The 72,089-nt window shown below is 38.6% G+C and overlaps 2 protein-coding genes across 3 annotated transcripts; one reads left to right on the forward strand and one right to left on the reverse strand.

Moving 5' to 3' along the window:
• The first annotated feature begins 771 nt into the window (after positions 1 to 771).
• Positions 772 to 29,083, forward strand: BTLA (B and T lymphocyte associated). 2 transcript variants are annotated; one of them, XM_072811660.1, is made up of 6 exons: positions 772 to 1,078; positions 15,557 to 15,871; positions 21,752 to 21,787; positions 22,954 to 23,094; positions 23,771 to 23,817; positions 26,751 to 29,083. In XM_072811660.1, exons 1-6 carry the CDS (start codon positions 991 to 993, stop codon positions 27,024 to 27,026), a joined length of 903 nt encoding a protein of 300 aa, XP_072667761.1. In that variant the 5' UTR covers positions 772 to 990; the 3' UTR covers positions 27,027 to 29,083. The 2 variants fall into 2 exon arrangements, with proteins under 2 accessions (XP_072667761.1, XP_072667762.1); XM_072811661.1 differs by having other exon boundaries at positions 23,774 to 23,817.
• A 17,052-nt stretch (positions 29,084 to 46,135) lies between these two features.
• LOC140625223 (myotubularin-related protein 12-like) lies at positions 46,136 to 49,767 on the reverse strand. Its single transcript, XM_072812537.1, has 2 exons — positions 48,752 to 49,767; positions 46,136 to 48,461 (listed from the first exon to the last, which is right to left on the reverse strand). Exons 1-2 carry the CDS (start codon positions 49,725 to 49,727, stop codon positions 47,209 to 47,211), a joined length of 2,229 nt encoding a protein of 742 aa, XP_072668638.1. The 5' UTR covers positions 49,728 to 49,767; the 3' UTR covers positions 46,136 to 47,208.
• Positions 49,768 to 72,089: the final 22,322 nt, after the last annotated feature.

Consider the following 72,089-nt stretch of genomic DNA (forward strand, 5'->3'; position numbering starts at 1 on the left):
TCTGTCAATGACCACAGATGTCACAAATCTAGATTTTTCATTTGTGGAATCTCATATGGGTGAATTTAATTAGCTCCTATAATTAGAAGCACAACTAATTATTATAAGTGGCCTTGGAGAAAACAGTCTCATCTTGACCCTGAGGTAGCTGATCTTGAACTTTTCCATTTCTTCCTTTTATTGTTTCTCTTCTCTTCCTCCAGACAATAACCACATGAAGAATGTTGAAAATGAAAGTTTCCTTTAATTGATATTCAAGATGTCATTTAGCTCGGAACTTTATTATTTAGAGAGAACATGTAGCTAATATTACCTATGATCTTGTTCCATTGATATCTATCTACAGATTAAAGACACTTGTCCTTCCCTCATCTGTTGAGGAAGTGCTTCCTGTCACTCATATTCTCCATAACCTCAGATAAATCACTGGTATAATGACAATAAGCATTCTCATCTTGCCATGACACGATGTTTAGGAAGAAAAATCTAAAAGCTTTCACATAAAAGAAGTTTCATAATCTCAAGCTATGAAAAGGGGGAAAAAGGCATACTTACCATAGGTACTTTTGGCCATGAGTTCCCAGCCCTTAATTTGACTAAAATCTCAACCTAAAGATTGCAGCAATATAGATTGCTTTAGAGTGTGATTTTTCATGTCACTGAACTTTGACTAAGAAAAACCTCAATGTGGGGCAAAAAAAAATGTGGTAAAGCGGAAGGAGAAGTTAAGGACCGAGCCGCTTTGCACATTACAGTGCTTGAAAGTGAACAGCCGATTTGACAAGAAGCAAAACCACAGAATAGAGTACACGTCTTTCTGTTCACTTTGTTTCATAAGCCATTCAGGCGCTTCCTACCTCCTCCGTGCTCTTCTCTATTTATTTCACAGATGTCACTGAGGTAGGTAACGTGGTTCAATCCTGAAGAATTTAAAGGAGGAAGGGAAGTCTTCTACATGTGAAGATATTCCATCCCTGATATGCACAAGAAATGAAGACGTCACCTGGCATGCTTGGAATTGGGAAACTCTTTTGGGTGTTTGTCCTAATCCCACATCTGGCCATCTGGAGTATCAACGGTAAGGCCCTTACGTGGATAGTCTCTTGTTTTATTTCCCAGGGGGTTTTGGAGGACATGTTTTTGCTTGCAATGTTAGTAGGATGTGTTCTTTTATGTCAAGTGGATAGTGGTAGATAAAACCATATGGTAAGATTCTCTCACTGAGCACATTCTAGAACATCAACCAGATAAGAACATGATTTTCAAGTCATGGCTTGGCTGATCTTCTTAATAACATATTCTGACAGTAAGGAAAGAGAATTGGGCGGACATTATACATAAGGAACCAATGTATCACTACCTGAAACAAAAATGCTCTGAATGCCATCCTGATGATGACTGATTAGCTTGTCTTTTTGAGATGGAAGCAAGGAGAGTGCTGTAGTGTTCAACAGGGTGGGTGTTAGACACCTGGGATTACACCGGACTCTGTGGTTACTCTTGAATAATGTCACTAAATAGAATTGTGCTATTCCTTAGTGGGGTGTGTGCCTGGAGAATACTGAATGAGAAAAAAAGCTTAGAGATCTAGGATCCGAGCATTCCGTCATTGTTTCTATTAGACTGAAAGGAAATGGTTCCTACTTAGGTGTCATGTGGCACAGAAAACAGCTTGAGGTCTTGAGGTCATAGATTATGCGTGGCCACCTCTGCAAAGATTTTATGTAGGCAAAAAAGCAATCTCTTTCTTCTGGTGAGTCCATTTACTCCCTTACATCGACACAGGGGCCCATCTATTGGAAAGACTAAATAGCTAGCAGAAATTTCTGATTTTCTCAGGTCTGAATTCTAACATTCAGCCTTGTTGTCCCCACAAACACACATTCTCTAATCAGTGTGTATGTGCTGTGGTTTTTAAATCGGAAAATGTGGTGACCAAAATCCTCTAGAATGTCATTCTAAGTTCTGGAACTGTGTGATTTGGAATGTGTCTTCATGATGCTAGGATGGCACACAACCAGGTTCAGAATAAAAATCCCCAGTCACCTAAGCATTTCTGTGTGTGCAAGTAATTTGGTACTACATTGATGAGGTGCTTAGATGACTGGTGGGGTTTTTCATTTTCCATCAGACACCCAAAATCACACAGCTTATAACTGGAGTCAAATATTAAATAGAATTCATACCAATTTGAAGAGCACATAAACTATCCTCTGTGAAGTGGAGGAAAAGAATTTTCAGAGCTATAGCACACTGGGAGCAACTTCTATTGCCTCTCAGTGTGTTTCTAAAACCAGACTGGAGGGTTAGGGCTGGGTTCATTTACTGACTCTGTCACTTACTGTGTGACCTCGGTCAAGTTTCTTACTCTCTCTCATCCTTGGTTTCCTCATTTGTAAGATAGAGATAATAGTTGTACCTAAAATATGGGCCTATTGTGAAGACTCTAAGTGTAATAATATGGGTGAAGTGCCTGTTATAACAAGTGCATGTAATAAAAACTAATAAATGTCAGTAGTGTTTTTGCTAATTATTATTTCCACCAACAGCCCCCACAAAATTCAGTTAAATGGGAAATAGTGTTAATACTATCATTTAAAATAGTTGAGTTAAAAAAATAAAATAAAATAATTGAGTTTTTAAAACTAAAATATGAATAAATAAAATACACAATACAGTTGACCCCAACAATAGAGAATAGAATTATTTGGGAAATGAAATGGAAAGCCTCAGACAAAGTGCCAACCAGGCATATTATAAAGCAGATTGAAGCATTACTTAAATTAAATTTAAGATTTGGGTTGAGATAAATGTTTGGTGAGATTTGTTCTTACAGATAGCTGATGGCTCCATTCCTTAAAATCACATTAATTTTAACCTATTTATCTTGGGGATTTCCTGTGATTTGCTTAATTACTGAATTCATTACATTGGCACAGTTCAAAATGCTTGAATTTTTCATTTTTTTAATTTATAATTTAGTTTTTCTTTAATCCTTGTAGATTTTTTTCCGCTTTACTTAAAAGCAATATGAGATCTGTGTGCCTCTTCCCAGGAATGAGGCAACATCTATCGTGAAGTTGGAAAATATGTTATGTTCTCTACAAATTTCTTGCTTAAGGTCCTCCTTTATAATAAAATTATACTTGCTTGCTTTTTGTGTTTCTTGAAACAACCTGAAGGAGCTCTGCCCCTTGGTATCTGGCTATAATTTTGATTCCTGCCCTGATGAAAGTAATAAAGGTGTCAGTACCTTCCCTTCATGGGCAGATGGGCAGACTATACTGGGAAGACCTAAGCTGCAAGTGGAAATGCATCACCAGGAGCAGCTCCAGCTGCAAGGCTTTGGACCACTTGTTCAGTTGAGGATCAACCAAGGATTCCATCTTCAAGCCGGCAGGAGTATTGCAATTAATGTCTGCATACTACTTGGCATTAATATGATCTGAAATGAAGGCGGTAGGAAATCTTTGACCACTGCTTATTGTTACAAAAAAAAATCCTAATCTGGTCTAGTACCAGTAGACACTTAGAGTTTGGCTCCATCAAGAACGTGATAGTTAGATCTGAGTCTCCCCTCGGCTCTTGTCTGTGTCCTTTCTCCTTCATTGTGATAAGTCCATTTGGTCCATGGTCCCATACCCCACATCCCATTCAGATTGTCACTTCACCAAGAACTGGCCATATCCTTGGATCAGAGCAAAAACAGGGCAGAAAATGCTCTGCACCTACCTACCATTTTTTGAGGTTCCTCTTTTGTAACACAGCGTCTTTATCAGGCTTATTTCTATGGCTCTCTTTGTTCCTACTGAAATGTGTACCTGGTATGCTAGAGGTAGAGTTCCATCTTCTGCTAAATGCCTGTATTGTTATTACAAAAACGCCTTCCACAAAATATGAGTACCTTTTATATAAATTCTAGGAAAACATTCTGCAGCTAAAGGACTTCCTGGATTAAAGCATAAAAAGTTTACCCGCTGTGCTGAGAAGAGCCTTGAATAGACTTTTCTAACTCCAAGGAGCTCTTTAATTAATTGTTGCTTCCTTTCTCATGCTATCAAAATTTCCTCTATTGCAATCTTGAAGTCAGATACCATTTATCTTGCTTCACTGGGGCTTTCCTACCTAATTTTTAGTATTTGTGAATTTCGTCTTTACTTAAGAGTTCTGAATTGTTGAAGGAAAAATGTTTACAGGCATTCATAATCAAATTAAATCATTTTTTTGCTGTGTTTCTTGGAAAGGTAGTGGCAGAGTGGTTAGGACTAGGGACTCTAGAGCCAGACCACCTGGATTAGTGTCTCATCTCTGCCATTTACTGTGACTGTAATCTCTCTGGTTCTGTTTCCCCATCTAACCAACGAGGGCAATATTGACGCTGATCTTATAGGGCTGTTATATTAAGTGAACTAACTCTATAAGACATTTAGAATACATTAATTCTAACCTTTATATCTTGAGGATTTCCTGTGATTTACTTGATGCATCATTAAGTGCTGTGTTACTTCAGCTAATAATTTTTTTTTCTTTTAGTCCAAAATTTAATTAGCTTGATAGTTCCCTTCAAGTAGGATTGGGAGACCATCTCTCATTTGGGGTTGAGAAAAGTTGTCTATAAATAACTCTTGATATTATTGGCTACAATCATTGGCAACTACCAAGAAATAATAGCAAGGCTTTGGCCCTCATATGACTTCAGTTACATTGCCTCTGCAACCCATTCTATCATATGCACCTTGCTTCACTTTTCTAATAGTCTCCATTCCCTTACCTCAAAATAAACTCAATATTACCCACCTACCCTTTCATGGTCATGGCCTCTGATTTACATGCTCATCTCTACAGAAGAAATTATTGTGTGCAGGTGTCTGCTTGTGGCACATTCAAGACAATCGTTCTTGAATGCTCAGAATCTGAGTTTGTCTAATTTGGGGTTCACTTTGAACAGAGTTTGAGAGAGTGTCAGAGGGCCCATCTAGGCTAGTCATAGGGAAACCTCAGGTTTAGCTGGTGGAGCTAACTTCTCCTTTTCTCCTTCCTGTTAGCCATATTTATCTTGTGAACACAACCTGGAACTCACATATGTCAGTGGCAGCTCATTGTCCAAAAGTGGCTATAAGGCAGGCTGGGGCACTTGGGTTCTAGCTGGGAGGCTGTGGCCCTATTTTAATTTCCTTCTACCATATTAAAAGAGGAGAATTAATTATTGGGGGACAATTGACAGTTTCTGCTTACATGGATATTGTTAAGTACCTTCTAAGGCTCTGAAAAAACCAGTGGATCTCACTGGGATCTCTGTGGTAGAGTGTAGTAGGAAGGAGAGGAAGTACCTGGGAAAGAAGTAGAAGTGGACTTTCCCTGTGTCTTTGAGGTAACACATAACCCATGCTTACCCTGAGCATCACAGGTAACCACATTATCACTAAAGGTAATATTAAAAATACTTATACTGATTTCTGATACAGTGACAATGGCTCTCTTTGATGCTACTGGCCACGGCTCCTAAGGTATGCTGTACTTTTTCTTTTTCTGCACTACTTTTCTTCCAGAACACAATGTGATCAAGGTGGGGGGCCTAGCATTTCTGAAGAACAGCCCCTCCCCCCCCAGTAGCAGGCACTCAAAGTCCTCTGGAAATATAGTCTACATTGTCAAAATGAGTCATTGTACCTTAGAGCTAATTAAACTGGCTAAAAACGTTTACTACGCCACAGAGAGAATTGCAGAATTGGCCAACAAATACTCTACTAGATACTCATTCTTATTGATAGGGTGGGCAGGACTCTGCCCAGAAATGGAACATATGTGAATTCTTTGGCTGGAGAGACAAAGTCAATGACCAATAGGGTAGAACCACAAACAGACATCTTTCACTTGATAGCAAGAAGTGAGAAGTACTGAGGGAAAGCTTGAAAAAGTATCCAAACACAAAGGACTTTTACTTCCCACCTTTGACCAAGGCCGGCCTTGATGATTAGTATAATACTTTTATTTTTATTTATTTTTTTAGAGGGGTGAAGGGGCAGAGAGAGAAAGAGAATCTTAAGCAGACTCCATACTTAAGACATGGGACTTAATCTCATGAGATCTTGAGATCATGACCTGAGCCAAAATCGAGAGTCAGATGCTTAACTGACTGAACCATCCAGGCGCCCCCAGTTAGTATAATTCTGTAGGATTTCATCTCTCATACAGACGGACATTTCTCTATGGGATATACTGCCTTTTTGAAGTCTATTATATTTGTTGGCCAATGTATATACCAGTCATCATGCATCACTGCTGATTCTTGACCCACTTGGGAATAACTACTCAGAGCAGAAGCACTTGAGGTGGACCTCCTAGTTTCTCTTCTGTTTCTACCACCTGCAGGCTTTTCTCAACTGCTGTGTCACTTCCCTAAATTCATCTTAATAAATAATAATAATACCTGTATCTTTTGTTGTTTATTCCAAACCAAACGTAGAGCTAAGAACTCTTTCTATGTGTTCTCATTTACTTCCACAACTGCTCTGACAGATAAGAGCTATTGCTTTGGAGTTAGCCAGGCCTAAGCTCAAGTCTCGGTACTGACTTTGAAGTCCTATTGGCTGGTTGTCTTTGGCAAGTGGCTTAGCTTCTCTAATACTTGGTTTCTCCAACTTAAAAATTAAGATAATAATTGTAAGTACCAAATAAGATTTTAAGGGTCAAATGAAACAATATATGTATGGTACCTAAAAGTGAAAAGCACATAATAAGAACTCAAAAATACTAGTTATGTCCCTATCTTCCTCCCATCAGGAGGATCTGGGATGGGTAGGTTCTGCAGCACTTTGATAATGTGAGGTGCTGTGTGCTTGTGAGCAAGTGACAATGAATGTGAAGCGGTGATTCTGGAGGTGATTTCCTGAATGTGACTTATGCTATCCCTGTGCTGCCTGCCTGACCTGATAACCACTAATGCTCTCTGTGGGTCTTGTCTTCTAATATCTCAAGGAGAGCAAGTGGCACAGGTACTGTGTAAGCTTTGCTGACTGTTAGACAAAGCTATGGCAAATACTAAAATGACTATTTCAAGACAAAACAATTTTAGACTTATCCCAAACTTGTGTAAAACCAAGAGATACATGGCTTAAAGTCTTACATTGCTCAATTAAACTAGATTGAAAAGATAGTCTAGAAATTTTCCCCCAGATAGTTATATCACAGAATGAGAAATTCTAGCCCTAGAAGAAATTGCCTCAAAGTGTGCTAAATAAATACCACATGAAAGCAAACTTAAAGAAAGTTTTCAAATACAAGCATAATGAGATTTTTAAGGAGGAAATGGTAGTAGAGATGATTGTGAAAATCCTCTCAAATTTCTCATTTCTTGTCCTTTGTATTTTAAGCAAATGGAATGAATTCAGATTTATAGTACGCTCATTCTTGTTGTGAAGTTAATTCTTTAATCTTTTCCAGTTCCATTTCTGCTAAAGGAACTGTATGTGCATGAGAATCTTTCTCTTTCTCTCTGTATGTGTGCAGGCTTGCACATGTGTGTTTAGATAAGGAAGAGATGCCTAACCCTGTCTAAAGACCAATTATCAGACAATAACCACAGAGAAGATGAAAAACCTGAACTATTATTTCATATTAATTCTATGTCTTTGATCTATATTACACGGCATGTTGTTTGTCAGGTAGACATACGTATCTTTCATCTCATGGTAGGGACTGAGACTCGGTCAGTTTTCATTGAACCCCTGAGACTGTGACACAGGATTTGGCTTAGATTACCAACCGTCAGTCTTTACAATAGAAGCTCTGTTGTAACATTGCATACATATATCAAGTTTCCCAGGTATTCCTAGCACTTCTGGGGATATCCAACTTACGTAGTAGGTTTGTTTACCACAGAGTAAAAGTAGTAAGTTTAATCCACATTACATCATACATTAGATTGGCGGTGTCTGTATGTCCACCACCTTCATCTCATGTCACAACATTTCTGATTTTCTGAGTCTATGCCAGCTAGCTTATGATGAGCAGTGTGCCACACGGGCTTCCTGATGCTGTGCATGTGATTCCTAATGTGTCCAGGTAGATGTCCTTCCAGAATCTTTGATGTGTGATTACATGGCTGCTATTGCTGTGTGTGAAACGGCTTTGACTTTGGTCAATCCATTGCATCAGGGGGGCCCTGAACCAAAACCAATTTGCAAGGCAATAGATATTTGCTTTCCTTCCCTCGTGGTCATCAGATCTCCCCTGCTGTCCACCATCCTGGCCCTCCACAGTAAGACAGATTGTACCACTGGCATCCTCTGAAGGCTTGTTTTCCTTCTTAGTCTGAAGACTCCTCTCCTTCTGTAGCCTCCTCACCATGTATCTGAAGTTTTTGGGTTCTTTGCGTATTGGTCTCTCACATTCTCCTCTGACAGAATCTAAAAAATCCTACTTCACGCCACAGAAAATTATTGATGTATTAATATCTTTCATGATCACTGTAGTTTTCAAAAATCATTTATTGACACTTTTATGTTTAACCCTATCTTAGTTCAAATTAAGGCAATCTGCCTTCATTACAGTCATTCATTTCTTTCAGTAAATGTAACTATTGTGAACTTTCCATTCACGTGTAAGAATTTTTCAATGGAGCAAGAGTGAATCTCAGTTGAGATTTTCCTCATGGTGCCTGGTCTTTAAAAATAAGAAATAATTGTACTTCACATATGATTCATATTCATGAAGCTTTTTTTTTAAGAGCTAATAGGTTTTAAAATTTTTCTACCCTCCCTGACTCCTGATGGTATTTACACCTGCAGGTACACTTGCTCAACTGGAAGATATGGGCCATTGGAGTTGTTTGTGGCTGGCATACCTTTCTGATTGGCTGATCCAGGCATCTGGATGATCACAGAGTAGCATTTGTTAAATATTTTGAATATCACACCTGAGTGGACATAAATCAGGCCTTCCCACACTATATACTTATAAGGTCTGGTTTTTCTTTAGTGGTTATAACTTAACCACTCTGGGGTATGTTGAGATGCGTACATTCTTCACTTCAGTGCCCTGTAGACCACCTTGGTGAGAGCTCAGAGGTGTCTACTCTGCTCCCTTAGTGCATAGAGAGCATTATTAGTCAGAGTTGTGAACAGGAAATTATTTTCGTCCTGAGCTCTCTTTGAAGTCTCAGGCTACATCAGGCCTTCTTCTTTCATACTAAGTTCCTGCAGAGACAAGTACTATCCTATTCCATCAAGAAAGTTGTGAACATGATAGGAAGACAGATGCATAAGCACATATTTAATTATAAAAGAATGCCACACGTCATGCAGAACAGCGTGGGACATTCATGGAGTGGGGGAGGGAGGGGATGTCCAGCAGACTTGGGTTACTGGAGGGTGGGGGAGGGGTGGGTTTGCCAAAGGAAGCAGGGGCTAAATTTCATTTGATGAATTCTGGACATTTCCCGCAGGCTTTGAAGAATCTCTGAAGGGTTTTAGGCACAAAATCCTGAGACTGGATTTCCATTTTGAGAATGCAAACTGTGACAGTGATGTGGCAAATAACTGGGGTTGCGGGAGGGGGGCGGGACAAGGCCAAGCTTGGAATGTAGGAGACTAGTTGGTGGACTGTGACAATAATCCACATGAATCAAAATAAGACCCAAATTAAGCCAGTGTCATGGAAATAAATTTGAAAGATATTTTGGATGCTGAATCAGTTCAACTTGATGACTGATGGAAAGGGGAAGGAAAGAAGGGAGAAACCAAGAGGGCTCCTGTGTTCTGGCCCTGTCAAAGGTAGGTGATGGTATTGTGATAATAGAAGGTGGAGCAGATTTGCCCTAGGGTGGATTTGGGACTGGAGGGGATTCACCCTCTTTCTTGAAGCCTTTCCAGATTGACCTAGCCAGAGGGCTCTTTCCCTCTAAGAAATTGGAAAGCTCTGAGGGATTGTACCTTGTTTAAAAAAAAAAAAAAAAAAAGAAAGAAAGAAAAAAGTCTGAAGGGAAAATTAAAGAGCAATAGAGGTCTCTTTTTGCATTCCCTTTGCATTAGAAACTGTCACCTTACTAAGTAGACATAGAGTGAAGGCCCCATCCCTGGGACATTATATGTACAGAATTTAAAAACAAATAAAGCTACTTTTAATTATCACCTCGTGCCAGCAATTCTGAACAATAGCAGCAATAAAATACTCCTCCTCCTAAAAATATCTTTGGTCTAAATTCTAAATAATTGCTATAGTTACTGCTAGATTTTAATGATACGTATGTTAAGTTCCAAATTAACACATTTTAGTACTTCCCTTTTGATAAACATTGCATTCTACACGAAAGCTAACTCAGAGAACTTCCCAGTTACAGAGTTGGCTCTGGACACACAGATTCTTGTATTTGTTTCATGGGTAAATTTATAATGTTCAGAATCACCTGAGCTTGCTCCAAGCAGTTTGGGTCTCTGATACCTGTGCCTCTACATATTCCTTCATTTCAACATAGATTTTAAATAAATAACACCGCAGTGACCATGCAGCCAAAGAAACAGAATGGGAGCTGTTTCATCGCTTTCATTCTATGCAACCACTTTGAATATTTATTTGTTTAAAATCTAAAAGTGAAGCAGTACAAACTGTGCGGTGTAATTTGTTTTCAGGTATGAACTTCAGCTTTGAAGTTTTAAAACTTCACGTTTTATTGAATAATTTCCATATGACTGAAATGTTTTCTACTATTTAAAGTGTTATTTTAAAATTAAATGAATCAAAATAAAACTTCACATTCATGGTACAATTCAGTAATTGCCTACATTGTATCTTTTGTAGAATTTCGGTTTTCATAAAATTCATTTACTAGTTACTGGAAAATTATTTATATAGACTACGATATATGACTAACTAAAGGATCAAAGTTCACACTGTTTAAGTAGTTACCAAACTATCAATTAAATAATTGTGTGCCTTTTCCCTTTTTTGATTCTAAAGTTTTAAAAATATTTTTAACATGCATGGTTTTATATATGAAGTTCCATGAAAGGAAATATTCACTGTCTATGTTTCTTTTCTGGCCATTTTATTGTTTCAACTAATAATCTCTGAAAACATTTTTCCATAGAGAGGAGGTGATTGTTAGAAATGGTGCACTCTGAGCCTCAAATATGCTAGACAGGCCCTCGTCATGGAATATGTGTGCTGTAATAAACAGTCATGATTTTCATAAGGAACTTTAAAATGTGAGTCTTCCAAAACTTCGAGTGACTTAAAAAGGGATAGGGTACTTCATCAGAGGAAAGCCTGAGGATAGTAGAGGTTTCATCCTTCTTCTGTGTATGTTTATTTGAATTACTTTTAATATTGAAAATTCCCCACCATAAGCCAGGAATGTTTGAAAACAACAGCATGAACAACTAATGTTGGCTGATACATCCATCCAAAAGCAACTGTGATCCTCACCTCTCTTTAGAACATGTTCCTTTAACCCCTCAGGGCAGCTTTTGATTTCTTGAATGCCATGAAATAGCCATACATAATTCAGGACAAGCAGCCAAGTGTCAACATTCCTGTCCCACGAGGAATTAGAACTGTGCCATTTAGCTCTGTGTAGCATTCCTGCACTACAAATATCCGTTCGAGTCTCAGGGGGATGCGAAATGTTAATACCCTCTTTGTACAAAGAGCGAGTACTCTTGATGACTTTTAATGCCTGTTGGCAAGCCTTCATTCATCTAGTCATTCCTCCATTCAAGAAAAATCTCTGTGCCAGACAATGAGACAGCCAGTGATCCTCACCCTGCTGATAAGAATATGCAGGAACCACAGCGATGTTTCCATAATGCCATTGGGAGTTGGTGATATGGTTAGGACCATCAGCTGACTCTCCTCCTCTCCACCCCTGCTCTGTGTGCTCCCCCATGCACATAGCCACATGGGCTGGGACTAGAAGGAATGTTCACTCGTGCTACTAGCACTGGGTGACAGACTGATGGCTAAATGGAAAGGCGACACAGACTTAGAGCTGGTTTTATCATGTCAGTCACACACTGCTAGAGGTGAAGTTGTGGATGTGTTTGTATGGGGGGGAAGGTGGGTAAGAATTTTTCTATTTTCATCCTGTTTTACAGAGATTGAAGACCAGTGAGACTAGGTGGCTATCTCAACATTACATGACGTGTTAGTATTTGAGCAACCATGTTCGAATGAATATTCTAGTTTTTAGCTATTTATGGACTTTTACAAATTTCCCAAAAGAATCAGGCTCTGTATTTTCTCATGGTGAATAAGTGAAATTTAAACATGGCCCACCTAATGCTTACTGCATTTATTCTGAAACAATCTCTGGTCTCCATGCCACTACATGAGCAACCCATGATCCAAGTGTGTGTCAATTCCCTGAATCTGCCATGAGATTCCTGGCCTCTCTGCCTTTGCCCTTCCATGTCCTGAGTCTGAAAATACGTCCCCTGTCCCATTCACTACTCTATCAACGGGTTATGCATTCACTTAGGTTCAGCTCAAGTAGAGCTTTTCCATTAAGCCTTGTCCCAATAGTCCCAGCTGAGGTTAGCCCTCTACCCACCCAAGCAGTTTGCACCACGTTATAGTGTCATTTCATTCTCCCATCTGTCAAGCGTCTTTATCTCCCATTAGAAGGCAAGCCCTTTGAAGGAAGACATCATGTCTTACTTATTTCTATACCCCCTAACAACTGTTCAGGGTCCCTCTGAACCCTGCTTTCAGCTCAGATAAATTTGAAGAGAAAAAGAGTGGTAAATAGTAAGTTTGTTCTGGGAAAGTGACTATGTTAGTTAATTCTTGTCTCATCCATTAAATGCTGAGCTCCTTGAGGGAAGGAAGGTCTTTGCTTATAACTATCTCATTGTTTTCCACGATGTTGGCACCAATTTCTAGGCCCCATAAACTCTGACTGACTTATACAAGTACATGAAAAGGGAAGTTAGGAGGCTGAGGTAGTCTATTAACTTTAGGCGGAAGAATGGAGTTCTGGAAATTCGAATTTCACTTGGCTTTTCTGTTTCTGGTCTCTTCACTTTCTTGTTGTAAGTCTAACCACATCCAGGTGTTATATTGTTAGGCACTTCCTTTTGGTAAATCACCCTTTCTCTTCAAGTTTTTGAAAACTTCATCCTTATAACTTGGCTTTTAGCTTGCTTTCATTTTTATTTTGAATTTTTGGAAGTGACAGAAACATAAGTCTTAAAGTAAACTTGTTTGAAGTTTCAATGCATTTATAAATATAGAAATACTCAAAAGTTTCTGAAAATTCTTTGCAGTTCTCTATCTGGTTCCTGGAAACTCAGTCAAGTTTCTGAACAGAAGTTGATGAGATGTGAGCAGAAATCATATAGTGAGAGGCTTTTTTGGAGGTTAGGAAATAGCTAAAAATGAGACTATTTATGAGGGTAAGGGTGTAGAAATAAAGTGGAACATTAAGCTAAGTAAAGCAGCATGTGCAAGGCAGGGCCAAAAGCTGCCCTCCACCTAATTCATCCTTAGCCTGCTTTGTCCTTAAAAGAGAATTATGCTATTATCTCAATTATACTTACATGAGATGGTACATTTGTTTAGAGGAACCACTGAAGGTGAGAGTAAGAAATTTATGAAGGGGATGTATTGGATATATTGCTGAGAAAGTAGTTCAGAACAGGGAAAGACAGAGCCAAGAAAAAAAACATGAGGCTGTAGGAAAAGGAACTTAAAGAGAAGACACTCTAAGACCTTAACTCTAATGGAAAAATAAAAAAGTATGAGCCACTATAACATTCATAAAGGAATCTGGCTGATTGTAGTTATTTTGTTTTACTAGCACTGGGAGTCCGTTCGGTAGTAGAATATTCTATGATTTATATACACTCATGCAACTGATGCAAAAAGAAATTAAACAGTTGTCATAAATTGGTGCCATTTCTCTTGCTCACGTGCATGTGTCTCCAAAGGGACAATATAATCCAACAATTAACAGAGAATGGATACTTCCACATACATTTACATTTAAAGTAATTGAGGTTTGACCCTTTGGAGGCCAAAATGTTTTTTGAAGTGACCATTTCTGATTAAATTCTTTGTATAGATTGAACTCTTCTTGGTTTCAAAAAAAGGGATATATTAAGCCTAATTCAAAGTTTGTTGTTGATTCAGTCTTCTCAGTATAATTGTGACTCTGTATCATATAACACAATTATGCTCTTAAGCTAATTAGGCAATGATAATGGAATTGTAAGGATTATGTATAGAGGGAGATGAGTTTGGATTCCTGCAGTATCTATTTTGCTGTTTAGTGAACACTTCTTCATGTATCTTGGTTCCCAGTTACATCCTAAATATTGAGGTTCCGGGTAAATACTTTCATGGTAAGTTAAAAGAAACAGAACTTATTCAAAAATATAGTTTTAAAAATTCTTTTTTCTTGGCTGCAGATTTTTTATGCAATTGACAATTGCTAACAGAAGGTTCATAGAAGATAACAGAAAATTCATTTCCAGGAAAAAGCTCTCTCCACCAAAACAGAGGGAGACAACTTCCATTAGGTTAGGCCAATAGGCAGAACTTCCAAAAGAGGTGCATCACTGTTCCTCCTGCCCTTTCAGAAGACAAAACATTCAGGTTATGTCAGAACGTCCTATCATCCAACAATTATCTTGAGTTGCATGTGTTCTACATAGAAAAAGTCATGGAAAAAATTGCAAGACAGCGCTAAGGCCTTTGAGAAACAAGTAAAGAAAATTTCTAATTTCAAGTATAATAAGGAAATAATTGTCTACAAAAGTTCCTCTCTCCCACTTTTTGGAATATATCAGAACTAGTAATAGAAAATGTGATTACTACTCAAGAAACAGTAACAGAGTAATGGTTAGTGAGTTACAGAGTAATGGATTCTAGTATTTGTTTGAATGCTATTAAGCTATTAGCATATAACTTTAGGCAAATGCTTTCCTACATCTGTAATATAGGTTTCATAATAATAATAACATATATATTTTGTTGTGCAGATTAGAGTTCAAATACTTAGTATGGTTTAACAGCCCCTGGAATATAATAAATTATTATCATTATTTTTTAAAGATTTTATTTATTTATTCATTCATGAGAGACACACACACACACAGAGGGAGAGGCAGAGACATAGGCAGAGGGAGAAGCAGTCTCCATGCAGGGAGCCTGACATGGAACTCGATCCCAGGTCTCCAGGATCACGCCCTGGGCTGAAGGTGGCGCTAAACTGCTGAGCCACCCGGGGTTCCCTAATGTTGGAATATAATAAATTATTGACTGAAAATTGCTTTTATTTTTTGCTACTATTGGAATAGCCACAAAATAATAAAACATTTCATAGCAACAAAAACGATCAGTAATATTTTGGAAATTGACGAATTTTTTTTTTCAACAAATACTCATTGTGTGCCTACTATGTACCAGACACTCTGCTAGTAAGGGTTAATATACTGAAAAATGTTATCCAGGAAAATTATAAAATCGTATTTGAGAAGTCTTTGGCAGAAACTGTTGGGTGGCAAATATCTGGTCTTTCTAGAGCCTATTTGATTTTAATTTTGTTTTTATCTTTCAGGGGAAAAAGCATGTAATGAACAACTGTATGTAAAGAGATATTCCGTACACACTGTCTCAGCAGGGAATTCATTTGCTCTGAATTGCCCTGTGAAATACTGTACTAACAGACCTAACGTGAGCTGGTGCAAGCTTGAAGAAAAAACCTGTCAACCTCTTGACTATAAACGTCAGAATTGGAATGAAAAGGGGAATATTTCAGTGTTTATTCTGCATTTTAATCCCCTGCTGCCTAGCGACACCGGGTCATACCGCTGTTCTGCAGATTTTCCATCTGGACATGTGGAAAGCCATTCAGTAACCATTAATGTGACAGGTGAGTTCTACAAGACTATCTCATTTTTTTTTTTTGTCTGTTTTAAGAAAAAGGAGCACCCAGGTTCTCAAACAACTATGTTAGATACTGAAGTCATGTAAATCAGGGGGCTGCCACACTCCTCAGATTGTGATCTTTGTGAGCAAGTGTGTGTGCAATTTTGGGGTAGGTGAGGTAGAAGAAAATAGAGAAAAAATATAATAAAAGCTATTATGCCTCTAGGGAGTATAGCATTTATTCTATAAATCCAAAAGTAGATCACCGAAAAATAGAAAAAATTACCAAGTAAATACCAATAGTAGTAGACAGTTCTCTATTCTTTGTCCTCTTTTCTTTTTTCTTCCACTTACCAGTCCTTCACTTTTATTGATAATAAATCCTTGAAGTCATATCTGTGGTGTTCAATTATAATTTGTTAGTGATTTGTAGATTGCACAGAGAACAAACTGTGCACAAATAAGCCTGTCTCCCTGATGAGTTTTGAGGATGTTTATAGTTTTAGCTGCCTCCCCAGTGCCTCCCAGAGGCCTTCAATAGGCTCAAACATCAGGTTGAGGTTAAGTTGAGCAAAACCAAACTGAATAAAACATGGACAGCAAACAGAGTAGAGGAAAATAAATAAACACATTTGATTTATGAAAATCCCACATCATATCAATGAAGATGTCTGCTTTTGCCACTTCTATTCAACATTGAATTAGAAATTCTAGCCAGAAGACTTAGGCAAGAAAAAAAGAAATACAAGGCATCCAAAATTGGAAAGGAAGGAGTGAAACTATCTCTATTCACAAATGACCTGATTTTATATATAGAAAATCCTTTAAAATCCACATAGCTACTAGAGTTAATAGATTAATTCATCAAGGTTGTATGATCAGCTAAAAAATCAATGGTATTTCTAAACACTAGCAATGAACAATCTGAAAAGAAAATAAAAAAAAAAACAATTCTGTTTATAGTAGCATCCAAAAGAATAAAATACTTACAAATAAATTTACCTGGGAGGCTCAAGATTTGTATACTGAACAAAACATGCCTGAAAGAAATTAAAGATGTAAATAAATGGAAAAACATGCCATGTTCACTTTGAAAGACTTAAAATTGTTAAGATGGCAATATCTTCCAAAGTGATCTACAGGTTCAATACAATTCCCATCAAAATCCCAACAACCCTTTTTTTTAAATTTTGCATAGATGAAAAAGATGATCCTAAACTTTACATACAGTTGCAATGATCTAAATAGCAAAAAAAAAAAAAAAAAAAAAAAAAAAAAAAAAAAAAAAAAAAATCTTGGAAAAGAAGAGCAAATTTGGAGGACTTGCGCTTGTTTGTTTAAAAATTTACTACTCAATTACAATAATCAAAAGAGCGTGGTACTGCCATAAGGATAGGTATACAGATCAATAGAATAGAATTAAGAGTCCAGAATAAATCCATACATCTTTAGATAATTTACATTTTTTTCTTCCAAGATTTTATTTAAATTCAATTTAGTTACCATACAGTATAGTATTAGTTTCAGGAGTAGAATTTAGTGATTTATCACTTACATGTAATACCTAGTTCTCATCATAATAAGTGCCTTCCTTAATGCCCATCACCCGTTTAACCTATCCCCCCACCTATCTCCCCTCAATCTCTACAGTTAAGAGTCTCTAATGGTTTGCCTCCTTCTCTATTTTTATCTATTTTTCCTCCTTTCCCCTATGTTCATCTGTTTTGTTTCTTAAATCCCACATATGAGTGAAATAATATGGTATTTGTCTTTCTCTGGTTGACTTATTTCACTTAGCATAATATCCTCTAGTTCTATCCATGTTTGTTGCAAATGCCAAGGTTTCATTCTTTTTGATGGCTGAGTAATATTCCATTATATATACTAGAATATTATATATATGAATGGAATATTCTATATACACACCCCATCTTCTTTATCCATTCATCAGTTGGTGGACATTTGGGCTCTTTCCATAATTTGGCTATTGTTGATAGCTGTGTTATAAACATTGGGGTGCATGAAACACTTTGAATCAGTATTTTTGTATCTTTTGGATAAATACCTAGTAGTGCCATTGCTGGGATGTAGAGTAGTTCTGTTTTTTTATTTTTTGAGGAACCTCCATACTGTCTTTCAGAGTGGCTGCACCAGTTTGCATTCCCACCAACAGAGCAAGAAAACGTCCCCTTTCTCGGCATCCTTGCCAATATCTGTTGTTTCCTGAGTTTTTAATTTTAGCCATTCTGACAGGTGTGAGGTGATTCATCAAGATAAAAATCTTCTGCACAGCAAAGGAAACAACCAACGACACTAAAAGGCAATCTATGGAATAGGAGAAGATATTTGCAAATGACATATCCAATGAAGGGCTAATATCCAAAATCTATAAAGAACTTATCAAACTCAACACCTACAAAATAAATAATCCAGTTAAGAAATGGGCAGAAGACATGAATAGACATTCTACAAAAAAGTCATGCAAATGGCTAACAGTCACATGAAAAAATGCTCAATATTACTCATCATCAGGGAAATACAAATTAAAACCACAATGAAATGGCCAATTGACTTTTAACAAGGCTACTGGACCCATTCAATGGGAAAAGGATAGTTTCTTCCATAAATGGTGCTGAGACAATTGGATACCCATATACAAAAGAATGAATTTGGAACTCTATTTCATATAATATACAAAAATAAGTAAAAATGGATCAGATATTTAATAAGAACTAAAACAATAAAAGCCATATAAAATTTTAATACTATGTTTCCTTAAGGAAAATGTGGAAGTAGATCTTCATGATCTTGGAATTGTCATTTTTTTCATACAACATCAAAAGCATAGATACATAAAGAAGTAAATTGTACTTCATAAAAACTTAAAACCTTTAGGTTGCCTGGGTGGCTCATTGGTTGAGCCTTCGGCTCAGGGCATGCTCCCAGGATCCTGGGATCATGTCTCACATTGGGCGCCCTGCAGAGAGCCTGCTTCTCCCTCCAGAATGCTTTCTGGAGAAAATTGCTCTTGATAGAGCAATTCACATACTAAGGTATTGAATTTTTAAAGAAATATTACTTTTTTAACTGGCAAAATAAATGATAAAAAAAGCAAAACTTGCAAAACATTACTCCTAAGATATTAATTATACTATGAAAATACAGCAATTGAACACTATTAGATTATTTATATAATGTATAATAAAATTAAATGGAGGTTCCTTGGGTGGCTAAGCTGGTTGAGCGTCTGCCTTTGGCCCAGGTCATGATATCAGAGTTCTGGGATCAAGTCCCACATCAAGCTTCCTGCTCAGCAGGGAGCCTGCTTCTCCCATTCTCTCTGGTGCTCCCCGTGCTTATGGTATCTCGTAGCTATCTCTGTCTCTTTCTCTCAAATAAATAGATAAAATCCTTAATTTTAAAAAAATAATTAATTAATTAAATTAAATGCAGTGGCATTGAGTTCACATTCCTTGGTAAAACAGCCTTCTTGTGTAATTCTGTTTTCCTTCATGGGAACCAATCCCCTTCTGTACAAGAGGGAGGAATTTAGCCAGTGTCAGGGGCAAGCCAATAATGGCTTCTGACATGGAACTGTCTCAGGGGTATTACTTGTCTCCTCTGTCCCATAGTGGGGTCATTCCAGTCACTACAGATGGTGGCACAGTTTGTAAAATACATGAAGGTGCCTGTTCTAGGAATCAAGTTGGGGCTGAAATTAGGATCAACAATCTGTCCCTCTTGGGGAGTTGGGGGCCAAAGGGAAGAGAGGCAGCTTCTCCCTGGAACTCGGTTCCTTGGCGGGGATACGCTTGTTAGGATCACGCTGGAGATGAGAGAGAAAGAGGGAACGGTGAGACATGAAGGGCCTTTGAAGTTTCCCTTTGGAGATTTCTATTCTCCTGACTTTGTACTCTCCTAAATTTCCTATCACTTTGTGAATGAATGCTCCCGACCTGAGGGGATTCCCAAAGACTTCGCTTTGGCCTTCGAATCTTATCTGTCAGCAACCTGCAGTCTGGGATTGCCTCCCTCCTACAGCTTCATGAGTGTCTCAACCCTTCATTATCTTCCTTCCAAATATTCCAATCAGCCATATGGACTCTGTGTCTTTAGTGTTTTCTCTTTTGGTTCAGCTCAGCCAAATATCTTCCTAATATACTTAATTTGCCTAATAAATGGCTTCCATGATGCCACTCCTCTATTGAGTCTTTGGCAGAGCATCCTCAGGGCTTCTAATGTTGGGCTCACACTTAATGAGCATTCAAGGCCTTCCACAGTCCATTGCCACCTGCCTTTCTGGAGTGTTTCTGGACTCCACTTCGAGCCTTTGCTCCAGCCCAATAGCTCTCCCTGCCATCACATGTCTTCGCCATGTTCCTTCCTATGCTGCTATCACCACTCATCTGCCTCCACCTCCTGCAATTCTACTTTTCTGTCGAGCCCAGCTCATTTCCCAAGTTCTTAATGAAGCCTTCCAGAGTTCATCTTAGGAGAAGTGATCTTTCTTTTCTGGCAAATTTCATGTCATTTAAGGTCTGTGCCTTTCATTTATCAGACATTTTCTTGTACTACAGTAATGTATGTAAATTTTTTTTTTTTTTTTTTTGGAAATGTTCTTTATACCATGAAGAATTATAGTGTCCTGGGAGGCAGAAACTGTGGTGTTTTTTTTTTTTTTTATTTAAATTCAATTACTTGGGGCACCTGGGTGGCTCAGTAAGTTAAATGTCTGCCTTCAGCTCAGGTCATGATCTCAGAGTCCTGGGATTGAGCCCCATGTTGTGTCCCTGCTCAGTGGAGAGCCTGCTTCTTCCTCCACTGCTCCCCTTGCTTGTGCTCCCTCTCTTTTTCTCTCTGTGAAATAAATAAATAAAATCTTTAAAAAAATAAGTAAAAAATATATTCAATTACTTAACATATAATGTATCATTAGCTTCAGAGGGAGAGGTCAGTGATTCGTCAGTCTTATATAACACACAGTGCTCATCCCACCGCGTGCCTTCCTTTATGTCCACCACCCAATTACCCCATCCCCCCAACCTGCTCCCCTCCAGCAACCTTCAGTTTGTGCCCTATGATTAAGAGGTTGTCAAGGACGATGCTTTTCATAAAAATAATGTGGAGGTATGATTTAAAAAATTTTTAATTTTCTCCTCTTGAAATATCTTTCTCAGGGGCTATTGGAAATTTTCCTGCTTTTGTATCTGACTCTCCTTTTCTTTTTATATTCAAGTTAAGAACTGGTCCATGTTTAAAAAAAGAAAAGAAGAGAATAAGTTAAGAACAGGGCTTTGGCAGAGTCAGGACTTGATGCTACTGGGAAAGCAATATTCTCCCAGAATATTCTCCCAGAATGAAGAAAAATGCTTTGCAAAGCAAAGCTCCAGGAAAAAAGTTGACGGAGCTGGGAAGCAGTCCTGGGAATGCACATTGGCCTGCAACTCCATCCTCTCCAATATGCCCTTGGTCAGTCCCTGATTAGGAACTTCACAAGGGCAGATGGTCATCCTCCCAGCAGAAAAGTGGGGATGGTCTGAGTGGGCAGGAAGTGGGAGGCACAATCTGTTTCAGAATGATACTCAGCATGTCATCAGACACATCCTTTCCTTGTGGCCTTCTATGCCCCATTAAGCACTTGTTGAATGAACATCTTGTTTTTTTTTCAAGTGTCAGAATGTGTCATAGAGGCTGTATCCTATCCTTATACTTAAATAATTGGGAAGCAGGAATCAAAGCAGACAAAGACTGTGTTGTATTTAGTCTTTCATCAGGCTTCAAAATAAACCCAGAGATTTACTTTGTGTCCATAAAGTGCCGCCCAGGGATCCCAAGTATTATTTTCATAACGATTTCAATTCTTTATCTGGATTTTCTATTTCAGAATGGACTCGAAATAATTCAGAACACCCTGTACTAAGTAAGTAGCAAACTAGTCCAACAAAATTAAGAACAGTAGATTATTTGGTGGTCAGAGAAATAATAGAAGTTGCGTTTTCCCAATTGAGTGTATTTGTTTGCATTAAGTTATCTATGTGGGAACCTTCCTCCTTATTTCTATCTATACCCGTCCCCCAGACAGCTGTGTTGGTCATCTTGGTAATGACTTGGCTGCTGTCCAAATCCAAGCAGCAGCTGCAGCATGAACAATACAGCATTTGTTACCACTCTGAATTATCTAACCACTGTTTTCCTACCCTCAGTAGCTCCTGACCACCTTTACCTCAAACCAAACACATGCGGAAGAAAATAGAAAATGATGTTAATATAACTATAAATAAAAATTTCCTGTGTAAAAAGTCAACATATATACAGAATTAATGATGTGTAATGTATTATATTTTTCTATTCTGCTGTGATTCATGTTTCTAATTTTTTTTTGTGATCTATTACGCTGTTTCATGACTCATCAATGAATTGCAACCTACCACGGACAAACAGAACCTTAATAGAGGTTAACATTGATCATAGTAATGAGCACCAGCTGTATGTCCAGCAAGGCACATTTGGCAATAACAAAGATATCTTGGGATAAGAAAAGTACTTAGTATTTGGAGATCCCAAAGAGTTATGAGACCACAAAAAGCCATTGTGTGAAGGCAACTAGATTTTAGTATCAGAAACATGTTGGCTTGAGTCCCAACTGCAACTCACTAGCTCTCTGGCCTTGGGCGATCTGAACAATAATACTTTTATCAAGGCATGAAACTGGATAAAAATAAAGTCTTCCTTACTTTCCTTTAGTGGTGAATATGACAGTTAAATAAGACAATGTCAATGAAAGAGCTTGTGAAGTGCTTTCTGAGAGCAGTTTATGGGTATTTTTAGAGGGGATTAATCCTTGTAGAATAAAAAATTCTTACAAAAGATGAATTATAACCCAGAGCCACCCACATATATATGCCCATCAATAAGGCAAGATGTGAGTGATGACAGTGAGGCCCAGGGTTCTTGCAGAAAGCTTCCAGAAGAGAAAGAGAAGCTGGAAATATCTCCTTCATTTAAGTTGTGATGATGCAGAAGGGATTACTGATCCTATTATATCTCCAATTTCTTAACTGTCTTTAGCATTGACTCACATTTCAGATACAACCAGTGCCTCAGGACCACCTTCCACAGAAGTGATGGAGAACAAACATTGGATGCTTTATAGTTTGCTTCCTTTGGGGGCATTGCCTCTTCTCATTACCTGTTTCTACCTATTCTGCTGTCTTAGAAGGCACCAAGGTGGGTTTTATTTTCTACCTTCTGCTATGTGCCACACCTTTGGGGTTCACTTATTAGGGTTGATTAATTTTTAGTTGGCTCCTGTTGTTTTCTTTCCTGATATCCTGTGAGGAACCATGGATAATATCCTCGGGGACAACTCATCGTTCTACCAAAAAGACAGATGGGTTAATTCAGGTCCCTCCCAGTCACGGTGAAGCATCATCATCACAGCACAGTGCTCCAGGCAGGGGTTGTGATTAGGAGGGCAGATGGCTAGGACTTACCCATTCTACTTAGGTGAATCTTTTTTTTTTTTTTTTTTTTTACTTAGATGAATCTTAAATTTATTAAACAAGAAACTATTCTAAACTTTAAGGGTATTGAAAGAGAACTAATCTCTCAAGTCCATTTGTCTGATTTGAGTTAGTCTCATCCCCTTTTTCATAGCCACATGCCATCATGCCTTGTCTCAATGAAGACCAAATATCCCCAAAGGACACCGCCACTGGCATGCAAATGGGTGGACATGGGTGGGGGAGCATCCCACCTATGCTCTAGACACTGAACTCCAACCTAGCAGTCTGATTCTAGAAACTATATTCTTACCACAACCTTAACTTACAGGCAATTGGGGAAGAATTTTGCGTTGTTCTTTACTCTTCTTGGTTTCTTATTTTTTGTTTTTGAATTCCAGCAGAACAAAAGAAGCCTTCTGATACAGCAGGAAGGGAAATTAACGTGGTATGTTCTATATGTCTACTAAAACAAATGCAATCTAGGTTATACCATGTTAACCTTAATATATTATTTCAAATTTAATAAGGCTATGGAACACTTTACCCTGTGCCAGGAGCTGTCCAAATGCTCTCTATATATTGACTTAACTTTATAAAATGTGTTTATTTTACATTTACCTCCATCATGGCCACCTTTAAACAGTTCATGTTTAAAATGTTTCAACATCTTAGCTGGTGTAATCAGAGGAAGGCTGAACAGGGCCCTGTTGAATTTTCTTTTTAGTGGAGCTTGGATTGTTAAAATTCTTTGGATTGTAAAGATTCTTCAGGATTAACAAATCTCATAATAAGAGGTCTTTTGGAAGAACATGAGTGGCAGTGTAGAACTGAAGGAGAAAAGTCAGAGACTGGATATACAACTTTGCCTCTCTTCTTGAGCTGTTACGTAATTTCAGACTGCTCGTATATTCTTGAAAAAATACCTTAAAGTCTTTCTGGGAAAGAGTTGAGAGTTAATGAAAGAATGAACTGTATATTATCTCATAAAGTGATGTGTGATTTCTTCATAGATCACAAGCAGATAAAGAAGCATGACCATATGTATAATTATTATGCAAAACTCTCTTGTAATGAATGTGGGCTCATCAAGGAGGAGACTTCCCAGACAAAGCAAAGGGCATTTTGGAGGCAGGATCAAGTTTTCCCACAAGTTCTTGGAATATAAACTTAGGCTTTTTCTTTTGGGTTCAATGTTGTGTGAGTATTGGAACTCAAAACAAACAAAATGAGGCAATATATTTCTGAAAACATTTTATGGAAGGTCTTCAGTTGAAAACAAATAATCATATGTTAGGCACTGCAAAGGAACGTGTGTGTGTGTGTGTGTGTGTGTGTGTGTGTGCATGTTTCAGAGTGTAAGGGTAGAGATGAAGAAGTAGTAAATTTCTCAAAAGTTCCAGAAATGTCAAAGGCAGATATAGCCAATAATTTTACATACTATATTAAATGACAGACTTCCCCATCAGGTTGCCCACTTTTAAATCAAACCAAATACATTCAACTTTGTAAACTCCTATTAAGTTTTTAGTAAGCAGCAGTAGGCAACATTTTGTTGGGGGCTACAGTTCTGTTTCTTCAAGTAAGAAAATTTTCTTTAAAAAATTTGTTTATTCATGAGAGACACAGAGAGAGGCAGAGACACGGGCAGAGGGAGAAGCAGGCTCCCTGCGGGGAGCCCGATGCAGGACTCGATCCCAGGACCCCAGAATCATGAACTGAGCCAAAAGCAAATGCTCAGCCACTGAGCCACCCAGGTACCCCAAGCAGGAAAATTTTCTTAAATGTTGTTTTCTTTCTTCCTGTAGTGAGAAACAATGAATTACATTCTGTTGCGATCAGAACTGAGATCCATGAAACCATTTAAAATGATAATCTAAATAGTTTCTTGTTGAAGTTAAGCCCAGGTTGATTAAAATGTAGTCATATTTCTTCCTGTGTAGGCTGGATAAATTATTTATGATCTGAAGTTGAATTCAAGAGGTATTCTCTGTGTGTGTAATTATTCGGGAATCTTATTTTAAGAAGTCTGTGTCTTTCACAGGAATTCAGAGCTCTGGTCCCATTTGAGTTGATCAGCATTTCAGAAAATAAGGTGATGTCATGTAGGTCTCTGAGACTAAAGGTTTCCTAGGAAGGGACTTGCATTGGAATCAGTGGGATTGAAATCCAAAGAAGAGAAAGGAACTGGTAAAAACAGGGCAGGTATATATAAAAGCCAAAGTTCTCGTCTTATTCCACAGTAGTCCCTGGAGGGTATAAATGTATTTGAATACTAAAAAACACTCAGCTGTCTATTTTTTAAGTGCTTTGTAAATGGTAAAATGCCATACAAATATACAGTAGGATAGCTGCTTTGGTGTTTGTCCTCTCTATTGACTACAGTATGGTGCACCAGCCTCTGTGGCTTCCACCCACATTGCTGAGGTGCCACAGGATAGGGTCAGCCACAGTGCACCATGTTTTCTTCTACCTCATTCATTCTAATTAAGTTTTTCATGGAAACCAGCCATCTTTTGGAAGGGAGCCTAGTAACTGAGTTGACAGACATAGACACATTGTAAAAGTATGACAGTAATCCTGTTGATATGTTGAGGATTTTTGGCTATTTATTAGGTCACATGACAGTTTTCTTCCTCAGTGCTTCTCTAGAGATTTTAATGAATAGAGGTTAGGGCATTTTTCAGCTGAGCCAAGAGACTGGATACGGTAAAACCTTGTTCAATCATTCAGCCTTAGTGTTATTTTCTGGGCAGCCACCTCACTGGAAGGAAGCAGGATACTCAGCAGCTAATGCTCAGCTTCTCAGGATAGGACCATACATGCATATATGGAGGAATTTGGCCAAGGAGCAGCAGGAGATGTACTACTTCACATATAAAAGAAGGACAACAAAGTTGCCTGACAAGGCATGTAGACTGTCAAAGACTGTGAACTCGATGCCTTCAAGGAGTTAGGCCAAACTTCAAGAACATAAATTGACTGACAGAACTGGGATTTAAAAATTGAAGTAACAACTTTTAGCATTAAAATGGGTCTCTTCAATAAATAAATAAATAAATAAATAAATAAATAAATAAATAAAATAGGTTTCTTCATTTTTATCAGGCAGCGTTCTTGAATAGCTGGAACTGTTCTGTGACTTCAACAGTGACTAATAATAAAGCATAAAATAACTACTCTGGAGGAACATAGTGGCCTTAAACCTTCCATCTTTTAGCAAGCAAGAATCTGCTAGTAGGTGTCAACAGTGAATACGAGGAAGAGTAAATTATTTCTGCTGATGCATTGGTTCAATGTAGCATGTACTCATAGTTTGCTGATTGTATGCACTATTGCATCCTTAGGTGGTATTTAAAGCAATCTTTTTTTCTCTTATAGGTTGATGTTCCCCAGCTCTTTAGGAATGAGCAATCTGAAGTGGGAACCAGGCAAAATCCCCAAACACTGCCGTCAGGGACTAGTACTTATGATAATGACCCTTGGCTTAGGGTCCAGGAAGAGACTGAAGTTTATTCTAACCCATGTCTGGAGGAAAACAAACAGAGCGTTGTTTATGCCTCTCTGAACCATTCTGTCATTGGAATAAATGCAAGAGAAGCAAGGAATGTGAAAGAAGCACCTACAGAATATGCAGCCATATGTGTGAGGAGTTAAACTCAACCCTGATCTCCAACCAGTGATCACTGAATGATCAGCATGTCGACACCATTATCTGAGCCCAACAGAATGTCAAATAATATTCTTCGACCTGAGAAGTTTCACTTTAAGGAGGCTCATGTTGGTGCTTAGGTCTTAAGGGTCCATAGGACAAATGACCAAAGTTCTCTCAGAAGTTCTGAGGGAACTTTTTTATATTATAGCCTTGAACAACAACACAAAAACCCTTCCCTCCAAAACTGAGTGATATTGTGAGTAGCAGGGTAGTAGAACATTTAAACTTAGCTACATCTTACCCAATGTACAAAGTTAATATATTTTTTGAGGATAAGAGACACATGTAGGCAAGAGAGATTTGTGTCATCTGGATCAGCTCACTACACTCTCTTGACAAAGAATGTCCCAATTTGACTAACACAACCATCAACAAAGTAATGATAGTATGTTTCTGGTTGTTCTTCCATCAGGAGAAAATTTCCTCTGTCCATCTCATACTAGGGTTTCTTAAATGTAAAGAAGAAATCATTTCAGACTTGATATAAGAAAAGAATGGAAAGAACAGATTGTGCAATAAAGATGTGGAATACACCAACTAATGTAGAGTAGATGTTCCCCTTCCCTGACGGACAAATGGTTTTATCTACCCTGTTACACTGCTAAGCAAACATAGGTATTAATGGAGTAATTAATGTGTGGTGCATTTATAAACAAGGTTGTGACTCAGTGTTTGGGTCACTTGGACTAATGTATATAAATGTGATGTAATGCTGCTGAATTAATATCCTTGTGGGTGTCTAAATAAACATAAAAATCAGTTAAAGTAAGTATTGTCAGGCAAGTGGAGATAGATAGCTTAAACTGCTTCATGGTTGACCTGATAGCACAATTAATGGAATAGAGAAAAGTCTGGAATATTTAGTTGGCCAGTACAGGTCACCAAACTTTCATTAAGCACATCTGTATCTTGCTGCTCTTCTTACTAAAGAGTCAGGGAACATCATACATAACGAAGTGGTATAGCTTCATAACAATTCATTTTAAAATATTGTAGTTGCAGCCACTTGAGTACAGCAAGAAGAGGTGGTTTTAAATTTTCTGAATTTCCAGAGTACTTGAGTCTGATTATTTCATAAATAGCCTACAAATTTATTCGACAACTTGAGGCTATTAGGATTCTCAGGTGCTGCTACTACATAAGGCAGTAGACCTCGTACAAAGTGGGCAGCAAAGGTTGGGATCCATTGGAACAAATATGTGAACTTCTGCACAAATGAATGTGGTGTGTGTGTGTGTGTGTGTGTGTGTGTGCATGTGTGCGTGTATTAGAAAGAAGACTAGGTGACTTACAGAAATGGTAAGAAGAGAAACTGACAAAATGGACATTCCATATTGGTTTCCTAAAAAGTTCAAGATACTAGAGCAAATGGGTCATTAAAGAAAATATATGAAAATAATGTTTGAAATGATGGGGATAAGAGTATGATATCTCATAGAATTTCTCATGCCGTAAAGATAAAACTGAGATTTTTGTGGTGGGGCTTCTCTTCCGTAACAATAGTGGCATTAAGATTTTGCCCCTTAGATTGGGATTATGAGCATTGGTTTAGAGTCAGTGTTATCTCTCCAGTATGATAGTGCTGTCCCTGGAATTTTGAGCAACTTGCTCTAGGTGGGCTCTTTCAGCCAAGCTGCATTTTATAGGCAACTACTTAAAAAGATATATTAGAATAACTGTTTGCGGTATTCTTAAATATAGAAACAGGAAGTATGGGAGGATACGTTTAGCTGCCCTTATCAGATAAACACACAGCTAAAGAGTTCTTTCATAATTTTCTTGAATTTAAGCAACAACATATTTCTGTCTATTTTTTAGGATATTCTTAGCATGTCTTATAGTAAAGATAATGTTGGTAACGATTTCATCTCTACAAATGATTTATTCTTACATTTGTACCATGCTGCCACAATTCCAAATCTTTTATGTTTCTATTGCTTATTAATAAAAGGTGTCAGAATTATATCTGTACTTCTCAAATAAATATATTTCAGTATTATTCACATGGCTTATTTCATTAACAATAGTTATTAAAACTTATTTGGAATCAATTTAGTATTAGTTTTTGTACTAAAAAAATGCATGTGGAAAAGTGATTGTCAAGCCTTATGGTGCTTAAAAACAGCCTCAAGAACTTGATAAACTTGATGACCAACTCCCGAGCGCTAAGAAATTCTGATTCAGAAGATCCAGAATATGGCTCTACAATCTTCAGAAGACACCCTAGATAATTTAATGCAGGTTTCCCCGTATAGAGGCTAGTTTGGCATATGTGGTTGATTTGATTACTTTTGCCTACCAATCAAGACTTTCTAGGCTCCAGAATTAATTCTCTGGCTGGATCCTGTCTATCTCTCTATGTGTGTGTGTATTTTAAGAGCAGTTTTAGGCTCAGTAAAGGTGAGTGGAAAGTACAAAGAATCCCCATGCGTTCCCGCGTTCCCTGCCCCTGTGCATGCACAGCCTCCTCCACCACCAACATCCTATACCAGAGTGGGACATGGTATATCTGTTACAATCAAGGAATCAACGTTGACACATCATTATCAACTGAAGCCCATAGTTTACATTAGGGCTTACTCTTGCTATTTTAATTCTATGGGTTTTGACAAATGTATGGTGACACGTGTCCCTTATTATAGTAATGTACAGAATAGTTTCACCTCCCTAAAACTCTACTGTGCTCTATCCATCCATCCTTCCCTCCCCCCAAACTCCTGGAATCCCCTCACCTTTTCACTGTGTCCAATGTTTTGCCTTTTCCAGAATGTCATATAGTTGGAATCCTATGTAGCCTTTGACTTCTCTCACTTAATAGTATGCATTTAAGGTTAGTCCATGTCTATTTATGTCTTGCTAGCTCATTTCTTTTTAGCACTGAATAACATCTCATTGTCTGGATGTAACAAAGTTTATTTGCCCAATCATCTACTGAAGGACATCTTGGTTGTTTCCAAAAGTTGGCGATTATGAATAAAGCTGCTCTAGTCGTCCCTCTGCAGGTTTTGGCATAAACATCAGTTTTCGACTTATTTGAGCAAATACTAAGGAACGTGATTGCTGGATCATATGGTAAGAGCATGTTTCCTTTAGTGAGAGACTGTCAAAATGCTTTCTAAAGTGGCTGCACCATTCTGCAGTCCCATTAGCAAAGAGTGAGAGTTCCTGTTGCTCTGCATCCTCGTCAGCATTTGTTATTGTCAGTGTACCAGATTTTGTTCATTTAAATAGGTGTGGAGAAATATCTCTTTGTCTTAGTTTGTAATTTCCTATTAACATATGAAGTTGATCATGTTTTTATATTCTTACTTGCCATCCATATATCTTCTTGGTGAGGTATCTATTCAGATCTTTCACCCATTTTTAAAATTGAGTTGCTTGTCTGCTTACTGTTGAGTTTTAAGAGTTGTCTAATTTGGATAGCAATCTTTTATCAAATACGGTTTTTGCAACTATTTTGTCCCACGTTTGTGGCTTGTCTTTACATTCTCCTAACAAACATATCATGTTAGCAGTTATTTGTTATGTTTGCTGCCATATTAGACTCTGGGCTTCTCACAAGTCAAGATTAGGTTATATTTCTTTTTAGTGTCTCATCCCAGTCCTTGGCACAAAGTAGAATTAAATAATGTTTAAAGGGTAGATGATATATTTGTGAAGTGGGTCATCTAATCCCTTGCTACTCAAAGGATGGCCTTCAAATTGGTAGCACGGGAACCCCCTGGGAGCTGTCAGAAATGCAGAATTTCAGGGATGCCTGGGTGGCTCAGCGGTTGAGCATCTGCCTTCAGCTCAGGGTGTGATCCCCCATCTGGGGATGAGTCCCACATCAGGCTCCCTGCAGGGAGCTTCCTTCTCCCTCTGCCTGTGTCTCTGGGTCTCTCATGAATAAAATAAATAAATAAATAAATAAATAAATAAATAAATAAATAAATATTTTTTTTTAAAAAAGAAAGAAATGCAGAATTTCAGTTTTTATCTACTAAATAAGAAATTGTATTTTTTTCACAAGAATGCTCAGATGATTTGTGTTATGATTGGTGTTATTTCCCCACCAGGAGTCAGGTGTGGCAGGAAGCCAACTTATATTCATGACAGACTCATTTGGAAAGTTCTATTTTAGGCAGGAACAGGAAGAGCCTCACCACCCAGCCCAGAAAGTAAAAATGGCAGGTGAGAAAGAAAACATTACTACTTTATAGAATATTTGCCCTGAATTTGAGAACACAGGAACTGAAAATCCTGTGTTAGAAATCAAGTGACAGGTTCAAAAGCAAGTTCTGGGGATTAATCTTTAAAAATCAGGCCCCATTCTGAAGTCAGTCGGGGTAAACGTTCCATGGGAATCGCTTTATCTGCAAACAATCTATGACCACATACTAAGCGCCTACTAGTTTGTTAGGTTCTGAAGTGACATGGTTGAGAAAGATTCCATTACTGCTCATCACTGCTTATAGCACGCTTCTATAGACGAAGAAGTAGAAACTGAACAAAAACAACAAAAAGTAATCTGATAGTTGAGGTGTTCTCAGTCCCCTGTCACTACCGGTCTTTGATCAATTGAAACATACGGAAGTCAGATTGAGAGAAAGGTTAGTATTAATGGTAATGGTACATTAGTGAGCATGGCTTGGGTCCAATGACAGCATAAGTTTCATACCAGTTCTTCCACTCAAATCTTGCTTGGCTTTGGACTTATATATACATAGGAAGAGTTAGATTTAAAAAGAAACACCCAACCAGCCATGTGGGAGATGTGTCTGTCTCAAGCCTTCCGAGTTGTAAATGAATGAGAGCCAGGGTTGTGATGACAGCCTCCTTAGCCTTTAATGCAAGGGTTCCATCCCAAAGTTAACTTGGTAAAAAGAGTGAGAGGTTCCGTTCATCTCTCCTCTTTCCATAAGAAGAAGTCTGCAAGGGAGTAGATCAGTGGAAGACCCTATTTCACAAGTTAAAGTAAAATATGAGGCAAGCAAAAGAATGATTCTTTTTTCCCTAATTTTGATAAGTGCCTGCTGGGTATTAAGTTACTAGAGGAAGTGACAGGATATGAGCCAAATTTTAGCTGTAATTGTCATCTAAATAATATATATGTAGTTACAAAGTGCTTTCCTCTATATTATACAAAACATTTTATGTACTGTGAGAGCTCAATTGCAACTATTTTCTCTATACTTCTTGGTTGTCCAAAATGTATGTAACTAACATGCTGATATGGTCATACACTTCACTTTTATTTTATTTTATTTTATTTTATTTTTTTTTAAGATTTTATTTATTTATTCATGATAGTCACAGAGAGAGAGAGAGAGAGAGGCAGAGACACAGGCAGAGGGAGAAGCAGGCTCCATGCACCGGGAGCCCGACGTGGGATTCGATCCCGGGTCTCCAGGATCGCGCCCTGGGCCAAAGGCAGGCGCCAAACCGCTGCGCCACCCAGGGATCCCTTCACTTTTATTTTAGACAATATTATAAACTTACTCAAGTCTTAATCAAAGTTTGACAATTGAGAAATAATTTTATTTGAGGTTAAAAAAAGGAGGGTTGGGATGGGCCAGAATTTTATCAGGTTAGAAACCTCCAACCTTCTCAAGCTACCCTTAAAATGTCTAAAAGTGATAATATCTCCAAACTGGACAACCACAGGTTGAATTGTTTTTCAAACTGCTGGGAATTTGTGTTTTCTTTGAGTGATACTCTATGTAGAGATTGGATCTCAAGTTTTATTTGAGTGATATTAATATGTAGTGTGTATCTCAAGGTAATAAGTGCAAATTAAATAATATTACCATGAATCTCTTCCAAGGAAGTAATCCTAGGAGAGTTGGATCCATAGTGGAGCTAGAGCCTATAGGTCGACTGCTATATTAAATTGAGTCTTGTGCTCCAGGGCTTTCTATGGTTCATAACCAAGCATTAATAATCGCTAGACAATATTTCACCTCTTGTGATTCTTGATGATCTTTTGACAATAATACTATTTATCCTAACAGATATCTGTTTACTATTTATTGAGTGCTTGTCTATGTGTTAAGCAATGTTCTAAGCCTTTTAAATGTATGACTTGCTCAACTCACATGATCACCTTATGGAGTAGGTAGTTGTCATACTCATTCCTCTGATCAGGAAACAGGCACCTAGTGGTCAAGTAACTTGTCCACGTTTATAGGGCCAATAAGTGGTACAATCTGGATCGCAACCTAGCAATCTGATTCCAGAACCTATGTTTTCTTACTGCAGCATCAACTTGAGCTTAAAGAAGGATTTGCGCTGTTCTAGACTCATTCTATTATGCCTTAGATCTATCTGCTGAAGCTGATCCAGAACTGTTGGATTAAACCCTGTAATCACTGCATAACATTGTGTAAGCTGGTGATGCCAGTTAGTAGTTCTGGGCTATTGAGAGAAGAAAGGAATTGTATCAGGCAAGGATTTCAAACTACATTGGAGAGTATTGCACTGATGCTGATGTCAAGGACAGATCATAAAATGGTCACCAGAGTAAGAATGTAAAGGATGATACAAAAACGGACAGGCCATAATGAGGATGTCAGTAATCCAAATAACAGTGACCAGAGATCAGGCCTGGGGTAGAAGACCAGCACAGGGCCCAGCAGCCAGAATGGAGTTGGATCTGTGCCAATTGCATTTGAATGTAGGAGTCTCTAACTTTGGTCTTACTCAGGCCTGGTCCCTGGGGTGGGCTCAAAACTGAAGATAAAAAAACAAGTGCACAGATTTGTGTGAAACTGAGGAATTAGAGAATCTGGAGGTTGCCGGCAACAGTGATGGGGACAGATATGGGGCTTGGGCAGACCTGACATTTCTCATCACGGCTCCATCTCCCCTCCCCTTGAGAAGCATCAATGTGTTGAAAAAACCAAGTAGACAACAGTGATGAAACCAAGAAAAAAAGGGCCCAGATGCTCAGGAGAAAATCACTGGACCAAAATTTCGGTTAAGGTAAGTCTCATTACTCCTGAGTTATAAAAGCACCTTGGTGGCCTTGGGAAAATCAGAAGGTGTCCCATTTGCTAAAACCCACATATCACAAAATATCTTAGTTTTCATCACTTTTAGCTGGCAACTCTTTTAAAAATATGCTAACCGTGTGGTTTATGATTCTCCAGGAGGCTAGAACAACCTCTGAATTCAAACTGTTAGGTTTTGTCGTAAAAAAGGTACTGCCCTATTCTGCATTGCAAGTATCTCCAGGGTCTTACATCACTTCAGAAACCTCAAAAATGCTATTAGCAGAAGATGTAACATATCTACACACATACACATGCATATATATATACACAGACATATACATATAAATATATACATGTTTGAAAATGAAAACAAAAATTAATTAATTTTATCATTTGTTAATTTAATTTTTATGGGTACTGCTTGGAGGGGGGAAAAGAATAGTGTGGAATAGTCAAGAATAGAAATGAGACTTTCAGTGAATGTAGGTTGATACAGGGTTTTAATTTTAAATCTGGATCATGAAAATTAGTTACATAGTTAATAACAATACATAAAGAAAAAAAATGCCCCCAAATTGAAAACAGACTGAATCAAGCTTATGCATCAGATTGATAACCATGCATATAAAATAATTATGATACGTGACTTGATCAGTATTTCAACTATACATCCCTGCAGATTATAAGAACAAAAAGAACCATATAGATACTTTAATCTGCATTTGGTATTATTCATAGCTACACTGATATTCTTGTTTTAAAAATAAATATGTGGGGGCACCTTGATGGCTCAGTTGGTTAGGCATCTGACACTTGATCTCAGCTCAGATCCTAATCTCAAGATTGTGAGTTCAAGTCCTGTGTTGGGCTCCACATTGGGCAGGGAGCCTACTTCAAATACACACACACACACACACACACATACATACATAAATGTTAAAAAATTAAATATGTGGAAAACACAGGATAAAGCAAATATATAATTATGTTAGTATATTTAGAAGAAAAAGTTTTCCTGTACAACAAAATTTAAATTAAAGATGTTCAGAATCCTGAAATCTAAGTTTTGAGTTAGAAATCTAAGCATAAAATCATGATTTTTTTCTATTAAAAACTATTTCAAATCTGACTACTGAAACAAAGCAACATGAGAAACATGTAAAGAAACATAGGACACATTTGAAATCCTATTTCTAATTTCTTTAAAAGATAGTTGACTGTTTAAAGAAAAATAATAACGTAATGTGAATTTTATAGAACATGTAGAAGTAAAATATAGGCCAGTAACAGTCCAAAGAATGGGTAAGTGGTAAATGGAAGTATTAAAATACAGGGTGATAAGTTAGTGATGCAAATTAAAATCCCTAGAGCAATCACTACATTTATTTTTTATTTTTTTCTAAAGATTTTATTTGTTTATTCATAAGAGAGACAGAGAGAGAGAGAGAGAGAGAGAGAGGCAGAGACACAGGCAGAGAGAAGCTCCATGCAGGGAGCCTGACATGGGACTCAATTCCAGGACTCCGGGCTCACACCCTGAGCCACCCAGGCGTCCCAATCACTAAATTTTCAATAAATAACTCAAGCTAAGGAGCCAACAAAGGAGATAAAAATAGAATATTAAATACTCAATAGAAGTCAAGAAAGAAGGAAAAATGGACAGAAAACATATAGGACAAGTAAATACAAGCATTAAGATAGTAAACTTAAACCCAATTCCAATTAGTTAGAAACTTTCAAATTGAAAAAAAAAAATAAAAGCAGGGGGGCACAGAGGTGGCTCAGTGGTTGAGCATTTGCCTTCAGCTCAGGTCGTGAGTTTCTATGAAATGCACTTTAAGTAAAACTATGTAGGTTAAAAGTAAAAGGGTAGAGAGAGATATCACACAAACATCCATCCCAATAAAGCTGTAAAGGCTGCGTTATCATTGAATGTACGAGCACTGGGTGTTACTCTGTATGTTGGCAAATTGAACACCAATAAAAAATAAATTTATTATTAAAAAAATAAAGCAGATGTTCAGAAATAGAAAAAAAAGAATGTACAACTCAAGATTAGGAGTTTGTCAGAGATAAAGGACGCTTCAGAGTAATGGAAGAGTCAGTCTCTCAAGTAGGAAGGACAATTCTAAATGTGTACGAATTTCATAGTAGAGCTTCAAAATACATGAAACAAAAACTGAGAGATTTAGGGCAGGAGTAAACAGATCTGCAATTTAAATCTCAGTTAAGGGGCACCTGGGTGGCTCAGTTTGAGCACCTACCTTAGGCTCAGGGCGTGATCCTGGGGTGAGTCCCATGTCGGTGTCCCCACAGGGAGCCTGCTTCTCCCTCTGCCTGTGTCTCTGCCTCTCTCTCTGTGTCTCTCATGAATCAATAAAATATTTTTAAAAAATAAAAAAATAAAACCTTGAACCGCAAAGCTAATGATATCAATCCCTGGGGCTTTTGGACGATGACTAGGGTGAGGAGGGAGCCCTCCTGAATGAGGGCAATGCCTTATAAGAGAGACCTCGGAGAGACCTACCTCCCTTCCACCATATGAGGATACAATGTGCAGTCTGCAACCTGAAGACAGCCCTGCCCCAACCATGCTGTGACCCTGATCTTGGACCTCCGGCCTTCAGAGCTGGGAGAAATCAATGTTCATTGTTTACAAGCCAGTTAATGGCATTTTGTTATAGCAGCTTGACTACACTAAAACAAACAAGGATGTTTCATACAAGATAAAACTCTTATCCCCATTTAAATGTACAGATTCAACAACAGGAAGTGACAGATGCTTCTCTCTTTTGGTAAACCATTTCAATGGAGAAGTGAAATTATCAGTTTAAAGAGTGAGGCTTTGTAAGCGTGAATAGGAAGTCAAATCCACCTGATGGACGTGTTTGATGCAGGCTGCTCTAGGAGCCTGGCCAGAGCCTTCTCCTGGGCCTCTTCCCATCATATCTATTGGAATGTTCAGCTGGGGATGGTCAAAGCAGGTGGCTTCGTGGATATAAACTGCCAGCCATCTGTACCTTTATTGTACCTGCTGGGACACATGCGGGGAAGGGAATGGCTTCGCCTAGATCTCCTGGCTAAATATGGCAGAGGGATTATGTGAAGGACGGGACCTCAGACAAACCTAATACCTGAACTTAAAGGACGAGCTTCAGAAGTTGGTCTTGGTTTCGCCTGATGGAAACGTCTTGGGGTTGCTTTATACCAGTTGTCTACACATGGTGAGGGGGTAGGCCGGTAAGCTAGAAGGAGTCAGGCAGGGGGAGGGCCAAGGGGCTCTGTAGTCTATTCCTGGCTCACAACTCCAACAACTGCAAAGATTGCTTCTCAATCTCCGTAGATTTCTCACTCACAGGGGGCAGAACCACGGCAGGGGCATGCCGCTAGTGGGCCATCTGCAGGGCCTGTGTGCCATGTACCCATCTCCGAGCAATTTAGAAACTTGTTAGAACTCTTCAGTGTTCTTTGAATGGTTGTTTTCACCTCTGCACTAGGTCTTCCTGGTTCTTAGACATCGATTTAGATTCATTTCTTGGGCAGCTGGAATATACCAATATATATATACCATATATATACCAATATATATATTGGTAAGGTAAGTGAGTGATACAGTTTTTGAATCCTCCCACATCTGAGAGTCTATTTCTCTTGTCACATGGATGGATGGTAACTTGGCCTTCTTAGGTAATTTTTTTTTTTTTTTTCAAAATGGTCCAGCTACTGTTTCATTTGCTTCCGACATTGAGTATTATGGGAACAGTCTGTTGTAAATACAATTCTTTTTCCCTTTTAGGTAACTTTTTTTTTTCTTTTTCCTGACTAGAAAATTGCAGAAATTTTTCTCTATCCTTGAAATTCTGAAATTCAAATAGCCATATATCTTTGACTCTCCTCTACCTCTGAAATCTCAACTAAAAGCATGTTTTTCTTCTTGGATCTCTCCTCTGTTTTCCTTATCTTTTGGCTAATAATATTTGGTGTGTTTTCCCTTTTCTTTGAGTTGTGGATAATTAGTTCTACATGTTTTTTAATTCATTGGTGTGGCAATCCTGGTCACTACCTCTGCTCTTTTTTTAAATTTTAAGTTAAACCTTTGTAGAAGTAAAACATTCATAGAAGAGGGAAAAGGCAAAAATAAGTAAGTACAAAGATTGTTGAGTTTGAATTAATGAGTTTTGTAATCAGTACCCTTTCAGACTGAGAGACAGAACATGGCCAGCATATCAGAAGCTCCCCTAATGTTTCCTGCAAGCAATACCCCTGCTCCCCAAGGGAACCATCCCTACTTCTTACACCATATACTAGTTGTTCATATATGGAGAGGGGGTAGCCAGTTTTAATGCTTTTAAACTTGATACAAATAGAATCACACAGTATATATACATTTTAGTTTAATGTCAAGAACTGTAAAAGGTCTAAGATTTTACCTTACTTGCAAGTTGACAAGTTAAATCTGCTATAGTTTCATGGGTGCTGTGGGAAGACAGGAGATACCTGGACCAGAGAAAAAGGTGTTCTCATTCATGGCACAGCAACAACACGAGCATCAGCATACTTGTGTGAGTTCCCCCAGACCCCCAAGCCCAAAGGATGATGAGGATGTGCCCAGATGGATGCCTGTGCAATCAGCGGGAACTCCAAACTTGAGTAACCTGATCCCTTTGCTCTGGGGGCAGACATTATCTCTCTTCCAAGGCTGTTTGCTATACATATATCCCTGAGAAAGAATTAGAAAAGTCCACTTCTTTTTAAATCAAAACTAGATTATCTCCCATGAGAGAAAGAGCTTTAGAAAGTTTTTCTTTGGGACACCTGGGTGGCTCAGCGGTTTAGCACCTGCCTTTGGCTCAGGGTGTGATCCTGGAATCCTGGGATCAGTCCCACATCGGGCTCCCTGCATGGAGCCTGCTTCTCCCTCTGCCTGTGTCTCTGCTTCTCTCTCTCTCTCTCTCTCTGCCTCTCATGAATAAATAAATAAAATATTGAAATAAAAAAAGAAAGTTTCTCTTTGACAGCTCTATTGATTGATAAAAAGCTCAACAGACTAAGAAAATGGTCTTAGTGAAAATAAAAATAACAGAAGTGATTTAAGTCTACCTTTTCCCAAGTGGCTGTTTTGGCTCTGCTGTTTTACAATCCTGAGCCACAGGTCCTAGAGCATCAGAAGGTCCCCTGGGTATTTGGGACCTAGAGGAATTGGAGGATTAGGCTGTGAGGCCTCAGGGATCTGGAGTCACAGGTGGATCTGATTTAGCTTTCAAAGCAGCCAACCCCAAGCACCCCAAATCACAGCAGGACATTTGCAAGTTGTCTCTTTTTAAAAGTTTGATTTATCTTTTTAAAAACATAACTGCAGTTACTTAATTGATTCTACAGCTGCTCTTACTGAATTCTGATAGAATTATATTTCCTAAAATAGTGTTTTTGAATGTAGATAATTTAAATATAATTCTTGTGAATGTTTCCTTTTCATTGGCTCTGCTAGAATTAAATAATATGTGTTATATGTTGATTGAATTAATGAGTCCACTGATACTCAAACCATAATTAAAATATGACATGAAGGTATTTGAAATAATAAAAACCATTCATCTAGGCTATGAGTCATAAGAAATCCGTAAAAGTAACTTAATATGTACTTCAACAAATTTTGATTGACTCTAAAAATAACACACAAAAAATTAAAAAAACAAAAATATCACCACTACCCTTAAACCTACTATTGTTTTTATTAGTTTATTAAATTACATTCAGAGATTAGGAGAGTTGACATTTTACAAGAATCATTTCTTATTTTGTAATTTAGATTTCATCTATAATTTTGTTTCTGCTTTTCTTTGCTATTTAAAATGGTTTCTCGAGGCACCTGGGTGGCTCAGTTGGTTAAGCATCAGACACTTGATTTTGGATCGGCTCACATCATGATCTCAGGGTTGTGAGATCAAGCCCCATGACAGGCTCTGTGCTCAGCCAGGAGTCTGCTTGGGATATTTTTCCCCTCTACCTCTCCTCTGCCCCTCAATCCCTTGAGCACACAGGCTCTCTCTCCTTCTTGCTCTAAAATAAATAAATAAATAAATAAATAAATAAATAAATAAATAAATAAATAAATAAATAAAATCTTTAAAAATAGAATAAAATAAAAACAGTTTCTAAATTCTAGTAGTTAAATTTTTTAACTACATAAGATTAAACCTTTAATTGTACATATCATATACCATTATGAAGACCTTATCATTATGCATACGATCTCCAATGGAATTCTTTACTAACCAAGCATCAAGAAACCAGCAACTCATTTACATAAGACCCTTCTCCACAGTTCTATAATGGAAAGCGGCATCTGGTATTTTCTTCAGAAACTTCCTATTTAAAATCTCCAATTTTCTCTTAACTATGACATAATCAGGAACTGATGACAGTCAGCCCACAATCACCCTTAACTGTAGTGGCTTTCACCTGATATGTTTAAAATTAGGGTGGGCAAGGGCTGTCAATAGGTAAACATCTGTAGCGAGACTTCAAATAATTGTTATCAGCAGTATTTTCTGTAAGATGTTACTTAATTAATTAATGCCTAATGGACACAAGAATTTTACATACAAATATCAAATATTATCTGATAATACATACGCACACAAACTATTATTCATGTTCATACATAATACACATATACCAGCAAATACACATGTAGTGATAATCTTGGATGTAAGTTCGCTGATTGTCACACCTACATGTACACATGTAACACACATATCCACTCAAATACACATGTAATACACATATACCCTCATAAATATACACATGCTCATATATGTATAATAAGCATGTAGATAACTACAAATTAAAATACTAATATACCTTAAATATAAATTTATGTTTGTAAATTTCACAAATTAAAAACAAAAGGCATAATAAAACTTATACTTCAATATTAAAATTTACAACCCAAATATGATAATTACTTGCTAACACTTGATTATCTTAGGGAGTTATATAAGTAATATAATACTGGGGAAGAAGAACGAGAAAAAAGTAATATAATATTTATTTTCTATGACAAATATTTAAATTTCATCATTAATTTTTTTTTCTATTTCAGTAGTTTGGATCTTTTTTTCAGAAGCATTTTAAAATGTATATAGACTGTTTTTCATTCTGTAGGTGTTGCCATAGCACTTAAACTCCTGACAGCCCTCATAAGAAGGATTTTCCATAATTAAAAAAAATGAGTCATATAGTTTAATCTGAATCTAAGTGCTGAAAATGTTATTTTATACCCATAAACATAGAAACTTGGTCTTGGTTCTTTTATTAGTATTACAGCTTTCAATACCCATCAACCTTTTTTTTTTTTTTTTTTAAAGATTTTATTTATTTATTCATGATAGTCACAGAGAGAGAGAGAGGCAGAGACACAGGCAGAGGGAGAAGCAGGCTCCATGCACCGGAGCCCGATGTGGGATTCGATCCCGGGTCTCCAGGATCGCGCCCTGGGCCAAAGGCAGGCGCCAAACCGCTGCGCCACCCAGGGATCCCCCCATCAACCTTTAAAAATACCCTTGGGTTTACAGAAGGTCAGATGGTCCTGGCCTCATACCCTCTTTGAAGTGGTTTATTACACCTTGCTCAACCACATTCCCATGGGAAACTACGGTGGTAAATTCTGGGCCAGCCACCAGAATCATATGATAAAGTTTAATTAATAGGTCAAGTTTACTAATACTAAGAATATCAACCAATATATTTACAATTTATGAATAATGAAAAGACATTAATTAATTCTTGCCATTGGGATGCCTGGGTGGCTCAGCAGTTAAGCGTCTACCTTCAGCTCGGGGTATGATCCCAGGGTCCGGGACGGAGCCCCACATAGGGCTCCCTGCATGGAGCCTGCTTCTCCCTCTGCCCATGTCTCTGCCTCTCTGTGTGTGTCTCTCATGAATAAATAAGTAAAATCTTAAAAATGTTCTCCTAGAGTTTTTGTTTAATGTTGCTACAAATAATACTCAAAACACCATTTCATCATTTCCAATGGTAGGTATGACAACATTTTTTGAAAGATGGGATTTTGTGGTTTATATATAATAGGAGCAACATTTCTAATGTATTTTTAAACAATGTAGGACTAATGAAGTTATAGTTAAATGAATATAATTAACAGATATATAACATCTGTATATATGAATATATATGTATATATACCATTTTAGACAGGAAACTGCCACTTAATATTGACATTTTTAAGATTTCATTCACATCGCTTTATTGCTAAAATTATATCCTTCTAGTTTAGGAGAGCTATGATGCTATCATCACTAATTTTATGTGTCAGTTTGACTAGACCACAGAGTGCTTAGATATTTGGTCAAAGATTATTCTGGGTGTTTTTGTGAGGTGGTTTTAAATGAGGTTAACACTTAAATCGGTAGACTGAGTAGGTTGCCCTCCTCATAGGCGGGGGCCTCATTTAATCAGCTGAAGGCCTGATCCTCCCTTCTGTAGGAGGGAATTCCTCCCACTGGACTTGAGACTAGGACTGGCTTTTTTTCCTACCTTCAAATTCAAACTGAAATGCGGACTCTTCCTGGGTCTCAAGGTTGCCAGCCTTCATACCACAACTACCTCTTCGGTTCTCCTGTTTCTTAAGCCTTCAGACTCAGACTGAGGCTGATTCATCAGGGCTCTTGACTCTAGCCTGCTCAGGGACTTACCAGCCTTTGCAACCATGTGACCTAATTCCTTATAGTAAATCTCTATCTAGATATATATCTTATATAGACATATATGGATATATATCTCATAGTATTGTATAGTATATATGATATATATTTTTATATATATATAAACCAATAAGATTTTACATATATATGTATTATATATATAGTGTTGTATAGTACTATATATATATAGTATTGTATAGTGTATATGATATAGATATTTTATGTATATGTAATATATACATATATTCATATATATGTAAAATCTTATTGGTTCAATGTCTCTGGAAAACCCTAATTACAACAATCAACTTCCAGTTAGTTATTTTCAGGATAATACAAAAGAATAAACTTACAAATAGTAACATTATTCCTCTTGAATTATTAGCTTTAGTATTAGTTATTATTGTATTATGACTGATAATTAAGTGCATATGCAGAAAAACCACTGAATATAGACTTGATTAGAATCTACATGCTTATTTCCAACAAAAATTTTTCCTATTAGCTATTGCCTTCCTGCCTTCTAACCCAGGAATTGTCTTTTTATCACTAATTTGAGTATTCTAAAAATATAATCTACAAATTATGCTTGCTCTGCCATTTGTTCTTATAAGAGCTTATTCTTCAAAAGGCTTAAATTAATAAAATAATGTAACAACAAGCAAATAATACTGACTCATTAGACTATGACTCACTCATGCCATCATATCTAATGCACCTCCTCACACCATTTAAATGAACTTCTCACTAGTTTCATAGTAGGTATAAGGTGAATTTTCATCTACCAGTCTCGAATAATATCTCCACTATTAAATTTAGAGTGCATAACATTATCTCTATACAACTTTGCGTACCCTAAACAAATATTTAACATCATTGACTTTGATGCCACGTATTTTATTAGCTTTTGTAGCTTGAAGTTCCAGTGTAGGCTTTGCATTCTTAGTAATAGTATCAAATATATACAGTCTTATATGCCCAATCTACCAGTCTACTTCGATGTTAATGCTTTTTATATCTACATTCATGTTATTAACAATAAAATGATCTATCAAAAAACTTAAGCTTTATATTAAGTTTAGTTAATATAGCCTCTTAATTAGCTTAAATAGCCTTTAATTATTTAAAAATTATTTGAGAGAGTCCCTGGGTGGCTAAGCGGTTGGGCACCTGCCTTTGGCCCAAGGCGTGATCCTGGGGTCCGGGAAAGTCCCACATCTCCCATATCTCCCTGTATGGAGCTTGTTTCTCCCTCTGCCTGTATCTCTGCCTCTCTCTCTCTCTCTCTCTGTGTCTCTCATGAATAAATAAATAAATTAATTAATTAATTAATTAAAAAATAAAAATAATTTGAAAAAGTCTACATTTCCCATAGATTTTGACAGCTTTATCTTCAACCCTTGTCAATATTGATAACCCAGCTAGTCTATTAGAATTTTTTTTTTCTTGGTTTTTTTTTTTTTTTTTAAATTTTTACTTATTTATGATAGTCACAGAGAGAGAGAGAGAGGCAGAGACACAGGCAGAGGGAGAAGCAGGCTCCATGCACCGGGAGCCCGACGTGGGATTCGATCCCGGGTCTCCAGGATCGCGCCCTGGGCCAAAGGCAGGCGCTAAACCACTGCGCCACCCAGGGATCCCTATTAGAATTTTTAAAATAAAATACTTTTATCTCAATTCTATTTATATTACAGATATTTCTAATTAGAACAAACATAGCCATAAACCTTTTAATATTAAATTCTTCTTCATGCTTACTCCCACAGCAATACATTTTCCTGCTGTCTATGCTTTATCACAAATTGGTATAAAAATTGTGACTTTCTCAACTTCCAGGCATTTAGGATTAGTGATGGTACAATAAGAACCGCTCACATCTAGCATTTCTACATAACTGTATTAAAACATTCTTCATGGGTAAGCTATTCATGTATTCAGGATTCATTATTCAAAACCTAAATTATGAACAAGTTATCCCATAAAAAATAAAGCTTTCAGATGAATTACTTACCACGTCATCATTATTATTTTTTTTTTGCTTGTAAATTGTGCTTTAATTTCTGCAATCAGATATGATGCAGTGAAATATAAGTATAAACTTTCATTGTACATTGGAAAATAAAAAGCACATTTATACAGATAAAGCCCAACAGCTTATTCCCTTTAAAAAAAAAAAAAAGGTTTTGAATGTTTTTAAAGCTAATTCATCTTCAGTGTAAAAACTTGGAGGTATAAACAAACTCAAGATATTATATACAGTAAATTAATGTACATTTCCAAACTTGCACAGTGCAGCATTTTAAACAAAGTAAAGGTCTCATTTCAGCTTTTACTGTTAAGCATAATCCATATCTCAATCTTGAATATAAATGTCACAATATATAAACCCACTGAGAATTCTGTACACAAATACAAGTTTATAGAAATCTGATTTCAAATATAAATACATAAATTGTCATGACCTCACATGTTACAACAGCTTATTTTTCTATTGTAATTAAAAAAAATCATAGAAAAATATTTCAATGCACATTCAACTGCTATGACAAGGGCCATGACCTTGTGCCTTTGAACCATACTTTGTGGAGTGTAAAGCATCACACCGGGCATTTTTGGAATGAAAACTGCTAAGGTTCTAAGATTGAAGAGGCTACTGTATAAATATTCACGTTATAATATGGTAACAAAAATAGTTAGCTCCATAGTGTATCAGGGAGGCAGTGGGGCAGAGAAGTGGAGGCTAGTGCTAGTTTAGGAAGGCCCACAGAGCGCATGTTAAGGTAGCTAATGAACTAATGTATTTTAAAAATCCCTACTGCAAGCCTAACACTGAACTCACTAGTGAGACGCTTAAGGCAACAAGACCGGACATGTGTTTGGCCCCCAATGCCCGAGTCCTGCCCTCTCCTCAACCTCTGTCATTTTAATAGACCAACCTGGCTCATGTGTCAACACAAATGGGGAGAAGAGTAAAGCAATTTCTTCTACATACAAAAAGACGATTCAGTGCAAACTGAGAAATTTCTTTGTCAATAGTTTGAAAATTTCTTATTGCCCTCAAGCAACTGAACTTTTTCTAAACATGTAACATTCAAATTGGGATCTATACTGGAGAGCAAATGTATATAAAAGGCAAACATTCAATTTGAGACATTCCAACATTAGCTTCCCCCTTTCCTTTTGTGGGATTTAACAAGGGTTCCACTGAGAGAGAAAAACAACTCGTCCTTAAAAGTGTACTTTCCTGCATTTAAAAATATATATATACCATTTAGACAGCAGATCCAAGGTGACCAGGCATAGTCAAGTTTCTTCTATGGCTTTTATTTTTTTATTTTTTTTTTTTTTCTTCTATGGCTTTTAAATCATTGAGGTACTAAGGAGAACCATCACTTCTGATATTTCTGCTTAATGGCTTCCCTCTGAAAGCCACGTTCTGAAGTGATCCTGCTCACGTATGTGCGGTTAGAGATTCGGGGAGACCGCGTGAGGGTTGATGCAGAGGGCTGCCGTCACAAATGTCCCCAAGCCTCGGCACACTGTTAGAAAAAGGCAAAGCACTTTCAAACATTGAAGAAGTTCCAGAAGAATGGAAGCTCCTTCGGGCAAAGGGATTCCCCCAGTTTCACCAACAGATTTAGCAGCAAGATCCTGGGACTCCGCACACCATGGCAGGGAGCATGGGGGGACGGCAGCGAGGGGTCCGGAGTGGGCAGAGGGAGACCTGGAGCTGTCGGCACACAGAAAGGGCAGTGTGGCTGGTTGGCTAGCTCACCAGCCCCACACAAAGTGACACAGTCTATTCAGGGGGAGGGACGGCTGGAAATGTCAGGATGGGTAACATGAGTGGAATTTCCCCAGCTTTTCTCCGGCAAGAGGATAGAGAAAGGAAAAATGCTAGGGTTTAAATGAATGCCATACATCTGAATATCTCTACTTGAGTCTTTCAATTTGCCATACACACATCAGATAAAGCTGAATTTGCTCCGAAGTAAGATGGGTAGCAAGATACACACTGTTCCCAATGACTGGATAAATTATCTTGGCACAGAAAAGATCTGAAGAAAATATTGAGTCCAAGAATGTGAGACCAAAGCCCTTTCTAGTAGTAAACCAGCCACCGCCGGTTCTGTATAATATGCATCAGACGATGGCCACAGTTCGATTATGGGTCAAGTAATAATTCCTTTCAATTAATAATACTAGAGATCCGGTTTTAATTGCATAGTCTTTCAGGAGCATAAAAACATGAGAACCAGCTCTTTTCCTGAAGCTCCGGGTTTCCTGCTCCAGAGCCCTGGACAAATGCCTCCCTGCCTGCTGCAGTGGTAAGCTGCAGTGTGACCCACTCATCCAGAGAGCAAAGGGGTTCGATGCCTGTCCCAACCCTCAACGTCCCTCCTTCATGACCACTAAGTGGACAATCACACGTCTCCTAGATCCACAAACTCATCTTCTCGTTTGGCCAGATCATCTTCATCACCCAGAGCTTTCCAGCCACTGGTGGGAAGGACCGGTTTTGAGGAGTGTCGCTGCAGCAGAGCGAAAGGAAACAAAGAGGACAAGCGGGCCGAGCTCCTCAGCAACGAGGGGCCCTCTGCAGGGAGGGCCCCCTGGCTGTGGTGTCTCTCCTCGATCTTCTCTTGTAAGCGCTCTACCTCCTCCATCATTTCCAAGAGTTTGCTCATGGTGGCCACTCTACCACCACCCAGGATTTGGGCTTCCGGAATCCAGCGCAGGTAGCGCTGGGCCCAGACTTTGATTTCTGGCCCCTCGAGGTGAGGCGGCAGCAGTCCGTGGTAGTCGGTGGGCTTGCTGTGCCAGCTGTCATAGAACTCTTGAAAATTGTCTTGCAGCTCATCAGAAGAATTAATTAATTTGCTAATTCTCTTGCCCAGAAGGTTTTTAATTAAATGATCTGTTTCTTCCCTGAAAAATCCTCTTTTGGGAGATGATTTAGATTGAGTGAGTGGCAGAGACAATTGTCGTTGATGTTTGAAACGCATTCCTTTCCGTTGGCCTTTGTCCAGTTTTGGCTTTTCCACATAAAGAGGGTTTTTGAGCAACATCTGGGCTTTGGGTTCAAACTGTACAGACCAATCCCACACGGTGAGCAGATTCAAAGGCTTGCTCTGTGTATCCTGGTGTTCCCTACCCATGTTAATATCTTTTTGATGAGGCGAATTGAAGAAGAAGGTGCTAAAAATAGGTAAGTATAGACTATCTGACAAAACAGTCAAGTAAGTCTCCGTGAAATCAAATGCTGGGGGATGCTGGTGCACCAGCTGCCACACACAATCTAAGAACAGCAGGAACACGGGAACCTCCTCTTTGTCACTTTGACGGAGGTGGTTGCAGCGATCCAGGAAACAGTGGCCGCCCATGATCCACTCCTTCTGGACGAGGCTCTGGAAACCAACCCTGGTTCTGCAGTGGGGGTCCATCATCACTTGTACCAGAGAGGAAATGAGGCAGCAGAGGTCTGAAGCATTCTCCTCTAAAAGAAGAACGTTCATGTTTTGTGCTTCTAGACATTCTGCAATCTCTATTGCTTTTTTCAGGCAATGTCTGATTATATCAAGCCAACTGCTATTTTCCAACAGAGAAAACCATTTTATATCTGTGTCCCAAAATTCCGTACTATTATCTATCAGAAACAGCTGTTTAAATTTAGAGTGAAGTAAGTCAGTCGGAGAAGGACAAACATTATATGTTCTCATTCATTTGGGGAATATAAATAATAGTGAAAGGGAATATAAGGGAAGGGGGAAGAAATGTGTGGGAAATATCAGAAAGGGAGACAGAACGTAAAGACTGCTAACTCTGGGAAACGAACTAGGAGTGGTAGAAGGGGAGGAGGGCGGGGGGTGGGAGTGAATGGGTGACGGGCACTGGGTGTTATTCTGTATGTTAGTAAATTAAACACCAATAAAATAAAAAAAAAAATCAAAAAAAAAAATTTAGAGTATGCAGTCTGGATGTCCTGCAAGGACAGGAAGTTGGTTGACAGGTCTTCAGTTTTAACAATTTCATAGGGTGGCCTGTGGATGGTCTTGTAAATTCCATCCAAGAAGCTCTTTTGGATTTGTAAACTGCCATCATCCTGTTCTTTGGGCAGTGCTGACATTTTCAAAAGGGCACATCCATTGTGGCAGGACCAGCACCATATTGGTATGCCGTGACCCTGAAAGCGTAGCACGTCCTCTTCAGGAAGAGAAATAGGGACAACAAAGTATGCTGGCAATCTTACACAGACTTTATAGCCTTCATTGACACTCACTGCTTTGTACTTGACGTTGCCTTTGGTCCGCTCCAATTCCCAACACCAGTCCTTAAGGGTGTCAAACATTACAGTATGGTTCTTGGGATCAGTGGCTGTATTGTTTTGTGCAGCAGCTGCATAGGAAAACAGAAATAATCTTTTAAGCAGTTTAGGAGCTTGGGTATGATGAATTATGCCACTGACAATCCTTTTGACTTCCTCTTCTCTTGTGTACCTCAGACCAAAGTGGAACACTCGAAGGTCTTTGCAGTGGATGATGAGTTTTTCAGGGTAGGTCTTCAATTGTCCAAAAAGAGGTTTCTTTTTCTCATCAAACACTCCATAAATCTGATCAACGCAGTGGAGTGTGATGTCATTTTCTCCTATAACCTTATTCTTAAATTGGGCCTCATCATTATCCAACGCAGATTCATCATCGCCCAAGAAGGCGATCTTGAAGTCGGTGCACACAAGTTTCCCATAGATCCCACGCTGACAGGAATCCTCCTGGACATACTTCAGCACTGTACTGGCTTCACAAAGCAGCTGTTCACCTGGCAACAAGTGAAGAGTTACTTCCTTCTCGTTTGCATGAATTTCCTCCGGGCGCACGTACGACACGAACGAGGGCTTGGGCGCCTTGGTGCCGCCGCCCCCGCCCACGACCCCTTTCCCCAGCATACGGCCGCCCTAGGAAGCAGCGCCGCGCGGGAGCAGAGGCGGCGGCCACCAGCTCTGGCGGCCCAGGCTCCGCGCATCCCCAGGCATCCGGCTCCGCCGCCGACACCGCTCGCCCCCCCACGTCATCATTATTAATTGGAAATTTAATGTTAACAAGAACACTATTCTTTGCACACTTCTATTCCAAATATCTAATCTGGAAGCCACAAACACAAATTAAACTGTACAAAATTACTCGCTTTAATTGCCATATCTATTTATAGCACTCAAAATATTTTCTTTATTTTCTACGGTCATTCACAATTTCCAATGCTACTTTTATGAGAATCACTCATTACTTTATAAATTCAGTCACATAACAGAAGCATTTTTTCAGTGTTCTTATTCACAATATTATTCTAACATTGGCCAGTCCACACACATGTGAGATTACTTAAATGCCCCTCACTATGAACATTCTTTGTTTTACATTCAGAGTCCCATAGATTCTCTTACCTACTTGGATATCTTTTTTTTTTTTTTTTTTTTAATTTTTTTTTTTTTAATTTTTATTTATTTATGATAGTCACAGAGAGAGAGAGAGAGAGGCAGAGACACAGGCAGAGGGAGAAGCAGGCTCCATGCACCGGGAGCCCGATGGGGGATTCGATCCCGGGTCTCCAGGATCGCGCCCTGGGCCAAAGGCAGGCGCCAAACCACTGCGCCACCCAGGGATCCCGGATATCTTTCAATGATTATACACTAATTTTCATATTTGTGCATCTCAAAATAGTTAAAAATTGATCATGAGAAATTGGTTCATCCAGTTTATGTAATTATAAATGTAGTACTTCCTGTCTTTTCTCAATTCTGATCTCTTGGATTCTCAATAATTATTTAATATTTATAGTAATTCAAAACTACCAAATGCTGACAAACCACTTGACCTGAAAATACTGATAATTAATAATCATACCCACATAATAAAGGCCAAATAGCATAATCACCAAAGGAAGTTTTATTTACTGTGGAGAACTATCCAATTTTCTAAATTCTCTAAATCATGCTACAATACAGTTTTAACCTCTTATAATGATTGAATTATTCAAATAAGAAATTTCTAAAATTGAACTTAAAACACTCCAAATTAGCTATGCTTTAACCATGAATCTTTCAGAAGCTCTTCAGTGGCCACAAAAGGAACCTAACTAAACAGTACGGATGTCACACATGTACACGCACACATAGCTCTTAACATGAAGCAAATTCCCCAAACGTATTATCATATCTCATCCAGGTTTATCACTCCTAATTAACACAGGATACCATAAGCAGAGGTTTGGAGATAACCCTAAAACCAAAAATAACATTTAATAAAAATACGAGATAGTTCCTCGATTTTGATCATAGCCAAAAATATCAAAAACTATGGTCATTTTTCCAGAGTGAATAGTGACTAAAATAGTAATTTAAGAGGAAACAGTGACCAAAATCTTAAGTTGTCCCTATTCTAGATTGTTAACTGCTCCTTAATTGACTCGCATGGTCCATGTAAAATTTTAGCCTAATGAAACATGGATTCTCTTCCAGGGATAGACTTAATATAATACATCTTACAGGATTCGGCCTAGGTAATGTTCTTAGAAAACAGTAATGAGATTCTGAGTGATATCAGCAAAGACGGCAGAATGGGAGGTTGTTGGCACTGTTCCCCTACACACACACACACACACACACACACACACACACACACAAGCAAATAGCAACTATCCACAGACAAGTATACTTTTGTGAAAATCTCAGAACCTGGAGGTGACTCTGAGCCTCCTCTTGAGGAATAAGAACCTAAAAAAGCCATGTCAAAAGGGTCAAATGGAGCATGTTTCACCCACTGCCTCTTCACAAGGCAAGCACAGTGCCACACCCAGAGGTGTCCCTCTTCTTCAACGTGTAGAAGAGAGCCCAAGGCAGGTAGCCAACTTCCCCTGGGTCCTGGAGGGCCCACTGGCAGATCCACTTCCGTCTTGCCTCATGGGGAGCACTGGAGGAATTGGCAGGGATAGACATCCTGGGGTCTAGAAGTAGAGACATGGATGAGGCTCACAGTGATCATCAGCATGTAGATTTGGTAGTGACACCACTTCCTTGCTAGTGATCTCATCCAACAGAATCAGTGTCTGGAAGAGATATCTGCATTCCTACAGTATTATTCAGGTAGCCAAGAATTGAAAACAATCTGTGTGTCCATAAAAGATGAAGGGATAAAGAAAATGTAATACATACTTTTTCTTTCTTTTTTCTTTCTTTCTTTCTTTCTTTCTTTCTTTCTTTCTTTCTTTCTTTCTTTCTTTCTTTCTTCTTTCTTTCTTCTTTCTTTTCTTTCTTTGTCTTTCTTTCTTCTTTTTTTCTTTCTTCTTTCTTTCTTTCTTTCTTTCTTTCTTTCTTTCTTTCTTTCTCCTTTCTTTTCTTTCTTTGTCTTTCTTTCTTTCTTTCTTTCTTTTTTCTTACTTTCCTTTCCTTCTTCCTTCTTCTTTTTTTTTTTTTTTTTAATGCCTTGACGGAGGGAGTTGGAATTTGGCAGGTGGAAGTTCATTCAGGTCAAGGGGAAGAATAACCAAAGTTGTGAAGCAAGAGAACTCTCTGAGCATGTTCGCAGTTCATTATTTGTCTGGTTTGGGTGGATATTTACTGTAAATAGAAACATTCATATTCCTAAGTCATTTATTTTCTTTATATCCTTTAAAATAACTCCAAATCTCTAAGCCAAAGCTATCTGCTCAAAATAAACTCTTGGGATGGGAAAAACATTGAAATTTTATATGAAATTTTTTTCTGACTAGTTCCCTTGATTAATGGTGTGTGGTAACCTGTGCTGTGAGTTTTATCCTATAAATCATACATTAGCAATGTCAGATGAGTTGATGACTATTTGCTCATTGTTGCTTTTCATTGCTATGACATTAACCTCAGCTTTTTAAAAATATAACTCCCCAAATAGTTATACTTTAGTGATAGAGCCAGCAAAAGCACAGAGCATTTTACTTTCCAACTAATTCAGGGGAAGATGTGATTGATGTGTGAAATACACTAAACCAGAAAAACTTAAGAATAGGAATTAAATGGTGACCTGGTGGATAAACGCACAAGGCTCAGAATAGGAGAAATTTACTATGAAACATGAGAGAAGAAAAGGAGCAGAACACTTGACAGGTTTATAAAGGACTGGGACAATATGATGATTAATTTAATGTGTCAATTTGTCTAGGCCATTGTCAAATATTGTTTTAGAAGTTTCTGTGAGGGTATTTTCTAGATTAGATCCATATTTAAATCAGTAGACTTTGAGCTAAAACACTGCTCTTCATAATCTGAGGGTGGACTTCATCCAATGAGTTGAAGGCCTTGATAGAAAAACACTGACCTTCCCTAAAGAAGGATTCCACTACCAGATGGCCTTTGGACAAGAGCTACAACATCAACTCTTCCCTAGGTCTTCAGCCTGTCAGCTCATCCTATAGATTTTGGACTTGCCAGCCTTTACTTGTAAGTTCATTCCCTAAAATCAATCTCTCTCCCTCTCCCTCCCTCCCTCTCTCTCTCTCTCTCTCTCTCTCTCTATATATATATATATATATATATATATATATATACACACACACATAAATGTGTATATACATATACAGATATAGATAGATAGATATAAATAATAGAACCAATAAGAGATATATATGCACACATATCTATATCTCCTATTGGTGCTGTTTCTGTGAAAAGCCCTAATTCAGGTAAATTTCCAAAAAGAAATCCCTTGGCATTTTAATAAAGTTCTGCTGCACCCCAGGAAAAAACTTGATTTCTTGCTAATAAGGAAAACACTCAGTATTGCTGCTTAATTTCTGAAACTAAAAGATTTAAATTCCTGATTTTTTTCAGGTTCTGTCCAACTATAATGCAGTGTCAATAACTCTAAAAACTATTCTGTCAAAGTCCCATATGTAGATTTACTTTCACTTCTCACTTCTTCAAAGAGGAAATTAGATATTATTTTTCCAAAGAATTTGTTTACACTGGAAAATCTCATTGACCACTTATTTCCTAGCTGTACCCTTTACCCTTTGTGTTTGAGAATCAAGCCATAATGAGAATTCAACTTTGGCCTGCTTATCCTTTTTTTTTTTTTTTTTTTTTTTAATTTATGATAGTCACACAGAGAGAGAGAGAGGCAGAGACACAAGCAGAGGGAGAAGCAGGCTCCATGCACCGGGAGCCTGATGTGGGATTCGATCCCGGGTCTCCAGGATCGTGCCCTGAGCCAAAGACAGGCACCAAACCGCTGCGCCACCCAGGGATCCCTGGCCTGCTTATCCTAAGTGAAAACAGGGTGAACCAAACAAACTTGAAAAGTGAAACTGCCTCCATAAATTCTGATAGATAGTTACTGGAAGAGAAGCAATCATTCCCTGAAAACCTAAAAGTACCTTAGAATCCTACACACATCCCCACGGTAATAATGACTTATTCCAATGGAATTGTGGACCCACAGAAGCTCAGTACTCCATTTATTTCTTCATTTATGTGGCAAAGGTATAGTGACTTTCCACTGGGAATTAAGTACAAAAATAGGTAAGACACATGCTCTACTTGTAAGGAACTTAGAGTCCAAGAGAGGAAGAGCAGGGTGGAGACAAATTAGTGCAAGAGTGCTAGAGGTATAGTGATGGGGAGCTTGTAATAGATAACAAATGTAGGGATGCCTGGGTGGTCAGCAGTTGGGTATCTGCCTTTGGCCCAGGGTGTGATCCCCAGGTCCTGGAATCGAGTCCCACATCAGGCTCCTTGCAGGGAGCCTGCTTCTTCCTTGGCCTGTTTCTCTGCCTCTCTCTCTATGTGTCTCTCCTGAATAAATAAATAAAATATTTTAAAAAATAGATAACAAATGTATACATTGGAGATCAATTTTCTCATCTTTATATAGAAATAAAGAAACGCTGGCTCCGGATTTTTTTTTCCAAAATCACCTCTTGTGGTGAGCATAGCATAATGTATAAAGAAGTTGAAGCACTATGTTGTATGTTTGAAACTAATGTAACATTGTGAGACAACCATACTCAAAAAAAGATTTTTGAAAATCACCTGATTGGGCACAGGTAATGATTTTTCAAAAGGAATGGGTGCTAAAAAAGCTCAAATTGTGTATGTTTGATAACTTTTCTGCCACCAGAATTTTGAGAGTTCTACTCTACCTGGTGAGCTCCCATACTTATCAATATGCTTGTGCTTATTAAATCTGTGTGCATCCACCGTTCTGAGGGGACCCCGAGTGTAGTCTGTTTCATTTCACAAAATATACCATCAACTTCCTTCATATTATGTGTGCATGTGTGGTTTCATCAACATCATTTCTAAATTATTTTCTGTTTCTTCTCTAATACATTTTTAGAGTTCTCAAGTCATGGGGCACCTGGGTGGCTCAGTGGTTGAGCATCTGCCTTTGGCTCAGGTTATGATCCTGGGGTCCTGGGATTGAGTCCCACATCAGGTTCCCTGCATGGAGCCTGCTTCTCCCTCTGCCTATGTCTCTGCCTCTCTCTGTGTGTCTCTCATGAATAAATAAATAGAATCTTTTTTTTTTTAAAAAAAAAGGAGAGTTCTCAAGTCAATTATGTGTTTGAGAAATAGAATAGGGCATGTATATTGATGGCATTGCAACCTCTTCCCACCTGCTATACCAGCAGTTACACACATCCCCCAAGCTGTTGTAAGTGTGGATTAACAGCCCCATACCCAATTTTCCTTGGAAAATTGCCCTCGGATGATGGTAGTCACCTCTCTAGGAGATTACCAACTCCTGCACCACAGGCTACAGACAATGAATGACTAGTTGATACTAGGTATACTAGACCAACCCCTTATCTCAAAGGGAAACAACTCTGTGGTGTAGTTCATGCTCCAGTGCACCCCCACCCCTGGGGAATCCAGTCCAGGCTATTTTATACCTGAGGTCACACCCTGGTTATCTCTCTCCACTTCCCTCTTTTGCTTACACTGCCTCTTAAGAGGTTCATTTTGAGGATCACTCTCTCAGCAAAACTTGTTTATACAAATCCAGTTCTTGGCTGTGTTCTAAGAACATCTACCCCAATCCAGTTAACTTCATAAAATAGTGGTTATGTATTTTGTTTGTCTTATAGAGATGTAAGCTGAGAAGACAGAGCAGCTAATGATTGCTGCTTGGTAAGGAAATTATTAAGCAGTGAACTCCCAAGAAAGAAGATTGGTAGGACAAATCCCCTGATAAACACAGGAGACAAAGAAAGTACACCAAAAGGCCTGAAAGTAAAACTGGGAGGTCAGGAAGATGCCAGAGATGAAGGGAACAAAGACAGGGGGAATGTTGCACTTTGGAAAGTTATTTGGTGGTCATTATCTTAACCTGATTATATATCTGGAATAATCTCATACATGAATGGAACTTGGTGCCCTCAACCTTTGCCCAATTTTAATTGGTCAGGCCACATGGAAACTTTTGGAATCATCTTAGCCCTCTTTTCTAGTAAACATTAAGAAATGCAGAATTCCAGAAAGCTCAAGAGATCACTTCTTTGATGAAAATAATTGAAGTGGGAGATTTGATTCCTACTAGCTCCCTTAATAGTCCTATTTGGCTCTAGTATGTAGGACAGATGGACCCTGGTGATTAATAGTAGACTGTGAGGATGAAAAGAAACTGGTTTTACTGATAGTTTTAGCAATATCTGATATGGTAAAGACTATGTAGAAAGGCTAATGGGGATTAGTATGCCATTTTAGGTCTTGACTTCTTTTCAATCTCTATCTCTGGGTCCAGCTAAGCACATTGGCATTCCCACAGAATGAAACCATATGCATTTACTATTTTGACACTGAAATATTTGAATTTTCTGACATACTGTCATAGTTTAATGAGATGATATTAGATCTGATCACTATTAAGAGCAAGTGAAAGCACCACACTCCTGACATCATGAGAATCACCCCCTTAGAGGATTCTCAAGAGACTTTTGGGCTACAAGAACCCTTATGATAAGGAAATCATGGCTGATAACTGCTGTGAAAATCAAAGGCCCAGCCCAATCCGGGAATTATGTGGTCTGGAGCAACTAGCAACTTTCCTCAAACTGTTAGAAGGGAGTCATCTCTGGGACACCCAGCCAATAAACAAGTATATCACAGGTAAGCAGGACTGGCTACTAGGATTTGGGGAAAAGTCATATTCTTTTCTTAGAAATCTTGTTGGACATAATTCACCGAAAGAAATTTGAATTTCAATGACTTTTTGAGCAGAAACAAATGTTCTAAAAAATTACAAAAAGCAGTGGCACAGATAGTCTTATTCTGTTCTTAGGAACCAATTGTTCAGATGATATTGGAAATAACTACAACCACGATATATGCAGGATTGGCACTTTTGGCAGAAATAAAATATGTTACTTAATGGATAACTCTCAAGTTTTATACTCAAAAACTGCCCATTTAGAAGAATAATTGCCAGCTTGTTACTTGGCCTAGGTCAAAACTTCCCTTTCCATAGAAAAGCATCAAATAATTTGAGGTCAGTGATACAAACCATGTCTTGGGTGATGCAAAAGAGACTGTCTGGTAAGGAAAAATAAGCACAGAAGATTCTCTCATAAAATGGAGGTGGTACACTCAAGAGCATGTCAAAGGGGGATGTTCAGGGGTGTCCAGCACATATAGGAGCAAACTGATTTATTACCGGTAGGGACAATGATAGAGGCATCCAAGGACTCCCTGGCCCCATTGCTGTCTGAATCTTGTGATTTTTATTCCAGCTGAAGGAAGGCCAGGTTCGCTGGTCTTGTTCACAGTCCACTGACTGGAGTTCTTGGGTTGAGGGCCATGTTGCTGTATTGAAATCAGCAGCTCTCTAAAGAGGGTTAACCTTAAGGGAAGAAGGCAACACAGATCTACACAATGGGCAGAGTTGAGGGTTGTCAACACTGAAAGTGGAATAAAGCTTCTGTCCTCTCGTAATGGTTTAGATACTTAGGAACTCTGTAGTTGCAGCCAGTGGCCTTGCTATATGGTCAGGCAAATGAGGCCAAATGACTGAACATAAGGAATATTATCCCTCTATGAGGAACTCAGATTTAGAATTTCCTGTAGAAATTTAGAAAAAAAAATTAAAGGAAAAGAATATTGCATAGCTATACCACACTTCTTTTTACTATTTGAGCAGTGGTTCCATGACAAAATTGTAATGGCATCCAAAACCGTTGTTTCTCAAGAACTGTTGAAAAAGAATATTTTCAGGGGTAGATTGATTTCAAATGATTGAATATGAAAAGAAGCTAAATGAGGACTCTACTGGATCTATTTCTAGATCTGGAGATGCAAATGGTGGGTGGGGAAGAATGTAAAGAAGAAGACCGAGAAGTTTTGTAGTGATACCAAGCCTGGGTTTAAATTTATACGTTCCCAAGAAAGGTCATATAAATGAATTTCCGAAGGTATGTATTTCTGAAGGTAATTTTGAGTAGGTCATAAGTTCAACTTAAGTAACTAAATTTGGGCTAACTGTAAATATGATTCCATTTCCCAGCAGCAGGACTAGTCCTGTGTCTCTTTACTTTTCAAATATGACATTAGAGGGCAGCCTGGGTGGCTCAGCGGTTTAGCGCCGCCTTCAGCCCAGGGTGATCCTGGAGACCCGGGATCGAGTCCCACGTCAGGCTCCCTGCATGGAGCCTGATTCTCCCTCTGCCTGTGTCTCTGCCTCTCTCTCTCTCTGTCTCTCATGAATAAATAAGCAAAATCTTTAAAAAAATATATGACATTAGGAATGGAGGAAAAGAAGTTGGTGGCATATATCATGACAGACTTCAGTCTCTCTCACAAGAAGACCAACTAACAACTATATTCAAGATATTCAATTTCTAAGACATTTCCATTGAGGAAATCCCAGAACCCAGGGGGAGGCTGAAGCAACCTCCCTTGGATCACAGAGACCCAGGACCACATTAGAAGGGTATGGAGCCGTAGCTATGCACTGACCAAATCTTCCTTCCTCCAGACTGGCTCTGTGCCATACTGTGCCCTCTTGGCCTACATTTTCCCCAGCAGATAAAAGCCCAAAGTGGACATACAGCTCCCCCAGAGTTGTGAAACACTTCCTGGGAGGCCTTTTCAGGTCTCAACTCATTGAAGATCACTGGGGGAGTCTTCAAGTCTTGATCACTGGGGATTAGATAGAGAGAAGTGGGGGCAAGGTTTACACCAACAGCACCCAGATCTTAAAGGACCACATTCTTCCTCGCAGCAGCACCTGAGCAGAGTTCCTGGCCAGCAGCTCTGTCCAGAGCCGAGGCAGCGTCCACATCTGACCAGGGAGCTTGGTGGGCAGTTCTGTCTAATTCAAGTTTTCAATCAACAAGCCATGCAAGCAATGAGCCCATTGCTGTCAGGGAAGCAAATTTGCAGCCCTACCCAACTGCTGACTATAGTCTCTAGTCCTACTTGACCCAGAAGCCTGACCAAAGAATCTGAGCACCTGTAGGGCTCATCCTATAGCTGTGCTTAGGGAGCCAGGCCAGCAGTACCGCCCAACTGTGAAGTATAACTTCTGGCCCCACATAGCCAGGGAGCTTAAACAGTGACCTCAATATCTGAAATATATAAGGATCTCATACAAATCAACAGTAAAAAAAAAAAGGGGGAGGGAGATTTTTTTAAGTGGCAAAAAACCTGAATTAGACATTTTTACAAAGAAGATATATAAATGGCCAACAGGACACAAGATTCTCAGCATCACTAATCAGAGAAATGAGAAACAAAACCACAATGAAATTCTACCTCATGCCTGTCAGAATGGCTAAAATAAAAAAGATAAGAGATAACAAGTGCTGACAAGAAAGTGGTGAAAAGGAACCCGCGTAAACTCTTGGTGGGAATGGAAATTGGTGCAGCCACTGTGAAAACAGTATGGAGGTTTCTCAAAAAACTAAAAATAGATCCACCATATGATCCAGCAATTCTACCTTTGGGTAGAAATGAAAATGAAATCACTATCTTGGGGGCATCTGGGGGGCTCAGCAGTTGAGCATCTGCCTTTGGCTCAGGGCGTGATCCCCGGGCCCTGAGATCGAGTCCCACATTGGGCTCCCTGCGAGGAGCCTGCTTCTCTCTCTGTCTGTGTCTTTGCTTCTCTTTGTGTGTCTCTCGTGAATAAATAAACAAAATCTTAAAAAAAAAAAGAAATCTCTATCTTGAAGAGATATCTGCATTCCCATGTTCACTGCAGCATGATTTGCAATAGCCAAGAAATGGAAACAACCTAAATGTCCACTAATAAACAAATGGATAAAAAATATATGGAGACACACAATGGAATATTATTTAGCTAGAAAGAAGTAAATCCTGCCATTCTCGACAATATGGATGAAACTTGGGGGCATTGTGTTAAGTGAAATAAATCAAAGAATGACAAATACCAATGACTTCACACATACATGGAATCTAAAAAATATATATCAAACTCCTAGAAACAGAGCAGATTGGTGGTTGCCAGGAGCCATTTTACGATATATACATAAATCACATCATTTCATTGTACACCTTTAACCTACACAAGGTTATATGTCAACTATATCTTGATAAAGCTGAGGGAAAAAAAATTAAGAATCCATGAGCATAACTGCTGTTCTTAACAGCAATATAGATAAACAGTACACTTGCTGGGCCAAAAAAATCAACCACAGAGAGCAGGGTTATGTCAGAAAGGCAATAACTGCGATCAGTGCGAGATCATAGAGGAAGGAAAGGGCACTTGCAAAGGGGTCACAGTGCCAGGAAGGAGTGCAATCATACTATTTCTGTGAGAGCATTTCAGAGCAAGAGAATAATATTCTTGGCTCTCTCTCTCAGAGCTAGTGCTGGCCAATATTGGGAGAATTTACTGTGTAAATATAGTTGCTTTTACTAAAATAATAAGACTTTCCTGGAAGCCATTCAATAGAATTCCTCAGAGCTGGAGGCATGATTATACACTGTGGCTCTTACTAGGTGCAAGGGATTCAAGGGAACTCAACTGCCTCTTAAACTGGGAGTGTCTTTTTGTTTTCAAGATTTACTTATTTCTTTAGCGGCGGAGTGGGGGGCAGTGCAAGGAAGGGGAGGGGGAGAAAAGAGAGAGGGAATGAGACAGAGAAGCAGATTCCTGCTGAGCAGAGCCCGATGCCTGGCTCCATCTCACAACCCTGAGATCATGACCTGAGCTGAAATGAAGAGTCAGACGCAGGCACCCCTATGCTGAGAGTGTTAAGGAAAAGAGTTGACCGGGCCAATGGTTTACCCCATTAACAGCATCTTCCACTGGGAGTGAGAAGTCATAAACAGATTTATGTCTGTGAAAGGTCACTGTTTCCATAGAGTAGAAGATGGACAAGATAAGGCGGGGTTCTGGGGCTGAGCAGGTGATGAAGGCTGAAACTAACCCTGCGGTGGTAGGCGTGGGGGGAGAGGTCCTAAGTGAATAAGGGAAGGGAAGTAGATGTATCAGAACTTGGTCACCAGATAAGAGGGGTTGGGAAGAATGAGAAAAGAGTCCCAGGATCTGGCCAGGGGGACTATCAATACTAATGGAAAGGAAGGATGTCAAGGATGATGATTCGTTTGGTTACTTGTGCCTATGTAACCCCACTTATGTTTCACACTCTGCTTTTTTAATGCCTCTTTTATTTTTAGGCCATATGGTCCTAAACTGAAGCTAAATGGACCTGAAATGTTATGACAAATGTGACATTCATGACAATCCCAGATCGTAGAACAGTAGTGTCATGGGAATCTATGTGTAGATCTTAGAACTGCGGTGCTCACAGTTAACTCCTGGAATTCCTGTTTCGAGTCCCCAGGTTCCCAGAAGAACCCTGGAAGAGCCAAATGAGATAGTTATGAGAAAGATATTTGTAAATAGTAAAATGTCACAAAGCGCGCACTATTACAAGAATTCGTTTTGGATAGGTCGATAGCTAATGGAAGAACACAATCTCTGACTCTTATATTTATAAAATGGAAATGAGCTTTTACTCTACTCCATTCAACAGGGAACGTCACGTATGAAACACTTCTAATTCTCCTCCCCTTCCTCACACCTTCTATGGGAAAAGGAGTGAATATATGGGATGAAAATGAACTTTGGATCTGCCTGGCTGCAGACAGGCTCATGGGAGTCTGGTCGCCTTACTCCTGGTGCTGGGGAGCAGGCCTGGCCTCCGAGGGAGAGGCCAACCGTGTGGGAGGTTCAGTGTAAGCCTGGGGTGAAGTACTCCGGAACTCATTGAGGCTGCATATTTAAGCTATTACTCCAATCCTGCTTTTGGTTGCAATATATGTAAATTTTGATCTTTATCAGGCGAGCTGTGAGTCTAACTCTCTATCTCCCCAAATCTTGGTAGCACCAGATTCTGACGCTGCTCATTGCATTCCTCCGTAGAGGAGATTTTCAAAGCCTTACCCAATCACTCACTTCAAATACAAGTGTTTTCTCCTTTCTAATTTTTCTCTCCTCACTGGGAACTTCTAATAATAGTAGCCACTCAATACTAAATGTAGAGGAACCCATGGTCATAGATGGAAGTGGAAAATGTTTGAAGAAAAAAATTAACATTCCAATTATATCTGGTAGATTTAATACACAGGAAGAATGCCACTTCTGGGTACTGTAAGCTTCCAGATGTTGGCATGTCTTTATAGGAACTCAGCAAATGGATCACAGCTAAGCCCCAAAACACATGAATTTTATATTAACGTATCTTAACTGTGTGATGTTGGCCACACCTTGTTGAGAGGCTTACATCATGGTGGAGACCCAGGATACTGTTGCCTCCACAAGTTCTTATCCTGTAAGAGAACAAAATTTATGGGCATAAGAATTTCTTCTCTCTCTGCTCCCACTTTCCACTTAGAAAGTTTCGCTTTTTCTCTACGTCCTAGGCTGGTCACATTTGGAGAATAGGGTCTGTGTTCATGGGAAACAATTTTAAAATCCTAACTGAGGCAGAAGTTTGGCTCAGTGTGAAAGTCTCATGGCTAGAGCTACTTTCATTTCTCCTTCCCTGTTCTCTGCCTCCTTCTGGCTCAGAATCCTTGAGTGGATTTCCATTTCCTCAGACCCCCCCTTCTGGCTGGGAAGGTGCATTCTTGTGTGGGTGTCTGCTCTTCCAGGCTGTTGGTTTTAGGTATTACTTAAAGGTGATCTGTATGCCATGCTTGTGTCTCTCTTTCATGCCCTGCTGAGTGGCAAGCATGTAATGAGGTGAGCTGAGGGAGTCATGGTGTGATCAGATGCAAAGTTCTGCTAAGCAAGAAAGATCTATTAAAATCCAGGCCATGAAATAGGGATTAAGATCAGGAAAGTCAGACCTCTATTTTTTTTTTCACGACATTTTGGCATTTTCAAATATACGGTGAAAATGAAAAGATTTTAAAGTTGGCAGCTAGATTCTAACCTTAGCATCTTCAGATCATATTTACTTTGGTCATTTTATTGGGCTAGAATTCACATAACATAAAATTCACTGTTTGAAAGTGTATGATTAGGTGGCTTTTCGTGTGTTTCCCAGGTTGTGCGACATCACCATTACCTAATTCCAGAACTTTTCCACCACCCCAAAAAGGAAATCCCATGCATGTTAGCAGTCATTCCCCAGCTCCTGGCAACAAGAATCTATTTTCTGTGTCCATAGATTCTCCTATCCTGGGCATTTCATATATGTGGAATCCTACAATATGTGGCTTTGCACATTTGGTTTCCTCACTTAGCATAATGTTGTTTTCAACATCACATTTCCATGCTGCAGCATGTGTCATTGCTGCATTTCTTTCATGGCTGAATAATATTCCATTGTCTGGATCCACCACATTTTGTTCATGCAGTCATCGATTGATGAATATTTGGGTTGTGTCTCAATTCAAAATATATATATGTATATATATATTGCTATAACAAAAAATACCATAGACTGAGTGACTTAACAAACATTTATTTCTTACAGTTCTGGAAGTTCAAGATTGGAGAACAGCAGATTTGGTACCTGGTGAGCATGTGCTTCCTGCTTCATAGATGGCTGTCTTCTCTCTGAGTCCTCACAGGGCAGAGGGGCTGAGAGAACTCTCTGGGCTCTTTTATAATTCCACTTAAGGGAGCTCCAATCTCATGACCTAATCATCTCCCAAAGACCCTACTTCCCAATGTTCATTGCCTCTGGTTCCCATTATCCTCCAGGCATGGAGCTTGTGGACACCAAATCCCACATTTTCAAAGTTTAACTAAGCACAGATTTTTTTGGGTGATGACTTTTAATGAATTCAATCAATATGATTTTTGTCTTTTAGAGATTCTTCCCCACTCTGGTTCCTTCAAAGAGGGTGCACCTTTTTCTTTTCAGGTGCAGTGATGGTTTTAGGTGAGGAGATGTACATACTGTGTGTATGTGTCCCATTGCTGCTGTAAGAAATGATCACAGATTTGGTAGCTTAAGACAATATAAGTTTATACTCTCACAGTTCTGGAGGTCAGAAGTCTGAAATCAACTTCAGTGGGCTAATATCAAGGTGTCAGGAGGGCTGTGCTCCCTCTGGAAGCTCTAGGGGCAATCTGATCTTTACCTCTTTAGCTTCTCTTGGCTTTTAGCAATCCTTGGCTGGTGGCTGCATCACTGCAATCTCTGCTTCCTTGGTCACAATGCCTCCTCATCTTCTGTCTCTGTCAAATCTCTTTTTGTCTACCGTTTGTAAGAATATGTGTAATGGCATTTAGGGCCCAACTGGCTAAATGTAGGATAATCTATCCATCTCCAGATCCTTAAATTAATCATATGTATAAAGAACCTTTTCCCAAATCAGGTAATATTTACAGGTTCTAGGCATTAATACTTGATGTCTTGGGGGCCACTTTTCGAGTATCACTCTACACCTGTGTCCTCCTTTAAATATGTACATTTATATGTATATTCATACACAGAAGGATAAAATGTAAATGTACATGGGTATATATTTTAGAAACTATATGAAAGATATAGGAATATGCATACATTTGCACATTTTAAAAAGTTTTTCGGGCAGCCCGGGTGGCTCAGCGGCTTAGCGCTGCCTTCAGCCCAGGTTGTGATCCTGGGGACCCTGGATTGAGTCCCACATCGGGCTCCCTGCATGGAGCCTGCTTCTCCCTCTGCTTGTGTCTCTGCCCCCCCACCCCGTGCCTCTCACGAATAAATAAACAAAATCTTAAAAAAATAAAAATAAGTTTTTCCAGAGTTTATACTTTTTATTCCAGAAGTATCCAACTTATCCATATTAAATGATGAGGCATTGAAAATGTTAACATCAACCAACACTACTTGAAAGGAGCAATAAAATTGATAGCTCCAGACTATGTTTCCTTTTTCAATTATCGTAGACATAATACATGTTGTGGTTTGCATTCTAAGAACACCGATTAGCATCTTAGGCTAATTAGTACCAATAAACCATGACAGAGAGTGAAAAAGAATAGCACAGTCTTTTGGCAAGGGGAAATGGAAGAAGGGGAAAAACAATTGACCTTGAAATGGCAGGTGCCAAAAGCACATATGATAGCTATGCTGCTCCGCATAAATCTTTGGCAAAGTCCAGAAATCATTTTAACAGTCTGTTTTTCATCTAGAAACAAAGTAGTGATCAACAAGCTTTAATATCATATGTGCATAAATGTATACATTTGTACCACAACCCGCATACAAGCACAGATACACATACTTCCTTTTGTCACCCTTTGCTTTATTGGGCTTCACAAATGCTGCATTTTCTACAAATAGAAATTTTGTGGCAACCTTGCATGGAGCAAATCTACTTGGGCAGCTCTGGTGGCTCAGCGGTTTGGTGCCACCTTCAGCCCTGGGTGTGATCCTGGAGACCCGGGATCGAGTCCCACGTCGGGCTCCCTGCATGGAGCCTGCTTCTCCCTCTGCCCGTGTCTCTACTTCTCAATCTCTCTCTCTCTCTCTCTCTCTCTCATGAATAAATAAATGAAAAATCTTAAAAAATAATCTACTTGTGCCATTTTTCCACAGCCTATGCTCACTTCATGTCTCTGTGTTACATGTGGATAATTCTCCTAGTATTTCTTTCTTTTTTTTAAGATTCTCCCCAACCTCTCTCCCTCTCCTTGGGCTTCCTTATTCTCCGAGACACACAATATTGAAATCAGACCTATTAACAATCCTACAGTGGCCTCTAAGTGTTCAAGTGAAGGAGGAGTTGCATGTCTCTCACTTTAAGTCAAAAGCTAGTGATGATTAAGCTTCACAAAGAAGGCATAATGAAAGCCAAGATGGGCTAAAAGCTAGGCTTCTGGTACCAAATAATTAGCCAAGTTGTGAATCCAGAAGACAAGTTCTTGAAGGAGACTGAAGTGCTACTCCAGTGAACACACAAATGATAAGAAAGTGAAACAGTCTTACTGTTAATATGGATAGAGCAAACCAGCCACAACATTCCCTTGACCTGAAAACTAATCCAGAACAACTAATCACAGAGACTTCTGTGAAGGCTGAGGAGATGAGGCAGCTGCAGAAGAAAAGTATGGAGATAGCAGGTTGGTTCATGAGGTTTAAGGAAAGAAGCCGTCTCCATAAAGAAAAGTTCCAGGGGAAGCAGCAAGTGCTGATGTGGAAGCTGCAGGATGTTATCCAGAAGACCTAGCTAAGGTGATTAGCTAATGTGGCTCCACTAAACAACAGATTTTCATCATAGATGAAACAGACTTCTTTTTTTTTTTTTTAAATTTATTTATGATAGTCACACAGAGAGAGAGAGAGAGAGGCAGAGACACAGGCAGAGAGAGAAGCAGGCTCCATGCACCGGGAGCCGATGTGGGATTCGATCCCGGGTCTCCAGGATCGCGCCCTGGGCCAAAGGCAGGCGCTAAACCGCTGCGCCACCCAGGGATCCCAGATGAAACAGACTTCTATTGAAAGAAGTCTGGGACTTCTTTGAGTCATCTGGGACTCATAACTAGAGAGGAGAAGTCAATGGCTGGCTTCAAAGCTGCAAAGGACAGGCTGACTTGTTAGGGGCTAAGGCAGCTGGTGCCTTGAAGTTGAAGCCAGTGCTCATTTTCCATTCTGACAATCCTAGGCCCTTAAGAATTCTGCTAAATCTATTCTCTCTGGGCTCTAGAAATGGAACAACAAAGCCTGGGAGACAGCACATTTGTTTTTAACATGGTTTACTGAGTATTTTAAGCTCACTGCTGAGACTTACTGCTCAGAGAAAAAGACCCCCTTCAAAATATTACTACTCATTGACAATGCACCTGGTCACCTAAGAGACCTAATGGAGACACACAATGAGATGAACGTTGTTTTCATGCCTGGTAGCACAATATCCAGTCTCTAGCCCATGGACCAAGGAGTCATTTTGGCTTTCAAGTCTTATTACTTAAGAAATGCATTTCATGAGGCTACAGCTGCCATAGATAGTGAGTCCTCTGATGATGGATCTGGGCAAAGTAAATTGAAAAACTTCTGGGAATGATTTGCCATTCTAGATACCATTACAAACATTTGTGATTAATGGAAAGAGGTCAAAATATCAACATTAACAGGCGTTTGAAAGAACCTCATGAATGACTTTGGGGGGGTTCAAGACTCCAGTGGAGAAAGTAGCTGCGGATGCTGGGGAAACAAGAGAATTAGGATTACAAGTGGGGCCTAAAGATGTGACTGAATTGCTGCAATCTCATGATACAACTTTAATGAAAGAAGAGTTACTTCTTTTGAAGCAACATATCTCAAGAATGTGGTTTCTTGAGGTAGCAACTACTCCTGGTGAAGATGCTGTGATGGTGGCTGAAATGTCAACAAAGGACTTACAATATTACATAAACTTAGTTGCCAAAGCAGTGGCAGGTTTGAGAGGGTTGACTTCAACTTTGAAGGAAGTTCTACTATGGATAAAACGCAATCAAATAGCACCACACACTACAGAGGAATCATTCATGGGAGGAAGAGTCAATCGATATGGCAAACTTCATTGTGTCCTATTTTAAGAAGTTACCACAGCCACCCCAACCGTCAGCAACCACCACTGTGATCCACCAGCAGCCATCAACATCAAGGCAAGACCCTCCATCAGCAAAAGCATTATGACTTGCTGAAAGTCTAGATAATAGTATTTTTAAGCAATAAAGTATTTTTTAAAGATTTATTTATTTATTTTAGTGAGACTTATTTATTTTAGTGAGACAGCATGAGTGGGAAGAGCAGAGGGAGAGAGAGAGAGAGAGAATCACAAGCAGACTCTGTGCTGAGTGAGGAGCCTGGCATGGGGCTCACTGGGGGAGGGAGGAGCTCAACAGGAGGCTTGGCATGGGGCTCAATCTCACAACACTGAGATCACAACTTGAGCTGAAACTACGAGTCAGACACTTAACCAACTGCACCACCCAGGCACCCCAGCAATAAAGTATTTTTTAATCAAGGTATATACATTTTTTTAGACTATAGTATAGAGTAAATAGAACTTTTATATGCACTGGGAAACCAAAAAAAATCATTTGACTTACTTTATTGTGATATTTGCTTTATTGTGGTGGTCTGGAACTGAATATCTCAAGATGTACCTGTGTGTATATGTTTATATATTTAATAGTCTTTTTAGATACGTAGTTGACCTATAGGCCCAACTGAAAGCAACTGAGGATCAAGTGGTTGGTAAAGTTTAGTCCATCAGTGTTCATTTTTTGTAATAGAGGAAGAAGCTGAGAGATAGCTTTATTTTGTTTCACACAAGATTGTCAAAGATAAAGAGTGTCCTGTGCTTTCTTGTAGGGCGAGTACCTAGCAGAAGCTGTCAACTCAGCAAACAATGAACATTCTTGGAGGGATGAATCAAGTGAATGAACAAAGCTCTAAGGAGATTCACACAGGGCTCCTTTTGGGAAGGAATTATATCTCTTTTGTCTCAGTATTCTTAGTTCTACCATAGTAGATTCTCAAAAGGTGGTTGTAGATATGGATTAAATGTAATTGAATAGGTGAGTTATTCTTTATCATCAGATATCAGGCTATTTACAAGAGAAATGCTCTTGTGGCAGCTTCCAAGTAGAATCCACTTGTGTCTATCTTTTGTCTTCCCCATAGTCATACCACACTCATAGTGCATGGAACCCAATATATCTGTAGTAGCTGGCAGTTGTATTTTTATGCATATATTCCCATTGGATCGGTACAATCACGGTGTGAGACAGGAATCTTAGTCTCCATCTTGCCATTGGGTAAACAGAAGCTCAGAGGGGACTGGCACAAGAGAATATTCTGGAAAGTAGCAGATGGACATGTCTTTGATGACAAGTTGAGTGTACCTCCTTTTATAAAAAGCTAGTCCTTAAAACACCAGTATAGCAGACAGTCAGCAGTAATTTGTTAAAAATTAAAAGCCAAATAGCCTCAACTTTAGAATAAGAGAGAAAACTAAGAAAATGAACAAAATCAAGCATGATACATAGAGGCAAATTAAATTTATTTTTTAAAGATTTATTTATTTATCTTAGAGAGAGAGGAAAGAAGAGAGTGAAGTGAGGGACAGAAAGCGAGACTCCTCAAACAGACTCCCTGCTGAGCACAGAGCCAGACCTGGGGCTCAATCCCAGGACTAATGAGATCACGACCTAAGCTGAAACCATGTATTTCACTGTAAAATCTCCTCCCAAATGTTCCTTTATTACTGACTGGAAATTTTTTTAATTTAAAATTGCCTGTGGAAAATGATTTGATTATTACTATATTAATTTAATTATGTCCTTGATTACCAGTCCCAGATGTCAAGGGAAAATTTTACTAAAGAGAGCAAAACTTCTCAGTTCAGTTGAGTTTCCAAGATCGTCCAACTCAGTATTTTACCTCTTAGAAATGATATACTGAGTATGTTGAAGCCACTCCTACCCTTAACACTGTATCAGAAGTTGAGGGGTTCATGAAGAGATTGAACTAGACATCAGAGAAATTCCTCTCACATGCGTTTAAAGACTCAAAATTTGTTTGCAGTCATCCTATGACCTAGTCTACTCTAACCATACACTGAGTTTAGCCTACTTGAATGACTCATTTTCACCTTGTGAAATACTAGATTACAAATAATATTTGCTAACACTACCTATGCAATAATTGTTTTGTTTGTATTTTCATTAGTTATTCAGCAAAAATTGAATATCTACTATGTGAAAATACTGTGCTTTGACTGGAGACACAGAAGTGAACAAAATAGAGGCCCTTCTCTTAAGAATTTTGTTGTCTATGTGGGAAGACAGTAGGGATGCCAGATTTAGTAAATAAAAATTCAGGACACCCAGTTAAATTAGAATTTCAGGTAAGTAACTAAAAGCTTAGTATGAATGTTTGTGTTGTATTTGGAACATACTAAAAACCCTTGTGCTGTAGATCTGAAATTCAAATTTACCTGCGTGTTCTATTCTTACCTTACAACCCTAGAAGAGAGATCTGGATAAAGATACCGTGATACACAAGAACAAGTGCTAGAATATGACTAAATCCAGAGAATGATAGAAATATGTGGCTCCCTGTTCATTAGGGGTTTTATTTTTAGGTTTTCCATATGTGCTGGGAGAAAACGTGACCCTTTTCTGCAATTTGACCAGGTCAGTACATGAACGTCCTGGAAGGAGAGTAGATTCTTAGATAAAAACAATGCATTTATGATATAAATATGTGGAGGAATTCCGTAACCATATTGAGATTGATTGCATTGCAAAACACCAAAAGCAGTTCACAGCCATAGAAGAAGTGATTTTTGAGGATGAAGCTTGTTACAGATGTTCCCTTACTGTGTCTCTACGTGGAACCATGGAGAACAGTCATACCTACTATTCTAAGAACCTAATGTTTTCCAGAGGGAGCAGTTTTCTGTGGTAGAAATTCCGGGCCTTCACTTTTTGAGGATTGTATTCAGAGAAGGGATGTTAAAGCTGGAAGACCAGCTGGATGTATCTAGTCAAAGCCTCTCATGCTACAGACAGGAAAGCTAGGCCAGGTACAGTAACCACAGAAACAGGTACTTTTGTGTCATTTCCATGCTACTTTTATTTCCAGCAGACAATTCATTATTAGCAGGGGTAAGAATCTCAAAGATAGGGGATCCCTGGGTGGCTCAGCAGTTTAGCTCCTGCCTTCGGCTCAGGGAGTGATCCTGGAGTCCCTGGATCGAGTCCCATATCGGGTTTCCTGCATGGAGCCTGCTTCTCCCTTGGCCTGTGTCTCTGCCTCTCTCCCTCTCTCCCTCTCTGTGTCTCTCATTAATAAATAAATAAAATATTAAAAAAAAAGAATCACAAAGATACTCTGAATGACTTTTGCAAAGCAGCAGAAGAAATAGAAAAAAGAAAATATAGAGGAGGAGAAGGATGAAAACTGACAGTAGGAAAATAAATCTATTCTGTTTCAAATCAATGAACATTTCAAAAGACAAAAATTGAGTGGTAGTTCCTCTTACCGTATCTCTTGTCTTTGTTTTTAGACACTTAACATCATGAGGGTTTAGTGAAAAAGATAACCTTAACTGGTTTTCATTTATTGGAAGGTTTGTCAGGGTACATAGGAGATCAACTTAGAAGCAACTGAAAATATTTTTTTAAAGGAATTTAAAATATTTAAATTTATATTTTAACCCAATATTTTAAAAAATTAGGAACTTAAATTTATATTTTAACCCAATATTTAAAAAAAAATTAGGAATTACTGTCATCGACTCTATGGAAATCGTATATGGTTTATTTCTGTATTTAATTTTCTTTTTATCTCATTCTCCTCAGCTATAATTGCTTATGTCCTGAACTCCAGAACTGTCTTGACTTTGAAGTGCTTCAGGAATCCTGGAGATCCATAGAAATATCTCTCTTCTTGTTCATTGCTAGATAATTGGGTTTAATTTTTCCCTCTCTCTCACTCCAGTATTTTGAACCTCTACAGATATATGTGGGTTTTCATTCCATTTACTGTCCTTGGCATTCAGCAGTACCTTTCAGTGTTACCATTCACCTGTGGGAGTTATCTTCTCCCTAGATATTTTTAACCATTTCCTCCTGTGATAATTTTGTCAATTTACCGTTTAAAAAATTTCTTTTAGTCTGTTGTTGAACATCCAGAATTGATTATCTATTTATTTCGTGTTTCCTTTCAGACTGTCCATCTCTTTTTTTACTTACTTCTTTTTTCCAGAGATTTCCTAGGTTTCATTTTTCAATCCTTTCACTGATTCTTTGGTTTGTTTTGTTGATCAGTCATATCTGTCATTTCCAAGAGGTCTTTCAAGGTCTTTCTGTTTTCACAGTCT

The sequence above is a fragment of the Canis lupus genome, chromosome 35 (assembly GCF_048164855.1).
Source record: "Canis lupus baileyi chromosome 35, mCanLup2.hap1, whole genome shotgun sequence".
In the NCBI taxonomy this organism is placed as follows: Eukaryota; Metazoa; Chordata; class Mammalia; order Carnivora; family Canidae; genus Canis; species Canis lupus.

Excerpts from the sequence above, each read along its gene's own strand:
- LOC140625223 (XM_072812537.1), bottom strand. The coding sequence starts at position 49,727 with ATGCTGGGGAAAGGGGTCGTGGGCGGGGGCGGCGGCACCAAGGCGCCC. Across the intron at positions 48,462-48,751 it reads GCAGGACATCCAGACTGCAT|ACTCTAAATTTAAACAGCTG; the intron begins ACTCTAAATTTT and ends CTGACTTACTTC.
- BTLA (XM_072811660.1), top strand. The coding sequence starts at position 991 with ATGAAGACGTCACCTGGCATGCTTGGAATTGGGAAACTCTTTTGGGTG. Across the intron at positions 23,095-23,770 it reads CTGTCTTAGAAGGCACCAAG|CAGAACAAAAGAAGCCTTCT; the intron begins GTGGGTTTTATT and ends TTTGAATTCCAG. Across the intron at positions 23,818-26,750 it reads CAGGAAGGGAAATTAACGTG|GTTGATGTTCCCCAGCTCTT; the intron begins GTATGTTCTATA and ends TTTCTCTTATAG.